This window comes from Aulonocara stuartgranti (genome assembly GCF_965226115.1).
Source record: "Aulonocara stuartgranti genome assembly, chromosome: 14".
In the NCBI taxonomy this organism is placed as follows: domain Eukaryota; kingdom Metazoa; phylum Chordata; class Actinopteri; order Cichliformes; family Cichlidae; genus Aulonocara; species Aulonocara stuartgranti.
Window position 1 is genome coordinate 8,104,772 of NC_138950.1, and position 69,830 is coordinate 8,174,601.

Here is a 69,830-nt window from a genome sequence, read left to right on the forward strand (position 1 = left end):
ATAAAACAACCTGCGTTTGACAGTGCCACGCAGAGCAGAACCCAGCTGAGCCACAAGGCCCTGTACTTTGAGTGAAGGTGTGGTTGCAATCATACACTGGCTAGCGAGCTATATCTGTGCTCTAATCCCATGCAAACACCTTTGATTGAATGTAACAAGTTCCCTCCAGAGGCAATTTCAAGTTCTGCAAAAATCACATGAAATTACCACCTGAGTAATAGTTGACAGAGCATGTGGAGGGAATGTGAGCTTACCAAAAATAGTAAACTCCAACGCTTCATCACAAAACAATACTTTGAAAACCACAAACTGATTATCTCTAATAACGTAATGAGTATCTGAGCGTGGACCCACCCACCCATTTAAAGCTGCACCTCAGAGGCGGTTCCCTTGATCATTCTTTGTCATCCTCTCAGTTGATGAAGCATTATTTGTTCGTGCTATTATTAGTTCACGCTTTCAGCTCCATCAGTAACTCCAAAGCTATTTCACAATAATCTCTGGGATGACATTGAGATGATATTACACAGTGTGTCCCTCACATGCACAGCCTCTGTGGCAAAGCAGTACCAATGCATTACAGTGCGTCTAATACAGCCTGCATGGCACGGTTATCACAGAGATTACATTCATAGACATGAGCTTCATTAAAGTGTAATGTCATGTGCATTTGGAGAATTATTCCAAGTGAAACTATTCACCTCTGATATTGTTTTCACCTTCTAGAGCAGACGAACTCTTAGCCTGCCGCTTTGATTTAAATCTGTGTGGCAAAAGCACCTTTCCTGTTATTATCTTTTCTGTGGATATGCAGTGGAATTGTTCTCTGTCAACTATAGCTGTGTAATTTCTATCAATCATAACAGATGGAGCATCAAGCGAGGCAAGAAGATATGAGAGAAAGGGATCAGGCAAAATCCTAGAAGGACAAGGCCATGTGTATTGGTTTTTATTTTGTTTTTCATTGCATGTCAACCAACTGACACAGTACATTTCTGTAATACGGTTCAGCCTTTCATTGTTATTAATTTACCGTTTCATCTTCAAGCATCTCTCCGAATCTATTTAATTCAGGGAGAGGTATGTTCATTTCCCCTGCCCTCCTTGCATTTATCAGACAAGGAGTGATACCAGCGAATCCCATTGTAGTTTTAAAATAGTCCTTAATTAAAACCCAACACAATTCGATTAAGATGAGCTTAAGATTCATGTATGTTAATTACAAAATTAAAAAGTAAGTAAGCATTATGTGCAAAAAAGCCCTTTTGTCCTATTCTGTTATCACTATTTGTGCTTTGTTCTGGAAACATTAAATGTCACGATAACACCTACACATACGAGACAGTCAATGTGCAAATATCACAACTTCAAGTACAGGATGTGCCACAACAAAGAGCTCCCTGGTGTTATCATTTGGAAAATATCCTCTTTATAAAACTGACATTTACCAACATAACAGCATTTTACTTCCAAATCAGCTAAAACAGTAGTGGAATTCAAATATTTATTCTAGTTTAAAAAGTAAACTGTTTCCTCAGGTAAAAATGTGTTTATAACAGTAAAGTATGTTCAGCCTCACCTTTGACCTTGCCTGCCTGCCAGCCAGAATACACCCATCACAGTGTAGTTATTCTCCTTTATCCATGAATGGCAGCTGCGCAGTGTGTCCACAGTTCACTATATGTTAAATGTCACATTTTGCACTGAAGTGTTGTGTCATTATTCCTGAATAGCATGAATTTAACATGCAGCAAAGGGTGATGTAAAAAGTGACTCGCTGTGAACAGTGAAGTGGTTAAATGAACGCGCCACACTGCCGAGGTCACACGAAAGTGGTACAAAAGCATCTACTGGCCAACAGATGGTGTCCCGCTGCCGATGGTATAAAAGCGGTGGCGGTGATAGACTGCATTTTAATGTAATGTTAGTTCTAGATTGTTATGTTCTTTGCTGCATAAAAATGGCTTTCAGTAGAGCTTTAAATTTGATGTCACACCTGGCTGTAGTGTAAAACTCGTTTTAGTTTCATTCATAATTATGAAATATTTTGCCTCATTTATTAAATGTTTGCAATACACATAGTTGGGCAAAAAGCTTTGTAATGAGATGAGAGATACATTTAAAGAGAAAGAGTTCTCTGCAGTAGTTTAACCGTTGCTCAGATGGAAATTATCCGATTAATAAAAGGTAAGTCGTCAGCATCATTATAATGCTGGCTGCCACTATAATTTTGTTGTACATGTACAATTATCAATATTCTATTCTGTTCTATTTCAAGTAAAGACGCAAAGATTGAAGGAGACAAATCTCACAGGGTTTGTGGACAGTAGATGGCTGTTAGTTGGCTGGCTTTACTGGAATAAAACTATGCTGGAATAATAATATACTGAAGTATAACTAACAGTGTCACCCAGTATTCACTGTAAATTAAATATGCATAGCTAGGCTAATTCAAGCTGCACTAATTAACATATTTAAGACAAACATATTTCCAGATTCCTAAATTCAACAACCTTTAAGAAACTAGAGTTCAAACTACTTTAAATAGATAGAAAAAGAACAAAGGGATTGCACAAATCCACTCTGTTAACCAACTGTCAAACAAAGAAACTCATTATTCTTCTCCTGAAGATCAGGAAAAGTACTCGAACCTGAAATCCATCTTTCTTTATTAGGCTGCTCATCACCCAGTTTCAGGCTCTTTCTCCCTCCTTCAGGATTTTATTAATAGAAACAGTAAAGGATTCCCTTTCAAGCTTCCTTCTTCTCGACATCTAGCTCCAGCTGAAAACAAAGACATGAAATAAATCTGCTCCACCATTAGTGCTTTTAATTATGTGGATCCAAAACACGTTGGAGTTTTTCTTTCTGCGGTGTGATAAGATTTCCAAAAAAACGGAGACGTTATGAGAAAATGTTGCATTACTTGAAGGTTATGTTGCAAATATGCCCCAATTTTAAGAGCAATGCAAGTGGCCTGGGCCATTAGGTTAATTTAGGATGTTTCTTTAATGCTCCAGTTTTTTTCCCTTAATACTGAAAGACATTTCAATCATTCCTGAACTGGTTCCTATGCATTATTTTGTTAAACTGTTTAAAAGACTCGTCCCCTGGCAAGTAGTTTTCCTCCACTTCTTTTAATTCACATTGGGACATACTGCCTAGTTTATAACAACAAACATTGTAAACATAAACCATCATGCAGTCCTTTTTACCTTGAGCTGTTACGCCACTTTGTTTCTGCGTCTATCAGCGATAGACAGACAAATTGAAATTCGTTTCGGCAGCCCACGGCTCTTCTCTTCATATTTGTATTATATTTACCCTTAACATACACCAGCAGCTCTATTCAGCCACTGTTTTGCAATCAATAAAAAGTCCCCAGGAAATTAATTAATAAAGTCAAAGCTGGGGTTGTTTTAAGTTCAGCCTTACCTGACTAGAATTAAGTAGCTTAGGTGAGTCAGAGCTCTCAGTTTGTTCCGTAGATAGAGATGCTGTGGGCAAATATATATTTATGAAGGCAGAAAGAACTCATAATTTGGTGTTAGAGTTCAGTTGGGGAGTCAGAAAAACTTCTGTTGGAGTAAGTGTTTAGCCTATTAATGAGGTGGTTTGTTTTAAAGAAGAAAGCACAAATTCTCAGTAAATTATTTACCATGTTGTTTACCCGGAAATGTTATAAATATACATATTTTCCATTTGTTTGCTTTAAGCCAAGAAATGATAAAGTCTTACATTAAACTTATGAGTTCAATTAGTTGAACTAAATCGGTCACAATACCTGAGACATGATAATCGCTTTATCTTTTGTGACTTATGCCAGCTCAGAACAAGCAGATTTCCACAATAAGAAATATTAATAGATTGTGTTTTATTTATTTATTTATTTGCAGTCTGCCCACAGATCAGACAATGCAGTACAATAATTCTTTCACATTTACAGTATAACTCACACCTGTGCGCCTCAACTAACTCGCGATAGGTGAAAATGCTCGATAAATATGCCACTTTGGACTCTCTGCTGTGTGCTCGTTTATGTCAGCTTTTCTGCATTGACACATTCCTCAGCTTTCGCTCTAATATCTTAAATTAGAGCAGCTCACACTGTGCTATGCTTCCTCCTCTGAACAAAGAGGACACACGCTGACCTTCTCACTGTGTTCACTATCATAACGCAGTCTGAAAAGGTCACAGAAGACTACACTCATACTGATGATATTTGTCCTGATTGATAGAATTAGAGCTTACATGAAGCTAAAATGCTGTAGAGTGCTTAATGAGAAGAGATTACTATAAAAAAGACTGCTATCATGTAGATAAAAATAAAAAAATCAACTGTTCTCCATTAAGAGAATGACTTTTGCAGTTGTATGTTTTGTAAAATGCATTGCTCTGCATGTGAATATTTCACTTGGAAACCAGCAGGTAGACCTCGACCGAAGCGTGAATGTGGCATTGTTTGTATGCAGATTTGCATTTCGGTGTTAATGTCAATAGAACACATTAATGAGTCCTCGTGTTGAGGATCAGAATCTATTGATTGGAGCTCCAATTTGATTAAATATTTGACTCATTAACAGGTTGGGGTTGGAGGTTTATTGATGAATCCATCATTATGCTGCTGCGCATGCAAATCAATCCTTACATTTACTTTTACAGCCAATCATCACACCTTGAACCTAGTGCACAGGTTCATGTGAAGTAGTTGGCTTTGCATAAGCTACAAAGCTGTGCATAATTGTACCATTTTTATAGAGTGCAGGCATTAGAGCAAGAGGTAAAACAGTGGGATGACCCACTAAGTTATACTCGCTTTATCCTGCAGTGGGTTATGAGGGGCTACCATCTATCCCAGCTGATATTGGTCAGTTGGTAGTGTACACCCTGAATCAATCACCAGGCTATTGCAGGGCTGAAGAGCAGAGCGTTACTTGTAACGTGTTACTGTAATCTGATTACTTTTTTCAAGTAACGAGTAAAGAAAGGGATTACTATTGCAAAACGGTAATTAGATTACCGTTACTTTCCCGTAGGAACGCTGTGTTACTGCATTACTAAAACCGTGATTTTTTTTTTTTGCGAGAATGTCTCATGACAGTGACGTAAGCGAGTGTGACTTTCGTGACAACAGCTGTGTGCAGATCAACAATGGATAATATAATGAGTGCGGGAGAGAGTATGAGCGTGCAGCGTTTAAAGCGTGGAAGTACTGTCCTTACTTTGAGTTTGATTCCATAAAAAGTGACAAAAACATTAGTGTCCGTTGTGCGTGGGAAGAAAACTTCTTTTTACAGAGAAAAAAACCCCTAAACAAGCACCGAGTGCGCAATGACGTAATTGGAAATTCACAGAGAAACTCGCGGATTCTTCCACTGACCGCGGCACACCTGCACCAGGGTAAACCTCCGCCTACCCCACTCCTGCTTTACAGGTGAAAATAGAGCAAAAGGAACTCTAGTCTTTGACTTTATTTATTTTCTTCTGTGTTTTACTTGCATCTATTTGAAAGAGTGAGTGTAAACACAAAAAATATTTTATTTTATGTGCTGGAATGTGCAGAAAATAGGTTTAAATGTTAAACAAATTTCTTCAAGTCAGAGAATGTTGCATATAATTTAATTTTTGCTTGATGCATAAAGTTAAAAGATTAAAACTGATAAAACAAGTTAAAAAAAGAGACTTTTCCATTTGATTACATTTTGTATGATGGATTATGCAGAAAAAGTAGAATTGGGCTGAAAGATCTATCACTTTATCACCTATTCAGGTTGTAAATCTTGTTTTTAAAAAGTAACTAAGTAACTAAGTAACTAATTACTTTTGAAAATAAGTGATCAGTAAAGTAACGGGATTACTTTTGGGGGGAAGTAATCAGTATTTAGTTACTGATTATTTTTTTCAAGTAACTTGACCAACACTGCTGAAGAGACAGACAATCAACATTCCCGCCCCTACATTTATGCCAATCAGGGCAGTCAGGGCACACAGACGAAAACTGAGAAAAGGGAAAACGTGAAAGCTCCACACAGACAAAGAGTAATAACAGGTATAATAACATACAGCTAATCTTGTTGGTTTGTGTACTCTGAGTGAGCATATTGTGGGGGTTAAATAGTAGAGTGTACAACAAAGAAGAGGAATACAGTAAAACATGAAAATTCACCTGTAGAGAATGTGAGTGCAGCTAGTCAAACAGCTGTTAGTCATTTGTCTTTGTATGGTCAATGAACCAGTATTGAATGCAGCTGCTCGAGAGGATTTCACCTATTACAAACATCTGCTTTGGAGATGCAAGCCAGCACGGTTTCAGTGAAAGTTTGAGATATTTGCAAACTTCTGAGAGGATGTGATCATGCACATGCATTCCTGCATGGGAAGAAATTCTACTTGTTAGATTTTTCTGCTGAAAACAGAAATAAGATAAATGCTGTTAATTTTATTTTTTCACACACATAGACACACAGAGAGACACAAGCGTCACAGACAAAATAGATTCTCTTGCGATCTGTATTCCACAGCACAGAGCACTTAGAAGCACGTCTTTCCAACATGTAATTGTGTTGTCGGAAACTAGTAATAATTATTGATATCGCTGGAGAATAGGCTGGCATTTGGAAAGCCTAGAATTATTTTTCGGCGGAAGGCTAATGGAACAATTTACCAGACGAGGGAAAATAAGAGAAAAAAATTTCAGCTTGTCTATATGAATTCTCTGGCCCCAGAAATACAATCAGTAGATGCAGACATATCTCATGGGACAGAGATGCTAATGGACCCTTGATATACATACATTACCATATCACAAACGTGAACAAGGACATAAAGAGGCATGGTGTCTTTATAATTTCATTGCTTTATCACTGACTGCATGGAAATAGTGATTGGGTAAATGTTACTGAGTACTGGAAGACACATTGTTACTTTCATATGATGCAAACAGAGCAAAATATCTACAGAACCTTATTGGATATCTAAATGTTGTCAGAATTGATGGAAAACTAACTTATAGGAATGACTTTGGCCAACTTGCTAATAAGGAATAATCTATTCCTTGTGTTTTTGGATGAAAAATTTATTGCATCAGGCGCACTTCACAACAACAGCTGTTTAAGCTTCATTTAAAGATTTGATTTTAAAGCAGGGCCTATGCAGATGGACATTATAGTCCCCAATATCATAAAAGCTTGTTGTGTAACTTCAGTCTCTACTAAACCATTCACTTTCAGTTGGAGTAAAATATCTACTCACAATGGTCAAGAAAAGTGAAATCTTTCCTGCAGCTGTAACACATGCCCAAATTACAAAAACACACTCAAACTCATTATTCAGAGCTTTTTTTTTTCTTTCTTTTTTTTTTTTTTTAAATGTTTGCTTCTAAATTGTTGGGCTAAATTGCCTAATTTCTGAAATGTGTTTAACAGTGTAAATTATGTACTTCACCACTAGACTGGAAATATCCTATTACTACCATATTTGTGGCTGTTGCAGTGACCTGATTTTTCCTGAAGGATCGGTAAATTTGATCGTACTTTCCTGAAGGAACTGTTATGCGTCATACCAAAAGATGAAAGATCTTACGAGGGAGATCACAAAGGAAATTGAAACAACATTTGATACCCTGCAACTTCTTATAAATCCTATAAATTATTTGAGCTAATTCCGCTTTCATCTTTCATTGCACTTTTAAAGTTTACAGAAATGTGCGGATTTCAAATGAGACACAACAACGTGTCACAAGAAGGAGTTCTCGCTCTCGCTCTCTCTCTCGCCGTCACTGTCTCTCCATGGGCAAACATCAAACATTTCCAGCAACCAAACAGCAGATAAACAGTTCATTAAAAACAGGGGCGTGCCATCACTCACAGAATTGCAGCGCTCTACCTGCACCCAGATGCACAACACATACCAGACAAGCAAACAGTCCGCTCAGCCAAGCACACGCCTGGACAGAACAATTTCTTGGACATTAGTCAGATCATCTAAACAAATGAGGGGCTCAAAGAAAAAGAGAGAGAGAGCAGGAGAGAGATAGAGAATCTGTCATAACATGAAAGAACAATAACGAGCTGGAATATGATTTATGCTGGCTGGTTCTGAATGATTTATGCTACTACAATACTGTCAATTGATTCGTTAATTTAACACATTTGCATTGTTGTGAAAAAGACAGAACCCGCTATAAAGCGTACAAGTACTGGAGGCTTTTGATGATTATGTTCAGTTTTCACCAGCTTGCAGTACCTTTTTGCTTCAGTTGATTCGTGCCTTGTTTATTTATTTTCTTTCTTTCTTTCTTTTTTTTGTCAAGGGAAGAAAGAAAAACTCGGAGCCATTTAGTGGACAAGAAGACCCAAGGTATTTTGATGCTCTGTAATTGGGTTGGCTTGGAGATAAAGCTGAACAAACGGAGCAGCAGGAGCAGAACAAACAACTGTACGGACCGTGTGATCTTTGGTGACAGAGAGTCTCTCAGGTCAGCTCACAGAGGTGCTTTTTTTCTTTTCTATTGCTGATCTTGAAAAGTGTGAACAAAAGTGATTTGCTTTGACTGCCTTTGTTAACCACATCTGCTTAGTCAAGACAAAATTTGCTCAGCCTGCTCCCAGTGAATGGTTGACTAAATGGATAATTTGGTAGCTGGATAGCCATTAAATGGCAACTGGTAGATAGATAGTCATTACCAACATTACATGTCATTTTAGCACTCATTTAACACTTTATATTGTATTTTTTCCATTAAAAAAAAAAAAAGAATCTTTTTTGATGTAAATTTAACAGATTAATCAGGTCTAATGCCTTGCTCTGTACAAAAACTAATTTTTTCTTGGCCTGTTGTCCAACTTGTTATCAAATTTCATGGATGTTGCATTTAATAACAAACGGACATACAAAGATTGTAAACTTTGTATTGTCCAGGGAATTAAGCCTTTACATTTTTTAAGTTTTAGGCTTACCCCTTCATGCATGAATTATGACAACCTCAATCAGGATTTTTTCTTAAGTATTTTTATTCATCTTTAGGCATGAACAGATGAAAAAAATACTGAAGAAAAAAAATCCTGATTGAGGTTGCCATAATTCATGCATGACAGGGTTAAATAACAATAATTACAATGACACACATCATACATCTATAGTAACATTAAACCACCAGTGGGTGGCAGGGTGTGGAATGACACATCCTCCTGGTTTATGTGCAAGTATACCATCAACAATGACACAAATACAAGGAAACAGCCTTTGAATAGCTGTCCACTGTAGTGTCCACTATGCATGAAAGGGTTAATGTACTGACTCTTACTATATGCAGGATAATATTAAATTAAAGATCAACAACCGATATTACCAGCTGTAGTGTGGTGACTGTTGAAAGTATAAAGTCTTGAGGTTTGCTGGTCTTCAGCATCAGGTTTCGATGCATGGGTGTTATTGCAGCACTGTTTTATACCAAAAATCCTTTTTCAAGGTTTTGAGAACAGCCAAACGATGCTATGGGAATGACAAGACTAAAATAGATGTCCCCTAGATTTTTCCCGAAGATAAGTCTGGTATCAGTGAGTCTGCTGTCCTTCACCCCCTATTCCTCCCAAAGGGAAGGCTCTGGCAATTATGAGGGAATAAATCTGTGACAGGTAATGGGATTGTCTCTGCTTTTAAAGATTATTATGCTTCTCAGGGGATGTGCAGGTGGTATAATACAACTTGCTCTCCTTAGGATGATAGGCATATCATTTATATCTGCAGATCAGATCATGTCCTCAGTGTGATACAGGGAGCCCAAACAATGTACTCTCAACCTAACATCTTTGACCATTTTCACATGACAGTAGCCAGAGAGAAATTTTCTTTTAGAGGATGTTAAGAGTCATAAGTTGGAGAGATTATTTCTCTGAGGCAGTTAGACACGCTACAACTCAATAACTGAACAGCTCTGTGGGCCTTGTTGGCAGTCAGTTTTGATGATTTCACAAAGTAACATCTATTTTGAGGTGAGAATGTTACTCACGTTCGCACTTTGCATGAAGACAAGCAGAATTTGCACGAAGAAGTGTTATCGTGCCTTGTGCAATGACAGACTTGGCTACATTGCATTACCACAGAGGGTTATACATGTCCAGCCTTCAACAGAGGTGTTATGCAACAACCTTGTTTTTCAAATCTGCTACTTAAAGCCAGTAAAGGGATAATAATGGAAGAAAACACAGTTGTTGTTTTTTCTTTGTTCTGTGCTCTAAGGTGTTGGACACAAGCACAAATGGACTGCATTTCAGAGTAAAAACTGAACATGGCTGCAGGGTAAGTGACAACTTGCAGAGTCTCACAGCTAATTCTGTTAATTTTGCAATTGTGCCAATTATAACGAGTGGTCTTTTTATTGCTGAGAAGCTCTGAGTATTAATAACAAGGCCACAGAGGAATTACCTACTATTACTAAATAACTTTATAGCTGTAATCACATTTTGACCACCAGATATTGGTCATTGTGCCAAATCGGTTTGTCACTCCTGCTTTGTGCTGATGTCTGGATTTCAAATTGCCCCGAAAGACGATAATTAAGCATGAAAATGTTTCATTAACATTAGTTTAAACAGTGTTGTTTCTGTTTTGCTTGTCTTTTCCCCTTTGTTAGGAAGTAACAGAACATGTAGAGCCAGCCCATCAGGTAAACAATGTTAGTAAAGACACTTCACAGCTCATGCCGTTGCTGTATCTACATGGAATTTTATTTACACAGAGCTACTGAACATCGACTGCCACCTCAATTCATTTTCATACAGTTAACACCAACCTCTGCCGCACAGTGCTGGAGAACATCAGAGAAATAAAACAAACAGACAAATAAATAAATAACCAATTGTGATTTGTTTTATCTGGGAACACTCGGGTGAGGCAACACACAGAGTCTAGTTGCTTTGGACAGCTGTTTTAAAAGCAACATAGCTAATTGTTTGTACGTTTGAAGCTATCTTTATTCTAGCTGCTGCCCTGCTGTCTGTCTTTGAAGTCATTCGGAGCAATCGTACATCAATTTTAAGTGAATGTCTTATTTAGTTTATAAAGGAGTCTGTATTTCTCCTCATTAAGAGCAATTACAGCAGTTATCAAACTTTGCGTTTATTCCTGTTAACGGTGCATGGGCATGCTTTTTACCCGGAGGAAAATGATGAGATGGCTACGGGAATATGCCAAACCTGTCAAAATGTGTTTGGCGTATTTGGAAATGGCTAATGACCGTGTCTCCTGAGGTGGTGTTGGAGTAGCCCAGCAGTTACACCCTGCTGCTTCTCCCGTTTGCAATTATCAAAGACAGGAAATTAAGAAAGTTTGGGAAGCTAGTACACAGCAGGGAGCATTTGCCCAGTTTGGGTTATAAAATAACAATGTGGTGCTGTTGTTCACATTGTCAAAGATTTGGCGCAGAAGTAAAACTGATGAGTCTTGACCCATCAAGCAGAGTATGTGGTAGGACAACGTCAAGAAGGTTTTTTTGATATCCAGTTAGTAAAAAATCTAAAGTACATCCACATCTGTTTTTTCTTTTTTCTTTCAACCTGTCATCCTTTGCTTTTAATAGTGACTGAAATACAGGAGCAGAAACTGACGCAACAAGGGTGACATCAGTAAGTGTTTACTGACCACAAACACATACCTTGAATAATTCAGGGGGCCAAGAGCTGGACAGGCCCTTGGAAAATACCCAGGATATTCATTGTATTAAAGCTTCTGTTTAGCTGTTGTCAAGAGCCACAAAATCTCTAGCTGTGACTCTGATGGAGCGTGACCAACTATGAGTGGGGAAACCTGAGGAAATTGCTTGGCTAAAACATGCTATGGATACTTAGCTCCCCCAAGCGTGACCCGACTTAGATGGATGGATGGGTTGTTCAATGTGAAAGGGACTCAACAAGTAACACACACGCACATAGACGTGTATGTGTGTGTGTGTATATATGGAGTTAATTAGTAGTGCAATATTTTGTGTTTATTCTGTGTTAATTATTAAGACATGAGAAAAAACACCAAGCCATAATTGCATTTACTAAAGTGACGCTATCATGTAGCTTTTCTGCAGCCTCTTGACAGCCCAGGTTTTAAGTGAAAGGTCAAAACAGCAGCAGCAGATATCAAAATCTGTCATCTGAGCAGGGAGTTGATTTTTGATTGATATTTATCAGTGTGAGAGTTTTGTCTTTCAATATGAGTAGCATCTGCTGGCGATGAAGAATTTTGAGGCAGTATTGTCTTTAATCTAGCCAGGACTTTTGTCAGCTGCACAGCTTGCAATTGTTATCACACTGACAAAAACACAGAGATGTAAGCAAGCATACCCACAACACCCTCGAGGTAGAAAACAGTGCGTCAGAGCTACTGAAAATGAATGCAGACTTAAATGGAAAGCGGTGAGACATGACATGCATATGGAAATAAATATACTGTGCTGAAAGCAAACCACTGTTTTGTTTAATCTTACAACATGGACAAAAAGGGGGTCAGGCAGGGATTTCCCATGAGTTAAAATGAATGTTAACTGATCACTTGTCTTTTCGGTAGATATATATTCATTTGTTTTTATTTGCATAAACACTAGTTACCCTCTATTTCTTGATTGACACTCCTCGTATGTGTACGTAAACCTGTTTCTGATTGTAATTCTAACTGCTCCCGCCGGTTGAGCACTTGCAAAATAAGATGTGAGAACTGCAGGGCGTACTGTGAAGAGATCTCTCAGCACTGACCTTGTTTACAATCCTTAAAGAACTTGCAGCATGATGCCCTTGAAAAGATGGGAAGCAGCCTACAACATGCTTTGTGATAAAATAGCATTTCCAAATTTAAGGATTCAAAGTTCAGTTTGTTGCAGGCAAAAGATCTATTTGAAGACTTAGAAAGGAAATCTTTGGAAGAATGAATACATCAGTGGCTCTCTGTACTGGTAATAGAAAGGCACTTGTTGACATTGAAATATAGAGGGGCTTTTAAAGATATAGTACTTTGCATTTGAGAGAAATGTCAAATAAATATGTAATATTTACAAGCAAATAGGGTATAACCTGATACGAGGAGCGATTCTCAGTTAATTTCATCTAGCATTTTTTTTAACATAATTTGTAAAACTTAAAATTATTTTAAGATAACGGTGATGCTTCAGCAACCTACATGGAAAGTCTTACTATTACAGTATTTATTTGCCCTCAGTTGTAAACATGCAATGGTTATTCTGTGAGTGACAAAAGTTGTCATGGAGAGGGGTAAAAAAGGCTCGTGAATACCATCTTCCACAGTGCTTTCAGCCTTGTGGTGTTAACAAGACACGAGGACAAGCTGTGAAAGGTCAGTGAGAGGGCAAACATGGAAGTAGATTCTCAATTTCCAGTGTTGCACAGACGTTATTGTGCACACTGGAAATTGAACTTCTGCAGTAGGGTTTTCTTCAATACAGATTCTGTTGAGTTCATATGTGTGCATGCACTTGACATTATGAGCTCCTGTATTTTTGTTTTTCCTTTTTGCATCAAAGGACCTCACACGCCATGCTAGATAATCTGCTGATTGTTATTTCGTTTACCAAGATATCTGCCTCTTGGTATTCAGGTCAGAACTAACACAGATCTTGTTAATCCCTTTGACAAACATTGCTACTCCTGTGTGCCACAAATGAAAGCGAGGCTTTCAGCAGTGGCTCCATCATCAGCGGGGTCTAATCTGAATGTATCAGTTGATGTTAACTCAGAGACAGAAAATCCATATGCCTTCTGTGAGCATAGTTTGCTGTATTGCAAGTTGCCAGATATTGTTTTTCCCCACGGCAGGGGGTAATGTTGACCAGTTTCCAATAAACCTAACTGGCAGGAGGTAAAACAAAAGACTGGCAGACAATGTTAGCTTCATAGCAGAGGGTGCATTACAATGGATATATGCACCATAATTGTTTATGCTTACAGCATCTTATTGGTGGTGAGTGAGGATTCTTTTAAACCAAAAATGAAAAAAGACCAAGAAATTAAAAAATTACTTTACAACTATTCATTCCAGTGCAGCTTACTAAATCATGACAGATTCATTTTATGAGCAGGTGTGTGCAGAACAACTCAGCTTAAGAGGCTAGAATTACATTCATAATGCCATATATCATTGGTGTCTGGATGGGAGTGGTGGACACTGGGTTTTCAACAGAACAATACTGCCATCTAGCGCAATTGCTAAATACCTGCTTACAGACCGAAGACATATTTTTGATTTTGAAAATTGAGAAAATGAGTCCACTGTGGTCAGTAAACTGGGGTTAATTGTGTCCAAACCTTGTACTCGATCTAAGCTGCCAAGAGGTGAATATCTTTTACATGTGTGTACATGTAAAGAGTGTGACAGAGACCAGAGCTGAGACAGATTGTGCATGGTTACTGAAGTAAAAATAAATCAGTAATTGTGCTTAAAAAATATGGGGGCAAAATGAGTAAAGAAAAAAGTTTAAGAACTTTCCTTGACTTCAAATTCATCTCTCGCCTTGCACTGAAATGCCTCAATGTCACGGCAAAACTTTTATTGGGTCCTCGAAAACAATCTTGAGTAATTGCAGTTCTGTCTCTAGTATTTGTGACCCCAGAACAACAAGGATGTTCAAGTTCTATTAAAGAACGCTCAGGTTTGCAGACCCTAGAGTTCCGCTATGGTTTACAGGACCCTCGAAGTCACCATTTTTCATGACACAATTTCATATTAAATCTTGTTTGTTTTTTTTTCAACCCCTGTCATTTCATGCAGACTCTAGGGTGATACTTCAAGACAAATGTCTGGGCCGGGATGAGGTTCGATGTTAGAATGCAAATGAATGAACCTTTAGCAGCCAGCAGAGGGGGTTAAAGCTGTATACCATTAAGAGGATTCTGGCATTCAAATCTCCAGAGACCTCCTTTGCAAAGGTTATGCTTTAAAGGGTTTCAAGATTAAATCGCCAGTCAACTTGAACTAAACATATGGGCAAAATGACAATATTTAGATATTTTTCCACCTAATGTTCCAGTGCAGTGGTAGTGCAAAGTAATCAGTGTTACATGTTTAGTAATTGTGTTAACTTCAAAATCACAAAGGTAAAGTGAAGCTTTTCATAGGTTTTATTATTTTCTGTCAACAAAATGTAGCACATAGTTTTTCCAAGCATCTGCCCCAGAAGAATTGTAAAAATGCACCATGCAGCAAAGTGTGTGTATTTTTATACAGATTAACTCTGTTATATTTTACAAACATACATCTTCAGTCATGGACGTTTTATGCTTTGTATCCTCATTTCTTCATGATAATTAAACCTCGCCTTCCACAATGAGCACAACCAGACACAGTAATAAAGGCCAGCTTTATTTCCTCTTATTACAATAGCTAGATACATTAAAGGCTTTTCCACAGACAAAAGGGCACAAGTGAAATTCTTCCAGCTGAAAATAACTTCAGAGCTATAAAACTTCATCAAGCAAACACGGCATCAGACATTACTGTTTGAAAATTAAAATTAGTAGTCCCTTTTATGTTGCTGCACAGAAATGTTACTAGCAGGAAAAGTGCTCCATTTGTTTTGTCAAACAGTCCTATGATATATAAAAAACAAACAAAAAGAGATGCTTTGTGGACTAAACCAACAAGTATTTGTGCTGCTTGTGTGATTATTTTTGTAAAATATATAAATGTTATAATCTGTAGTCTGATTTGCACATTCTCAAGTGGACAACTTAACTAAAGCAACAGCATAGCCAGAATCAAATGCATTTTCATCGATTGCAATATAAATTGCCTGAGAGAGACGCAATCATATACATGTGTGAAGCTTTTTATCACAAGTGGAAAAACTATGAGTGAAAGAAGCACTTGGTATCCAGTTACTTTTTTTTCCGGAAGTAATTGCATGACACACTTTGTTGAGTAGGGATGATACTACGTGTTTTCCAGTTGCAACACTGCTTTCACAACAAACCTGATATGATAAACTACTGTTAAACATAATTATCTGCATATTATAAGCCAAAAGAATTGTCAGCCTCTCATAGAGATGAATAATTAGCCCTGTTATAACCACCAGTTAAATCGTAGGTGACCTGAGGTATGGGGCAGTCTGCGAAGAAGTTTGGAAAGGCTAAAGTGCACAGCGCATTGTCTTCTATGGGCCCCGTAGCACCCTCAGACTGACAGTAGACAGGAGGCTGGGCTGGGCCTGTACGCATACTCTCCCCTACTTTTTTAGAGGGTCCTGAGCAGCTAGTCCAGGGTTCCGAGTAGAGGAGGCCACCAACTAAATGATGAGTATCGTAGGAAGCTGGATCTGGCCCTCCCAACTCTGGCTGCACCCGGAGAGGCATGCCTTGATAAATATCCTGATCGCTGACCATGTTGCAGTAATCGGGCCCCAAGAGCTCAAAGAACTCTGTAGCCTCTGGATTGCCTCGCTCCAAGTCCTTCAGCGTCATTCCAGATGTTGAACTGACTTTGGAGCAATTAGCAGGCTCGGTAAAGAAAGAAGGGGGCAGGTTGCGATGCCTCAGCGGTGGTTTCTTGGGTTTTTCACCCCTTATATCCTTCACAGGGCTGAAGAGAGCTGCCAAGCTTTTGCTCTGCAAGTTGGCCTGAACACCATCACGCTTAGGTAGAGTTTTGCTCTGCAAAGTGCTTGGCTGAGTCAGTGGAGAACCCTGTCTTTTTACTGGGGGCTCTGCAGCATTTCCTGGTGTTATAATGCCAGTGCACCTTTTGATCTGCTTTTGCAGATACTTCCGGTGGTTGACTTTCCTTTTAGATTTCACTGGCTTGTCCAGAGCTAGCTTGATATTGCTGGAGGCTGAGTCTATGAAACTCAACAAATCCCTCGTCGTCTCTTTGTAGTCCTCATCATTTTCTGTCTCACCCAGGAGACTTCCATCAAGACTTTTTTCCACATCATACTCCATCACAGAGCCAGGGAAGCAGAAATTCATGAACTGAGGGTTCATGATTGCAGTCTGAACAGCCATTACTCTGTTGAGCCCAGCAGCTACACCTGTGGCATCCACTGTGATCCTTGAACCCAAAATTTCTTCACAGCATGCCCTTTTTCCTCTGATAAAAACTTGGTCCTGATGCTGCTCATGAAGTTCCTGTAAACATTCCAGAGTAGAAGTGACGCGCTCTGAGGAAAGTAAGGAGATCTTTCGGGGGGCTGGACAAATGATGTCAGAACATCAAAGAGGAGGGGCAATGGGACCGCTGGACTTAACTCTTTGCTTGTGCCCGACCACCTGCATCTAAGAGGGATTTGTCTGAAATTCCCTGCTGAGCCGAGGACAATAACCTCTGTCAGAACTCTCCCCCTCTAGTTTAACTGTTTGTGTGTGCTCTGAACCAAAAAAGCTTTCATGAAACTCGAGGATATTACTGTTACAGTGAGAAGGGGAAAAAAACATGGTGGATAGAGTACGGAGGCAGAAATGTAATACAAAATGATCTCTGTTAGACTTAAACAACCATATCCTCCTTTGTTACGTTCATGACTATCAAACAAACTACGCTTAAACCCCCCCCAAACAAAGAAAAAATGTAAATAACTTTCAAATCCTCAACTAGCCGACACCATTGTTCACACGTTCCTCTCGTCTTTCTCCAAACACTAAAATAAAAAAGGAAAAATATACTAATATTTTTGTTTCCTGTGTGGATACCCAAATAAAAATGTATTTATAATCTTAATTTTCATTTAGGCACAGGGACAAACAGCTAGCACATCACAACATTACAGTACAGGGAAAGTTTTGGGGGGGTTTTTTGTCTGTGGGAAAATCTAAGCGTCTAAACAGATGCCACAATATGGGAGAATCTTCCCAACTGCTTGCTTGTGTCTTAATCTGCTCATGGCAAAAGTTGATTTCTAGTGCATTCCCAGGCCAGTGGGAATTTCTGCCCTGGCCTGACAACTATTATGGGCTGCCTTTGACATAAAGCCCTACAGGGTCTAAATAGCCTCTATTCTTCGCGCAGCACTGAAAGGGAGCTTTGTGCCAGAGATTCATTAAATTGCACCTCACAGCCCCTTCGTAAAATGGGTCTCAATAATGAACAGTCGATTTAACTAGAAAAGCTGCCGGAGCTGTTAAATTAAAGGGGAATAAAGTGCAGTTCAGGCTTAGTGTGCCAGAAGAAATGTTGACCTTAAGAAATCCTGGGTATGAAACTTCTGTTGTAAACAATAACGTATTTACAGGAAGTTTCTTGGCCAGCAGTGAATACAATGGAGGATGTGTCCAAGAGCCAGATTGTTAAGTTGCCAGCACTTATCAGAATTTAAGTGGAATTTATTTTTTTTTTGGAGTGATCAAATTGGCAGCCACTTTTTCACCCTGCTTATATTTTTCAGTATTTCGGTTTACAAGGCAATGCAGCAGTTTCTATCTGGCACATCCTTGAATCACTTTAAAGCTTCATTAATTATTTGAAGTGATGCTGAGGCGCATAACTGAAAAGGTAACAAGTGAAGATCCTTCCTCTTTCAGAAGATCCATTTGAGGTGAAGCGGTGACTCATTAGGGTTTTTGAGACATGAAAAAGTCTAAAGTGGTGGCAAATTCTTTCTTATGGTAATTCCAGGGAGAAAAGGGCCAGTGATACTGATAGCACTAATTATCTGTAGCCACACAACACAAATCAAGAAGAAAAAAATATTAGAACAGCAGGTGGATACAAAACAAAGACTATCTTACTTGTTATACAACTGCCAACTATGTGAAAAAAAACAAGAACTTGTGAAGTGCATGAGCAATTTCATCCGTTTCCATAAATCTTTCAAAATAAATGTCCAAAAAAGTTTACATTTATCTTAAAAACAGGGGGGAAACAGCTGCAGCCTTATCAGGGCATCACATGCATTCAGTGCAGGGGCTTTTAATGCCTGCCCAAACCGATTTTGTCTCCTCTCTTTGCTAACGGCACAGTTTTGGCAAAGTGACATCATCACAGTCATGGCAGCTATATCCCCCTTTTTTTCCAAGTCGGGGGGTCTTGGCTTTTGTGCTGGTGGGTCATTCACATGACAGAGCCTGACGCACAGATCCCGGAAACAAGTTTCTATTGTTGAATAAAGGCTGAGAGGGTGAGAGGGGATGGGGCTGGAGCAGAGCAGCTCAAAAAGTTGTGTGTGTGTGTGTGTGTGTGTGTGTGTGTGTGTGTGTGTGTGTGTGTGTGTCCTTTAATATACCAAGATTTAGAGACAAATTATTAAACCACTGAACTTTAATACGGGAGGAAGATAAATTTCCTAAAACACACAAGTTGTTCCGTATTGCTGAGATATTGTTAAACATTACCACCACACCCTCTGGGCTTCTGGGAATTTACTTATTCAGCAGCACCCAACCCCAAGGGAGTGAGGTGCTCACTACAACGTGATGTGACATGCACAGGCTTAATCTCTTCCTACTGGTGTGTGGTCCCTGTCTGAGCAGGGACATAGTCAGAATTTGGGGTTGACTGAATACTTAAAACAGCTCTGATTGATGGCCAGTGTCAGAGACGTAGAAAATGCTGGCAAAATTAATGACCCCTCAAAGTCCTGAGAAAGGTTTAAGGAGAGCATTTAGTGGCTGAGACCCCATCCTCCCCCATGTTTAGCCATGTTTCTTTCTACCGAGGCGTCTGAAATTCAGTCAAGCCTGTGACAAAACACTGAAAAGTCAGGCTTTGTGTCTCCTGGTTGAAAATCAACCCACATACCAGTCCAGGACATGTTTCCCATCTGCATCACAAGGTCATGTCATGTCAGGGGCTTCTGCTTTAAAAGAAGAGGTTTTAAAAAAAAAAAAAGTATTGGAGAGAGTAGTTCAAAGAAAATTACAAAGCAGGATGACATGTTTTCATTAGCGGCGGTGGAGTTTAGTCTTAGTTCTTTCATGACATTTGAGTCTTTTATCTTGACATTTTAAAAAAAAAGAAGAAAGTAAAAAGCCAGTTCACAGAACTACAGAAAGCTTCTTGGGATCCCAACTGATTCCTGCAACTACTCACCGCCTCACTCTTAACCTTCCATCAACCTTTCTCAACTACTCTGGCACCACAGGAATTGTATTAATAATATTACTTGCAGGGGGGACAAACCAGAGTCTACAGGCTGCCTTGGTGCCACAATTTAGTGCTTTAATGGCAGCCAGTGAATTAATGCGTGTCGAGGGGAATCCCACAGGTTGGTCTGCAGGGGTAAGGTCAGCAGGCAAAACTGCAATAATCTCCCACCACTCACTTTATTGGCCTCCTCCGATTGGGTTTTTATTAAATCTCAAGCACATGCAATTGTTCTTGAGAGCTGGAAATGAAAGTTAAAGTCCCCAGTCTATCTAAAATATGACAAAGGGTGTGCTCGGCAACAGCACATCTGTAAGTGCTCAAAACATAATATGAAGGCTTAGACGACAGTAAACCTGGAGCTTTTTAATCGGTTTCATTAGAAGCAGTGTTATTTGGGAATTCAAGCGTATTGAGAAAATGATAAAATGCATGGAAGGCAGTGTCCTCCTGTGAACAGCAAACAGATTAAGCTTCATATTACACCAAGTGCAGTGAAAGCCTTCAAAAATGCATTGCCTTTGTATTTGGTGCCAAAATTTTCCTCTGAGACTTTTTAATCTGCATATTACAATAACTTTAAGAGATGCCTGAATAATAACCACAGCAAACTGACAAGCGTGACAAAAAACAAACAAACAGAAACTCTAAATTTGCAATAAACTTGCAATAAATTCCAAAAGAGGAAATTATTTTTAGAAAACTTTACATGAAAGACAAAATGAGAATGATGCAGCTTTTTGATGATTAGGATGATAATGCGATTGCAGAAATAAAGAACCAAAATGTATTTACCCTGCAGCTTTATTTTCAACAGTTTGTACATGACAAACAGGTCAATTGTTTTTGCAGCAACATCAGTACATTTTGTCATCAAGCCCTTCAGATTTTAATGTTTGACCCAAAGAAGCGGAGTGTTTCTAAATTGGTCAGAGAAAAAACTAACTTTGGCATCGTGATAGATAAAGCACCGAGAAAATACCCCACAAAACAATCAAAAACGTGTCGCACAATTTAAAGCTAAATCTTGGACATCATGAATATCCTCGTTGGGTAGAACTGTGCTGCTTTTGGAGACTAGCCGGTTGGTGCAGCTCTATGTGTCTTTTTAGCCTTCTTGATCCACTCCTGAAAATACTTCACCTCTAACGCCCGGGCAGCACGGACTGAAGGTGGATCAAGGTCATTGCTGTAGCGGAGGTCTAAGTGGTGGGCTCCATCGGGAATCATAATGGAAACCAGAGAATGTGAGATGTTGGAAGTCACTCCACCAGATGACCATGGATCGAGTCCTCCATTACTGAAATGTGAAAGCAGAAACAATGTTGATAGCTAGAAATAGTTAAGCCAGGAATTTTCTGCCATGGACACATTAAAGTGTCTTTGTACTCTAATATCTGATAATTCTGTGAATGCACAAGAATACTTTGAAGTGACTGAACCAGTGGCAGTCTTATCTGTCAGTGCTGGGATTAAAGACTGACATATATATATTTTTTCAGAGCCATTTAGGTTTAACATGTATCTTCCCTGCGTGGCTACCCACATGTGGACTTACCTGCAATACAAGGCAGTCAGAATCTGCACTTAACTTACTTTTGCATCCCTAGACAAATCCCGAAATCTCAAGAAATCCCTAAATCTGGTATTTTAAAAGCAATGTTTACCTGAAGATGATGTTGCTGTGAGAGGAGATCTCTTTCCCCCCGTAGACAGTGCCTGCCCAGTCAGCCCGTGGCCTGATACCAAACATGGCTTTGCACTCATCAGAGAAGGCCTGGAAGTTCCACTCCTCTGGTTCAAACATGTCCTGCACGCCATCTGTGCACATGGGCATCACCATCTCTGTGCAGGCCTGGGGACAAGGGATTGAATACATATTCATTGTGACAGGAAAAGCTGCCCACTCACACCTGTGTGCACAGATTTATTCAGCATAACATGACTGAATCCCGCGCTGTTTTATGCACCTGGTAAAACCAGCCAAGGTAGCCAAGGCTGCTGGTTGCTGTCTGTGATGTGTTTAGACAGGGAGAGCTTCCGGTGTAGTTATAGTAAACCTTTGCTGCTTGGGCAACACCTTGCAGCAGCTGGTAGTCAGACACAGTAGAATCGAAGCTGAGGTACTTGCACACCACCTTAAAACATGTTAAAAAAGCCAAACAAGAACACAATTAATTACATTACACCATAAAAGCTTCTTAAAAAACACCCCAAAAAAACCCATCAGCACATCCAAGTTGTTTACAGGACTAAAGATTGCTTTCTTGTAGCCCATAAAGTGTTTTTCCACATAAAAAGTGGTGGCGCCTGATTTGCATATGAAATTCCCCAGAATGAACTTGAATTTATTGTTCTAATCTTGGCACTAGTGGGGAAAAAATCCATTTACTTAAAGCCAATGATCTCAAGAACTTAAAATGTAAAGGTTTTGCTGTCCTAAACTATTTTTGGTGTGACCATAGGTTGGCTTTCAGAATTAATAGCGTGAATGATCAATATTTTAGCTTTAGCTCTTGTCTGATCGCACTTTGTGTTGTTATGGTTGCAGCAGTAGAGTTGGCTGTTGTTCTGGACTCTTTGTGTAGCAGAGAAAGTGGGCTTTCTTGGTTGGAGGTTGGAGGGGAGCTGCACTAGTGTGGAGTCTGTTACTAAGGCCTTTGTCTGCAGGCTGGGGAGGAGTTGGTGGTCGATGGATGAGGAGGGCCACAGACATGTCCAACCAAAGATTTATATTGTGAAAAAAAAAAACACCGCAATAGCTCTAAAGCATCTTCTCCTTACTTTTCAGATAGGATTAGGCTTATACATTCATCTCTGCCAACAGATTTCCCTCCTCTAAGCCCTCAATACCCCGTTCTCACACTCACTCAGATAATCACATTAGCTTTGTCATTAAAAAAGCTCCTCTTTGCACCCACTGCCTAAACCGCTTAAACCACCCATAGGGGTCGCATACATTAAAGGCAAAGAGCCAAAACAACTCCAAATGGCCATTTAGTGTTTATTTCACCTACAATGATGCTTCACAATCTATTCATTGGCCAAATGGTAAATAACGAAAAATGCCCCACAAGAGAAGTATGCACGGACCACTCCCAAGGGTATGAACCGCCGCAAACACAGAGTCGGGGGTCAGCAGTGGAGCTTGGTTTATACACGTGACGTGCCAAGGTGACTGGTAGAATACACTTCACTCAAGTCAATCAGCCTCGGGAAAACAGCCGCTGTAATGTCACAAGCTCTTTTACATTAAAACAAATGGCATTTTTTTGTCATGTCAACAACACTGCGAGATTAAATAAATAAATAAATACGATGCATTTTTCTTACTGTTAAAGCAATTATTCTTCCCCATCAAGAGTCTTGTTAAGTATTTTTTACAACCCCATTTAAAGGGGACCAGTGAACTTTTGTTCAATGGCCTCACGAGCTGCACTGGGCAAATGACCTCTTTCTGTAGTGCCATGTGAGCGTCCTAACAGGAACACCTCAGAGATCTGACGGAGTGTGCAAATGAAAGCACTATTGGTGCGACAGAAGAAAAGAATAGCGGCTTACTTGTAGCTGCTCATCTAAAGAATACTTTAAATCTAAAAGAAACAAGATCCTTATGAATATTAATGAAGTTACTTGACAGCTGTTGTAAACAAAAGCCTGGAAGACCACAACAAACACTTGTATCACAATCGGCTGAATCGCACATTCATTTCAATTAAGGGCAGGCTGTTGGGCTAAATTAGGCGCTTAACCAAAGACAAACACAATTCAAAGGTGCAATAAAGTAAAAACCATTTGTCATATAAAGGGATAGATAATATAGAGCTTAACCAAAGCCTTTATTTAATTTTGTGACAAATTTAAATAGTGATAACTAGAATACTAATTTGGATCTCAGAGTGTTTTACAGGAGGGTGCTTTTACCTGGATGGGCCAGCGAGGCAGCGGCTGGAGGAAATTAGCTTCATATGGGTAGTCCACCATTGCCAGATTCACCCAGGTCTCTTGAAGCCAACTCTTGAAGGTGAGGACATCATTTTTGTTTTTAAGAGGGGCACACAAACTGAATTCTTCTGACAGCCACTGAAGACCGGACGCTTGAGTAAACAGAGAAAAAAAAATCTCAATAACTCTGACTGAGAACCTTCACAGACAATTACGGCATTAGCTCAATAACTCTTCTAATGTGAATGATACTGTTCATTTCACTACTGCATTAACGACACTGGCGTATACTAAAATGAGACAAAATATCTAAGAAAATATCCATCAGTTTAAAGTCAAAGCTTGGTTTACTTGACAGATTGGAGACTCATGTAGTCAAATATTATTTAAAATAGGCACAAAAAGCCTCATTATCATACCGTACTGTGAAGAAGTATTTGCCCCCTGTGGTGGGGCGTGGTCTGTGGTGCTGCCACGTCCCCTTCCTGATTTCTTAGGTCTTCGTGTATTTGTTACAATAAATGTTTCAGGTCGTCAAACAAATACTAGACAAAGATAACCTTAGTAAATAATACATTTAATTTTTAAGTGATGATTTAAATTCTTAAGGGAATAAAAAGCTATGAACAGCTATGAAGCTATAAACCTACCAGGCCTTATGTAAAATCACAAAATAACTGTCATTAATTACATTTTCTGGCACGCTGTTCAATTTCACTAGCCTCACCAAGTCCTGCCAGATGAACTATGAATTTCGCTTTCTACCAGAAAATCCTAAAGGAGAATGTGCAGCCATTGGTTCACGTCCTGAAGCTCAAGCACACTCAGGTTATGGAGCAGGACAATAGTCCAAATTACACCAGTGAGTCCACCTCTGAAGGGCCAGTCAAAATCCAATTGAGATGCTTTGGCGTGACTTTAAAAATCCTCCAGTGTTGCTGAATTAAAACAATTCTTCACAGAAGAGTGGACCAAAATTCCTCCTGTAAGTTATCACAAAAGTGTGATTGTAGTCCTTGCTGCCAATGGTGACACAACCAGTTATTAGATTTAGGGGGCAAATATTAAACCTAACTTAGAGAGAGCGAAATCAGGAAGGGGGTACATACTTTTTCGCAGCACTGCATTCATAGCTGTGAGGTAAACGTAACCACTTAAAAAATCATTTTCGGTGGAACTCAAAGTGTTTTCAGTCAGTGAGACATTTGCTTGGGGACTGATATAAGAAAAAAAAGAAGAAAAAAAAAACGGCAGCCAAAATTCACACAATAGACCAACCATCATCCATCTGTCTGCTGTTTCTGAATCACTGAACAAAAAAACATTTATTCAGAATATTTCCTCCAAAATCCATTTCAGATGAAAATGACAAATAACAGGCTATCTGAACACTTTCATGCTTCCACTATCATAATTGATTTAGCCTTGAGCTAGAAATACTAACAACAAAATCTAACAACAGTGAACCATACCAAGCATGCAGGAAGTTAGAAGCCCCTTCCACAAAAGAATAGTAGATGAGAACCAGTGCCTGTTTATTAACCTTCATGTAAAATATCATGACTCTGAATCTTCTCTCCTTTGAAAAGTCTCTTCAATAAACTATCTGACCACTAAAATCCATTCATCAAAAAATGTAACATACCAATTTAATATATTAAATCATATATGGCTGGATAAGCGCAGGAACAGGGTTTCAGTGTTGACATTGTGGGGTTGCGGTTAACACTGTCGCGTCACAGCAAGAAGGTTTTGGTTCAAATCCAGGCTAGGTCTTCTTGTGTGGTGCCTGGGTTGTTTCTAGATATTCCAGCTTTCTCCCCCAGTCCAGAAACATGCATGGGGTTAACTGGTGATTCTAAATTGATTGTAGGTGTGAGTAGGTGTGCAAATAGCCATCTCTCTCTGTGACAGCCCTGCGACAGAGTAGTGACATGTCCAGGGTGTAGCCAAACCTCTGACCCTATGACAGCTGGAAAAGGCTCTAGCACACCCACGACCCTTAACTGGGTTGAAGAAAATGGATGTTTGGATATTTCTGACAGCAACTTACCTGAGGAAGAAACATTATTTACAGCCTTCCACGACTTTCTGATGTTTGCATCGCAGTTAATGCCACTTTTGGCAAAGTCTTGTGTTACTGTTTTGTAAAAGTCTCCACATGGCACCATACCAGGGAACTGCCATATTGGTGCAGAGGATGCCAGCGCTCTGAAATAGAAGAGGAAGCAAAATCTTTTTTTTTTCTTCTTCCAAATGACTCAAACTGCATATTCACACTCATCCTTAATGTTCAGTCTTCACTGTATTTGTGAATATGTTTGCTGGGGGAAAATGGCAATTACAAAAAGATAAAGAAGTCAAAAGAATGATAAGTCAGGCTCTGCTGCCTAATGTCTTACACACAGCAGACTGCACAGATTAATCATGCTAGCTCAAATAAACATCTGGTGTTAGACATTTGGGAGATGAAGGCAAAACCCATTGAACATGCACTCTGTCTAAAGAATTCTCCCTTTACCTTCCTCTGATAGGTTGAAACAACGCCACAGTTAACATTCATATGATGTATTGGGTACTGAATCAAATTTTTATTTAATGTTTCCTAATAACAGAAATAACATCTTACCCAACAACTACATGGGGGTATTTCATCCTGAACCAGGCAGAGAGCATTCCTCCATAGGATCCTCCAACAGCGATGACGGGGCTGTGCTGAGCACCAGGTAGAGTACCCTTAAGGTTCTGAATTAGTACTGCAAAATCTGCTAGGGCTTGCTCTGAGGTCAGGTAGTTGAGATGTTTGCTGTCCTGCACATGCAAACAAATAACAACTGAAGTAATGTTCAAAATGAAGTGCCAGCACTGGATATGAGAATTTGTTTCAGCTCATACCCCAGTTTTTAGAAAAAAAATGTGTTTGTGACTGCAGAATTATCTACTTCAATTCTTGTTAATGCTGTATTGAAATTATTGGCTTAGAGCCCTGAAAGGAGAAAAATTATGCAACCTTACATATTTAATCAGATTTTAATTAGACTTAGTGCGCGCGTGACTCTGCAGATTCGCTTACACTGTAAGAGTCTTGTCCAAATGGCAGGGACTCTCCATAGTAACGATGTTCTGCAAAAACCAGCATGGCACCTAACTCCTCCGCAATTTCCCACATGAAGCCCTAAAGAGAAAACAACAGGTGCTGAATTAGACTGAGGATTATGCGCAACGCAAATACACTAGAGAACACCTGGGTATTTACAGTGTTGTTGCAGAACCAGGTTATGTCGCCTTCATTTCCAGTATAGAACAAAATAGGTCCTCCAGGCTGCTGCCAGTATTTGTCAGACAGAAGGTATCTCTGTTTGAAGGTGCCATCCTCAAGGAATCCAAAATGGTCAATCTGTGACAATTTTAAAAAGAAAGCAAATAAAATAATCACAATCACAAATAAGATAATCACAAGCATCTGTACTTGGCAACTGTGCGAGAAGCATCTTGAAAAGAGCACCATGAGGTATAGACGGAAACTAGGAAAATATGAAAATAGTGATTAGCATTCAAAGTGGTTTTAAATTGGTAATTTGATCCACAAACTGGCAAAAGAAAACCTTTGGGGGATTGGTCACACTTGTCATCAGACTAAAATGATGGGGATGCAGTCCAGTGAGCAGAGCCTGCTTTGGGGTAGGTGTAATCACTGGATACCTGGCTGTGTGCCAGCTATGATGTTTGGAAATGACAGCTCTGAGGTTGGATTCTGGGGTAATTAGCCCCAATTTGTATTTAAAAATGCTGGAGCCACTTTAAGCGATGCTGCATTAGTTCCACTTAAGATGAGCTCTGAAATATCCTTTCATAAAACCTCAGGGATTCTGGGATATCTTCTCCTTTCAACCATATTTCCTGTATTCTTTATTAAACAAAGGCAGAAAGAAACCAACAACTTCACAGAGAAGACGGCCCCATGAGGCTACTGAGTCGTCCAACCCTTTAAACAGCCCCCCATTCTTACATACAAAATGTTTCGGTTTTGTTTTTCCCCTCGTTCTCGCTCTGTTCCCTCCTCGTTGGATACAAAGGAGGCAGCAATTTTATGAGCCAATGACAGCAAAAAGATTCTGGGGCCACAATGTGTTCATTCAACCCACGACTCCTTCACACTTGGCAGTGCTTTAAGTGTGAGGGGATCATGAGACAGTTAGTTTAAAGGAAAGGTTCAGCAGCTTGGCAGGAAGGTAGTAGTCAGTAGTATTGTGCAACTGAAGTGTAATGTTAGACTTTTTTGGTAAAAGCATTTGAGTTACCTTGTGAGTTTTCATTTATTCCTGCTTTTCTTTTATAAAAGTTACATGTCAATCTCATGTAATGCAGAAAAACCCCCATAAAGAACTGCTCTCTAAATGGCAAAACTAAAGTGGCTGTATATATTAAGACCAAAAGAACCCCTGGTGAGTACTGTATCAATTGCACCCACTCAGTATGCACATCACAAAGCCTATGAGACTGGTTTCATAAGAGAACCCCACCCTGGTAAGTAGTGCCACCATGTGGTGCGACCAAGCAGCAACTTGTTTTTTTGAATTAAAATTCAAACCATGTGCCGCACATCTATGAGATCGCTATGTTAACAACTTGACAAGACAGGAGGCTGCATCTGTTGTCCGGCAAATGGAGACATGAGGGAAACAACTTAAGAACAAGCTCCGCTAAGGTTCATCAAAAGGATGCTACATGACATTTCCAGTCATTGTCTAACGGCAGACTGCAGTCCAGAGGATTTCCTGATGATGAATGCTGGTGCTCTCTTCACATCAAGTTTCAAAGAAAAGGGAATAAAAATCAGCATGGCTTGTTTCTTGTTTCTTGATGTTTCTTTTGTGCTAAAAGAGACTAGCTGCTAGTACTAAAAAGTGGTTTACAGTAAACGGATTTCATTTCTCCTATTTGTCCAGAAGAAGCATACAATCTCTTGTTGCTTGGCTAAATAACCCACATCAGACGGGACAGTGGGTGTCAGAAAGGAGGAAATGGCCCTTATCTTCTTGTCAGCTCGGCTGATTACACAGGATGCTGTGGGTGGGACCAGGTGTGGAGCATTGTCCTCTAACCCAAACACTCTTTAGCACAGACACATTATTTACAGTGTGTACCTACTACTTATTAATACATCTACAAATTTTCTTCTTAGTCTACATGTAGATCATGTTCTTGGCTAACTGGTTGGTTCATTGTTTTATTAAATATTAAAAATACCCACACTAATGTTCACTGTAACAATTCCCTAAAGAATAAAGTGACATCACTACTTTCCTATGTTTTTAGCAATTCATAAAAAGAGGATTTAATTTACTATATTATAAAGCAAACAGTCACATCTGAGAGCCTAGCCATGGCCATTTTTTCTTACGTATTTAAAAATTGCCACAACACTCAAAACTTTTATCAGTATTGTAACTTTCTTATATGGGTTTTGGAATGGGTTTAACTAACTGTCATGCTATTGTAAATATAACCTCATTAAATAGGGGTAAGCACATATGAAACAATTATAATTTGTATTACGTTTGTGTAGCATCTAATAATCAGTGTATCAAAGTATTTGTTTTATGGTCAATAGCGAACAAGTCATAATGATTCTGACTAATCAGAGCACCAAATTGTCCAATACTATTCAGAGGTTTAGCTTCCATAGCCTGACTACAAGGGCAGGAGAATGAGACAAGCAACCTGATGATTGTGTAGCACTGCATACCTGCTAAATGTAACCTTAATCTCTATAAAGTAAATAGTGGGAACATGTAAAAGCTGAGTGAAGATCTTTCAACCCCCCCTGAGGTAAAATGTTTCACATTCACTGAGCCCTAGAGACCTCTTTAGGCAGGGAGCCAGGAAGGATAGTTACAGATCTGCTGGCAGGAACAGAGCCAATTGTGATTTGGTTTTCCCTTCACTACAGGAAGCCAGATGAAAACACCTATTGTCTGCAAACACAACACATGGACCTTATAGAATTAAGTGCAGTGGGAATTTTAGAAAGAGCAAGTGGTACGATTATTTGCACACTAAACAATCAAGTAACATACTGTAGTGGCATAAAAAGGTGGTCAATGAGAGTAAGCATCATTTGATGAGGTTGTTTGTTTGTTTGTTTTTAGAAAACTTTGCTTTATCTACAAAGCAGTGGGATCATTTCTCTTTTGCACCATTAAATCCACTCCCAATAAGGCACAATTTGTGTATTTCATGGGGAAGTGAAAGATAAAGAAGTGAAAGAGGAACACAACAGTGTAAAATTGGACAAATAGGTATAAAATAAGACAAAAGGTACATTTTGATCAATTTAAACTCACCTTCTGATCAAAGTAAAATGTTTTATAGCTGACTGGAGGCTCAGTGGAGTAAGGCAGCCCACCCAGCCTGGTAAAAAGTTGCGTTTTGAGAGCGGTCACGTGTAAACAGACAAAACACAACGTTAGGATGCAGGTAGCTGCGGCTCTGTCCAAAACCTTCTCTCCAGTCCTCATTGCTGTAACTGTCACACTCAGCGCACAACAAACTGGTCTTCAGCGCATGATTAACGGGGTTCCATGAGCTGTGTGTCTGTGCCTGCAGTGGGATAATTGAGGAAGACTTGTCCCGATAAAGAAAGGAAGTGAGACTACCCTGTCAGCAGATCCAGAGAGGTGTTGCTGTGCAGCTCGTGTCCTAAATTTAGCATCAGACTTGAGGCTGTCCGGAGATGGGCGGGAAACATCAGGTTCAAAGTCTAAAAAATGTTTTTAATAAGTTTGATTTAGCTGCAGTCAGCTCGATGTCTTGTGTTTATGGAGCAGACAGCAGATGGTTCCTACTGTAGACAGTTCGCAATGGCTGGTGGGAGTTTGAGTTCTAGTTGGTCACTCAGCGGCTGATGGTTTTAGTATACGTATAGTATAGTTTAGTATAGTTTTCAGTATACGGAATTTACACTAGAAACATTCTAGTAATAATACTACGTATATTTTCTCTCTTAAGAGAGCGTTTCAGATACCTGCCAAACATAATGCGGCTAATTAAGTCAAACATGATGATGATTCCGCACTAGGCACGCTTAAGTACCGTGTGAAATTGCCGGAAATACGTCACAAAATTATGCGCTTGACTACCTATAGTTATTCCAATTTCTGAAGAAATATTAATTACTGTAATAGTGGCAAAGTACTCGTTACGTCCTCAAAGTTACGCTACATTGATGGCTACTTCCGGCCGTGCTTCGTCATAATGTCCCGACCTTAAGTTGAACTTCCGGTCGAAAGTTAAAACTAAGAATTTCAGCACTAGTAATGAAAGATACATTTAAATTCTTTAACGTCTTGATGCACGCTCAATCATCCAGGTAAGAAAATCCCTAAAAGTTGATTCTGTGCATCTGGACGTAGAAACATTTCATTATTCAATTAAGTGACTTCTTTAGTCTCAGCTAAATGCAGGCTTCTCCAACCTTATAAACAGTACATTTGCATAATCACTAAAGATAAGATAAGATAAGACTTTATTGATCCCACAATGGGAAATTTTTGCGTCACCTCAGCTCAGGTACAGATATATGAAGAAAATACAAAAATACAAATAAGTACAATCAATGAAAAAAAAAAAGTAAGATAATACACTATATATAATGGTAGCATACACAGTATGTGATTATGGACAGGGGCGGAGCGTGGGGGTGGCTTACTGGGCTTAAGCCCGGGTTGTTTTGTCAGAAGCCCGGGGTATTTTGGAGTGCAATTTTTTCATAGTTAGATGCCTGGCTGACAACTGTATAAAACAAAAAGTACACACAATATTCGAAGCACATAGTGCACACTGTGGGAATTTACGACTGTGCGTGAATCCCCCCCTGATATTGGTATGATCCAAGCTCAGGCACTAAGCGACTGAGCGAGGGGGCGGGGCAGCTGCTGCCCGTCAGTGCGCTGTTGGAGAGACGGAGCCAGCCATACTAAGGAGAGCTTAAGTTTGACCATGTAAATATGACGGTGCATCACGAAAGATTGATATCAAACTGATCACTTGACCAATATTACGTTACTTGCTCTTCAAGTGAATCAACAAATGGCGAAATGAAAAGCCGAACAAATGCTTTTTTTTTTTTTAGAGATTCTTAGCTTACGTGTGTTTATTTCATATTTTCAGTTCTTACCCTCCCCGACTAAATCGGTTTCAGTTATGTACTGAAATATAAGAATGGACATTAGAGGGTTCTTTCAAAGAAAAACTCAGGTAAATGTTATTTTATATATTATGCTTTGTATGTTGTTCAGTATATTTGTATGCAAAACAAGAGGGATTTCAGTACACAGCAGGATATTCACATTTGTAACCAGATATTTACACTTTAGGGAGAAAACATAAAACATTTTTACTGCACAACATCAATTTAGAGTAAACTTTTGTTTTAGATAAATATTGAAATATCTTTTGAATTAGTTAAATGTCACAATAAAGAGAGACAGAGCTTTCTGTTTTTTATCACTTTCATCAAATTTAGGAGTACATGTACACTAAGTTTATTGTTAATTAATAAGAAAACTCCAGACGATTCCATTCTGAGCTGAAGAAGCTTCTGATAGGTTAGTAGAGTCCATGTGAGTAAACAGGTGGCACAGCTGTGGATGCATATAAGGCAAAACACAGAGCCTGTTTCTGTGACATGGGAAAATCAAGAGATGTCAACCAAAACACCAGGAAAAGAACTGTGGAGCTCCATAAGTGTGGCTCAATTTGAATACAATTTGGTGCCATTTGCAATTAAGAAATACAGACGATTTCTCTCTTTACTCTTAAAGTTAACAAATATGTTTTTTATATTTATCAATCTAAAAAAATAAACATTTAGTCTGATTTGATGTTACAATTAAAAAGTGTTTGTGTTTTTATCTGAAGAGTTTGTAAATATCTGTATATTTGATGATTGTCAGCACAAAGAGGGAGAGAGGAACAGAGAGGGAGAGAGAGGAACAGAGAGGGAGATGGAGAATGAGGACAGAACAGAGATGAACAAGAGCAGGTGAGACACACATGTTAGTCAAATGGTTGTTTACCAAAAGTATCACCGTATCATAGGTACTCATGTATCTCGTACCTAGTGTTTCTTTTTAGGTTTGTTATTTTTCAAATTCTATATTTATTAAGTTATGCAGGCTTGTTTGCACAACAAGGCTAAATAATTATATAAACCTTTCTCAATCTAAATATTGTACTTTGGTAAAAATTAAAAAATAAATGTAGTGCAGGTCTATGATGATTTTTAGTGCTACTATCATCTAGTTCTGATTCTGGTTCTGTCTTGGTTAAGTCCCAAGTAGTCCTGATTTTGAACTGTTGTAGTCCTGTTTTAATTCTGGATCAGTTCTTGGTCTGGTTGAATTGGGGTTTAGTCCTCGTGTCTTGATACAGCCCTGATTTTGTTCTGCCTCGCTGCTTAATTAAAAAACTAGTTTAAGGTGTTCTGCACATGTGATATATATTTTTCCCTATATGAAGTCATTCTTTTTTGAACAAAACTCAAAACAGAGCCAATTAATCTTTCAGTCATTTCTACCCCCCCCCAAGGGAAAAAAAAAATCCCACATGCATACTATCCTTTTGGGCTAAGCCCCGGGTGTTTCAAATGTCTGGCTCCGCCTCTGATTATGGATATAGTTGGAAATATGGAAGACATAAACTATATAGCTTGGAAGGTCATGGAAGGTCCATTATGCATGAAGTGGTGACCGTGGATGTTCACAGTGTCCAGTGACTTATGACATCGTGATTGAGGAGTTATAGAGTCTAACTGCTGTTGGGATGAATGATCTGCGAAAGCGCTCCTTCCTGCAGCGAGGGTGTTTAAAACTAGCACCACTGAAAACCAATGGGCTCAGGTCAGTTTAATATGCGAATTGTTATGACCATTGATCAAAGACAATAAGGTTGGAGAAAACTATATTAACCTGAGATAGAGAAGTTACTTGAATGAGTAACAAAACATTCTCCTACTGAAAACGATATGTCCAGATGAACAGAATCAACTTTGTCAATTCTTTTCGTTGGGGTGTATTACTCTTAAGTAGTGAAATGATCGGAAACACGTCACAAAGCATGGGCTTGACTAATCAAAATGTCTCACGCTCTAACGAAAATTTAAATACATATATTCACAGTGAAGACTGTACCACACGTACTGGAAAGTAATTGCCTACTAGACAGAAACGTTGCAGTAACTACTACAACCTGTTGTTTTAGCTAGCTGTCGGTTTCTCCCTGCACTGGTCCACCAACCTTCCGGTGAAATTTTCAAAATAAAATGTTCATGAAAAACAACATAAAAACACATCTTAAGAGTATTTAGAGGTTTAATGTTATACAGAATATTCCAGGGATCATTTTGTACACATAAAGGAAAAGAAGCACAACATCCCAATGGTGTTTCCTTTGTATTTCCCATAGAGACTTCACAGGAAGATGCAAGGGATTAGTTATAAGCAACTGCTGTTAAAGGCAAAACAAAATGCTCGCTAGTTTTACAAAGGGATTATGGAAAAATACAAAATTATAAAAGCAAAGTGCTAAATTGTACTACTGTACAATAAAAGACAACATGTTATAATAAAAATAAGTGTGCAGTATATGGCATTGTGCAATACAGTACTTTACAGTTATGGCAAATATAGGAAAGATAAATTTAAACACTACAAAAAAAATGGTTAACCATGCTGAACAATTGAGAAAATTTTACAATAAAAGCATATGAAATACAACACGTAATACAAAACTACATTAACATAACCCTTCAAATAATTTCATGGCTAGGCAGCAACAACAGAGGCAGAAATATTTACGCCTATGGGTAAGAAAAACATGACCAAAAAAAAAAAAAAAAATCTAATTTAAATAAACGGCTGACAAAGTCTGCTGATGATGGCCTTTCCAATTGCGTCATACTAAATAAACGGACTAATCACAAGCACTGCAAGTATACTAAAATAATAATAATAATAATAATAATGGCGTCACAGAATACTGTAGCATTTATACGTGTTTTTCAGTTTATTTTATTTGACAAACACATTTTAGCAGCAGGTAAAATCATATATTGGGAACTAATATTTCACAGTATGTAACAACAGGTGCAAACAATGATTCAGAAGTAAAATTATAAAAGTTACACAAATTGTACACAAATCTCAGAGCAGAAGAAACTGCAGTGGACAATAAACGATTGTGCAACAGATTTTAGGGTCATTTTTGCAACGTTTTTGTTTACAATTTAATCAAACCTGTTAATCGATGAGATGTACTGTATGTAAACACATTGTTACCATTAACCTATCACCTCCAATGATTCATTATTCTTTTGTAAACTATGTGGGATCTGTAACAAAATACCTGGCAAAGCTTTTCACTCATTTTAATACTGCTGGTGAAAACTGATTTGATGAAAATGGATTCTAAAATCCCAAAAGGAAAAAAAAACCAAAACAACAATCCTGCCATTTCACCGTGAGGATCATAAAACTGAACTTTACTCAGATTCTCGGCTGTATCAGGGAAACACTTTACATCCTGTTGCACTGAGGAAAAACGTTCTCCATAATGGCAGCATCTTAAAATGCTCGGTCCTGGAAGGCCAAACTAAGGTAATAAATTCCATTGTACAGCTTAAAAAAGGCATGGGACTAGAAATGACCAGACTAAGATGTGGCTTTATGCCATCTTAGTGGGACGGAGGCATTGGGGATCAGTCATCTAACCTCTACAGTCAATGGCTACTCTGTTAAAACGGCCCCATGGCTGAGCTTTCTCTAATTGATGTTGCAGCAGCTCAAGTAACTGATGGTTTTACCCTCTCCAGGCATCGGGGCAGTGTCACTGTTATCCAGCTTGTTCTGCTTCGCCTCTCGAATGAGCTCGCAGGCCAGGTCGAGAAAAAGTTTCTCAACGTTGTCAGACTCTTTGGCTGACGTCTCCAGGTACAGCATGCTCTGAGCCTCGGCAAAGTCTTCAGCCCTCTGCCTGAGGACCTCTCTCTTCTCTGCCAGATCTATTTTATTACCTAAAATAAACATACAATGTCCATTTGTCAACAACAGGGGAAACAAAACTAAACAAAAACAAACCACAAGTCTGGCTTGTTGCAGTCTGACTAAACAGTAGTGGGTGTTTAATGAGACAGATGAGAATGGGGAGGGATATGTGCATGCGAGCATGTGTGGGATGCATTTGAGAAGACTGCGTTCTCAAAATGACAAGAATAAAAATAAATAAATCTTACCAAACAATGCTGATGACAAAGATAAGCATGAGTTATTCAAGTACAAAACAAAGTTCTTACCGACTAATATAGTCACCACTTGGTTGTTGGCATACTGCTCGATCTCCCTCAGCCACTCTGGAAGGCACCTGAAGGAGTCCTCACAGGTAATGTCATACGTAAGAATGAGGGCGTTGGCACTACGGTAATAACTCTGAGTAATGGAGCGAAATCTCTCCTGTCCAGCTGTGTCCCATATTTGTAGCTGGAAAACATAATATTGTCAAGAATATAGGCAACTGTCCAAACTGCTACAAAACATAAATGCAAACAAAAATGTAACATTGGCGCACCTTGACCTTCTCCCCTTTGATTTCCACAGTCTTAATCATGAAATCTACTCCAATAGTAGCCCCTTGTCCAGGTGGGAAAAGGCCCTACAATTACAAGCAAAACTTATAATTTAACACTTCTGTACTGTGTAATTCAATAGCTACAGACTCAGACACACAGACAGCATACGAACCTGAGTAAAGCGCCGGACGAGACATGTCTTCCCAACTCCAGCATTTCCTATCAGAACTATTTTGAACAGGTAGTCATAATCTTCCATGCTCATACTAAACTAGAAAATAAAGACAAGGAGAAAAGACAGAGGTGAAGCGCTAACGCTATAACTGTAAAATTGCTAACATTTTTCCCCATGTGCTCCAAGCCACAGACATAAAGTCATGAGACACACACACCAAAGATGCTGATGACACTAAAAACTGTTGTGTAACCATCAGGGCTCAGACAACAAGTAAAATTTGAGCTGAATTAAGCTTGGGTGAGTAAGCTGTGCCCTTCAGTGTGTGATCTGAATTCATATTGTGCTCATTAGCGGAATTATACCCGACACTAATTGCACTGAAAAAAATGTATCACAGAGAGACATTTCCTTTTCACTAACTATAATCCTATTTCCACAGAAAACAACTGGGCCTACCTATCAAATGACACAACTAAGAAGCTTTATAGCTTTTCTGTAAATACACAAATTTTAAACAGGGCAGTGGCAGGATCATCTCTCTCTTTAACAAGATTCTGCAAGCAGCTGAGAACTTAGGAGCATACCTGCTGCAGCTTTTTAAAGCAAAATATTTTCCTATTGAGCTATATTTTCGATTTCAGCTGCTCAAGAGTTAGATGCTTTTCATTTCATTAATGTTGTACATATTTTTAGATGTCGTGCACAGGCCACATGCAGGCCAGTTAAGCACCCAGACTCTTTTATAAAGCTATGGTGTTATACGTGTAGAATGTGGCTTGTTATTTTCTTGCTGAAGTAAGAAACATATTCCCTGACCAAAGAAAAAAAAAAGTGTTATGGCAGATACTGGACCAAAGCCTCTAAGTATTATTGAGAATCCCGAGATTCTGGCTGATCCACGTCCAGTTTAGGCCAAAAGTCACGGGACTTATGACTTCAAAAGATAATTTAAAATTTGATTTGCCTGACCAAAGAACAGCTTTCCACTTTGCCTCAGTAAATGAAAGTTTTCCTGAGCCCATGCATGGAACCATATCACCATCATTCAATGCTAACCTTGCCCCTCCAGATTATCTGAATCTTACTTTTCCACTATGCTGCAGATGATAGCATTTTAAAGTTATCTGCAACTTTAATTGTTTTTAAGAATTTGCCACTTGAAAGCTTCTGTTAGATGTTTCCTTATACCAGCTGGCCATGGTACTTATTCACTAAAATAGCTGTGAAATGTTACACTGGAAAGCGTAAAATGTGTCTTTCTCAATTAAATATAAGCTTAGTTTGTCCAGTCTCATTTCAATGGAATAGTTTAGATCACTGTAGGAAAACTGGCATTTTTGGTAAGCATATGACACATGTGTTTCAGACAGTGCACTTAAGAAAATAGCAAACATTTATGTTTCACTTCTCCACAAGATCTCATTTTAGATATTTGATATCTTTTATTTTCTTTTTAGCTCCCGTTTTTTGGGGCCGTGCATCACTTGCATGGAGACATGGAGATTCAAACAATACAACCTGCACAAAGCACAAAACGCAAAGATGCAAGAGTTACTTTGGTCGATGCCCACAAAACAGGGCGTGATCTGAAATGTATGTAAACAATGATAATATAGCACAAGTTTAAATTCTGCAATGCGTTTCTATGTGTGCCCCTACGCTAGAATGGAGAACCGGGCCTTTACGTGCGGAGGAACCGAACATATCGCTGTAAAAACAACATTTTAAGGAAACAAACTGTTGCTTGCAGGAAGATGTGAATCTCTGGTTGACAATGCTGGTACAGAGAAGAAGATTTTGAAGGAATAATTTAACCCTTTCTTGTAGTGATTTGAAACACTTCTTTCCGTGTCGCAATCACATCTTCACCAACATCTTGTGCCCTGAAAGGTAAGGAAAAAAAACTGCAGCATCTCGCACATTTCGTAATCTGAAGTAGCTTTATACTTCTGGCTAATTATCCTTCATTTTTAATCTGAGTTGAAAGCCATTCGGTCGAAGCTAGCAACGGTAGCAACTAGCGGCTACAGCGTGTGATTCTGGCCATTTTATCTGCAGATGCAGCAAGGAAAAAAAATCAAAGTCTGCCCTCCGCACCGAGTCAAGAGATAATTCATACTTACCAAAAACACGGGGATATCCCCGGACTTAGAACTACTTGGCATGCATAGGTCACCTCTTCAAATGGGCAAAGCCGCTGCTGGGCAGGGCTGTGTATCCTCAGGAGCTCAGCAGCAGCAGCCCGTCTGATAGAGAGACGATGAGGGAGGGGGGGGGCTGCCCTCAATGATGTCATCAGTTCACATGCAAAGTAACGCGTTACATGTACTCACTGCATTCAGAAAAGTACTTGATGGAGTGTGTCTTTTCCCAGTGAAGCTTCAAACATTCAAACGGATGCAGACATCCGTGGGCTGGAAAGGAAAGCATTTTTCTATTTTTCCACTGGTTGTTCTGGGTGGATGCAGCAGAATTCATGGGAAAGAAACTCGGAGGGAATTTTAGATATTAATATTTTTGATCTCTCTCTCTCATGCTGCAATTTTGTTCCATTCTACAGAGCTTCTAGTATTTATACTACGTGGACACTGCAGTTTTATAGATTATAATTCTAACAGGGAAACTCACACAGAGCAATGATAAACAAAAGAGTGAAAGTACAAAGCTACAGAGTTTTGCAGTTTCTACAACATTAGTATATTAAAAGCACGTGTCCTCCTCGGTTATTACCTTAAGCTGAATACGGACTATGTTGTTTTTTTATTATTGTTTAATTTTTTCTCTTTTGTTTTTCTGATTCCATTAATCTATTTTCCCATTAAGATGTATTTTATGATATTTATATATATGATGCTAACGTACACATTAATGTAGTAAATATTTTGAAGCGGACTGAACTGTAATATTAACTATGTGGCACATTTTATTTACAAAGACTTTGGCCTACTGTGACTCATGGGCTTTTGTTGCTAGGAAACAAATAATGCGGAACTCAAGCGCTAGTCGTTGGTTGCGCCCGGACCAGTAGTTCGGTTGCACGCCGTGCCCTTGACTTCCTACGAGAGGTGATAGCCGATGAATAGTAGTAGTAGGTATCTCGGAAATTATTAAATAAGGTCTGAACTAAGGGGCACATTTCTCGCCATGGGCTTTATTCCAGAAGAGGGGAAGTCTCTGCCTCCTCCGGGGCTCGTGAACAGGAATTCACTGTGGCTGGCGGGTGTAGGCTGGGTCTCCGCCGTGCTGCACAACGCAATCAACCACAGGCCGCCAGTAAAATCAGGTTAGCATTTTACCTGTCTTTCAGACTGGTGCACGAACGGACGCTTTCCTTTCAAGCATATGAAACACTTAATTTTAAAAAAGAAATCCGAGTATTTAGTAAATAAATGTTCTCTCAGATTAGTAACTGGTTGTGAGCTGTCCACAGTGGTCGCAGCGTATTTACGTTTCCTTTAGCATTAAAATAGCGATAAATATCAAAAACAGTTAAGAAATTTGGACACCATAAAAACAAGATCTTTCATTATCCAGCACATGACACAGAGGATGATTAAAATAAAGTTTTAAATTGAACAAAAATACATGCATAATTTCCTTGGGGATTAATAAAGTATTCTGATTCTGAAATCTAACTAAACAAAATAAACAAAACTGAAAACTAAATGTTCGTTTGTTAATTTTTTTTTTTTAAAGAAGTCTAGCGTTAAATTTTGTCGTTATTGTTTCTCCCTATCTGAAAAAGAAAGTAGTATTAACATTGGTTGTGCCACATTGGGTTTTGTTTTGTGTTTCCTGTCGTCTTTGTTTTGGTAATATCTAGCTATGAAGTGTTGATATAAAATGCGCTGTCAAAAAGCTAGGTGCAGTAAGCTAAAGTGTAAGCCTCCACCTATTAATTCAATTTGCTTTTGTTTGCATTTTTTGCAATCCTATTTTTTTAAGAGAAAACCTTATAATGTGCAAGCTTTTGGTTTCTCATAACCACAGTAAGATTTTATTATTGTGCTTTGAAGTATCTTGCAAATATATCTACTTTAGTTTGCTGTATGCTAGTTATATCTGATCAATAAATGTTGCATCGTTTTCCATGTTTTCTCTTTAAGGTGTTCATCGACAGTTTCTGCTGGCAACCATTGGCTGGTTCATTGGCTACCATGTTACCAAATATGAAAATTATACTTATGCTAGACTCGATCGAGACATGAATGAGTATATCAAACTCCACCCGGAAAAATTTGTACCAAAGGGTAAGTTCATTTTTATGTCTTTGCTCTAACCGAAGACACAAGAGCCCAACACTACCTATTCTTTATTTTATGAAACCCTTTTTTTTCATTGAAAAAAGAGCTTTTAAACTAACATTCACACACACTTAAGTGGATGCATCAGAAGGCAAGTTTCTCGCCCAAGGATACTTTGACATTCAGAGCCGAAGAATCAGGGATCAAACCACCAACCTCCCGATTAGTAGTACAGCCACAGCCAATGCAGAATTTGTGCTTTGTGAGTGGGCCACCATTCACCGTTCTTCAGCTGATGTAGCTTTCATGATTTTCTTTCAAATTAAATTATACATAATAATCTATTTTCATACATGTCCTTGTTTTCAAAAAACACCAACACAGAACAGGCTCAGCACCACACAGGTGGGAATTATGTTTATGCACACACCACATCGGATTATTTTTTGTTTGTTTGTTGTCTTTGGATGATGTTAAATCCTGTGCAGTGTAGTTGTGAAATAGTTTCTTTAGCGTTTAAGTATGTAATATGTACCCTGTTACAAATTCAAATCCCAGATTGCCTGAAAGCAAGAAAAATAATGCTGTACCTTTAGAATGTGTATCTACATAATTGAAATGTGTTCAAAATGTTCAAAGCTTGAGAAATCCATAATCTTATTTCTAATATTTCAGTCACCTGTCAGTGGAAAATCAACTTTATATTTGATGGCCACCAAGCTTATCCATACAGTAATGTTACGGGGTGATGCAAATTTATTGCAAATTAAATAAATGTAACAAAAAGTAAAGATTACCTCGCCTGTGAAAATGGCTTCTTTCTGAGTCACATCAGATTTTCAGTAGCATTGATGCTGATAGTTACAGCTCCCATGATCCCACACTACTTTCCGGTGCCATCAAACTAGGCTTGATGTTATTGTTTTGATTGAGAAATGCCACGGGGGAAGAAATTAGACTGTGCAGTGCTGTAGGACATTTACTCCGATTAAATCTTATGAAACGTTGGGTCATGTATGTTTGTAATCAAATTGTTGCTTTTGGTTTCTTTTATCTTACCAGAGCAAAAGACCTTTGCTGAGATTGTTGAGCCTTTCCATCCTGTGCGCTAAGCATCAGTGGCTGCGGAGAGAGGAAACATTCACAGTTGCCGCCTGTGTTGAGCAGCCTTTTTGTGAGAGCATTCTGTCATATATTGTTTGAAATATAGATATGTAAATAAAAAGAATAAACTCAACCCACAAACTCAATTTTGTGACTGACTTTATAAGTGAAAACAAAAAGTTGAATTCTTTACAAACGTAGGAAACTCTGATATTCTTTAACAGGTCATCTTTCTTGTGGTGTTTGTTTATATAAAAGGGATTAGAGCAGGGCAATATGACCAAAAATATTTATCACGAAATTTAAAAAGAGATCATTACAAAAGCAAATTAAGAGACACAATTGATTAATTTTGACAATGTATATTTATTCCTTATTCATTAGGTTTGTCTGGGGTCACTGAATGTAAACATTTCAGACATTTGCAATGGTTGGGTGTCTTAGATGACTCTCTTAAAAACAGATGTCCACATATCTTAGGTTTTGTGACTAATTTGCTATCCCAATAATGTCCATGTATTTCTCAGTGAGAGTCTGCGTCTTCTTGGTGAGGTCACTCATCACAGAAAACAGTCCTCTCACGTGGAAGTGGAAGAGGGCTTCAGGATCTGTGTCCAAGAGAGGCTCCAGGGTCTTGTTTAGTGCTATGTTGTTTTTGGCCTTGTGATCGTCCAGGCGAATTAGGCCACTCTCCACTGTGGTCCGTATGGCTTTGAGCATCAAGTAGTTGCTGAACAGGTCTTTGCAGGTCTCTTCTGCAGCTTCACAGTCCCACACCTCGTCTGAGGGCATGTCTCTCAGCAGGCTTGGCAGAAGAATGGTCTGCTCCATTTCACTGACGGCTGAGCTGTATCGTCTCAGAGCCAGGAACAGGCTGTTTCTCTTGAATTTGGCGTCGGCAGACTGCATGGTTCCCGCTGGATGTGGTCAGTTGTTTGCTTGCTGTCGTGGCAAACAAGTGGAAGCAGTGTGCACTGCAGCGCTGTGAGATGCGAGTTTATATGATGAACCAAGGTGGGTTGAACAGTGCAGTTGTGTAACTGCATCATCCGATACATTTAGAAAGAGGCCGAGAGTTATGTGGAGTCAAACCCTTATCTTTATTTGATTTACACCACCCAGTTCAAAATAGTGGGGGCAGTGTGTACTGAAATGAACCTGCTAATGCTCTGTGTGGTTAATGATTAATGTTGAAAGTATAAAGGAATGTCATGCTTTGATTTCCAAGTACAAAATGAGTTTATGAAGGTACAATAGGCCCAAAATAAAGAACCCTGGATTATTCTGGTATGGTTCTGAAGGCTGTTTTAGAGGCTTTAAACCATTACTTTTCTGTTTCTTTCCCAATAGTTTCTGTGAAACACAAAGACTAATACATCTTAAAAACAAAATCTAGCTTTCTGTTGATTTAAAATGAAGGAATGCAAGAATAAATGGTTCTGTTAGGGCCTGGTTCCCCTTAGAAACTGCATGATTGCTAAATATATTCCACAGATTCTGGGTTTTTCCTGCTCAAGTGGAACTGAAAGCTTTGCAGCCAGTTGGCAGAATTGAGTGTGGTGCCTGAACATGTGTTTTGGTTCTCTCACAAAGATAAATCAATGTTGAAAGCATACTATAACTTTAGGTTATCAGGTGGGATTAAAAAAAAAAAAGAATACTCTTTTTAATAAATAATAATCAGGATATTCAAATAATCAGCATTTGGCTTTCTTTTCATTTTATTTTGAAATGTGAGTGATACAACAGCTGGCATTGCTGAATTACACCATCAGTCTCACCACACTAACATGCACTAGTTCTTCATCTTTTTCTCACAAGGTGGCATCCTTGAGCTGGTTCAGTTGTCAAGCAGTAAAAATGAAACAATACCTCTAAATGCTGCATCTTATTAAATAACTGTGCTTGTTTGTTTCCTCAGTTTTTAGCTTTTCTAATCTATATATCTTATTTTTATCTATTTTCCTAATTCTCTATTTGAAGCTGGTTGACGCAACAACAATGTGGTAAACTTTGCATGTTACTCTTAAAGTTACTTCATTGATTAAAGGAAATTATTGCAGGTTTTGCAAAATGGAATCTGTCATGTCTATGCCTGGATCTTTGGTAAAAACCAAAGAATCCTTTGCTAGTGTAGGGGGTTATTAAAAAAATAAACAAATGTACTGATTTTAAGGCAACCTTAATTGGAAGATATTTTAAAACTTCGTATTTTTTGTACATAATCACAAATATTTTAGTGTCCATTAGTGTTTTTAACCAATAATGGACTTTTCTTTCAGATTTTACAAACTCGTCAACACAAAACTACCAACAGTCCCTGCGAGTGTTGTAGACTAGACTGTAAATACTCCAATACTCTGTTTATGCTGTAACTATTCAGAAACTGACCATTTGTTTTAGGAGTCTTTAGAATCATTAGTCAGAAATTAGCTCCTTATAAATTAAATAAAAGTGATTCTTTTAACCTTACTTTGCACACTCTGCTGGGCCCATGATGAGACCCTAAAAGCAGTTTTACTTCTTTTTTTCACCAAGCCTCGCCACAATTGGTAAAGTGTTTTTAAAAAAATTAAAAAGTAAACTGTACAATGACTCTGAGGGCACATACAGGTTAACAGAGTTGAGGAAGTTATCTGCTTCATTCTGTTGCTTCATTCTGCATGTTATCTGGTGATATGCAGAGAGATATTTGTGTGCTCCTGCTCTGTCAGTTTGGGTTTTTGCAGTCTGAGGTGGGACTCTGTGCATCGTCAAGTCCATACAGTCTTTAAAGTCTGGGTGATGTCAGTTCTTCGGCTTGTTGTTTACTGACTCAGTTCAGAGCTTTCCTCCGTTGACCCTTGACAATAATTTCCAAGACATGAGTTAGATCCATCATCTTAGTGAGCATATCCATGATGTCAGGGTGCTCCCTTGCTCCACTGATGAACTCTTCCAGCGTCAGCTCACCTGAGAGAGAGAGAAGTGGCACTCTGTGCATTTAAAGCTGTGATTTTATGGAAATAAATCACAAAGCAGAACATTTCACAACTATCAGAATGTTTACTCATGCTTTGTATTCATTTCACTCTGGTCACGGTGACAAAAGCCTTTTATCACTGGTTTCATTCTTGATACCCTTTATACACAATCATGCGTTTGTTACCTTCTCCGTTGACATCAATCTTCTCATATATAAGATGCACAATCTCTTCTGGAGGGATGTTGTAGCTTCTGGTGATGTCTTGAATGGCCTAAAAGAGAGTCATGTAAACAAGGTGATCATTGTATGGCTTTAGTCAGGAGTTAAGAATCAGCCAAATTGAAAACAGAGGTGAATTAGGAAGCCGTTGGATTTAGGTGCTGTGGCTACTTATGTGCGCTTCCAGAGTTAATCTTCAAGGCACCATTCAGAGAATTCTGAGAAGCTCACTACTTTGGATGCAGAAATCTGATTAGGAAGATTTCAGAGAAGGCATACTCTACCTTAAATATAGTTTCCAGTTCATCCTTGTCAATTTTTCCATTTCCATCCTGATCAAAGAGCTTGAAGTACCACTTTAGCTTCTGATTTATTTCTCCTTTCAATAATAAACTAATGCCTGCAATATATTCAACAAAGTCTATGTAGCCATCCTGTAAAATAAAAAAGGGAAAGGAGTGTAAATCTCAGATCATTTACTGAAAAAGCAAAACTTGTTTACTTCAAAGAATAATTACCAAATTCTGAATTAAATAATTAAGTTTTTTATCTTTGCAAACAAGGGCTACAAGTGCAGCTAATTTCAAACTAAGCTATATCAGATATTTAGAGACACTAAATTTAATACTTATAACTTTTTATCCTTTAAGTTGGAACAAACTAAATGATTCAGAGCATAAAATGTATTTTCTTTTGAACTCTTGTAGAAAAGAAAATCTGAGATCTTCATAATAATTGATGCATTCTACAGTATTACATACTGATAAAGACACCATTGAACTATTTGCAAAACTGGTCCCCCCTGATCTGCATTACTCTATACTTCAAGTTTCCTGGTATTCTTCATGTGTTTCTTCCACCCAGTTCATATCCTCCAATATTAAATGTTTTCATACCCCATCCATGTCAAAGGTGACGAAGACCTGGTCCACATAACTGCTGGCCTCCTCTGTCATACCGTTCATTTCGAGCATTGTCTTCAGCTCAAAGAGCGTGATGAGCCCCGAAGGAGATTCCCTCATGAACTTTGTGTACCAATGGTGCATGTCCTCCTCCAGGATATCATCCAGGTTGGAGCCGTGGGCACCCATTTTCACTCCAGATGATTGGGACTTTTGTCCAAAAACCCGTAGAGAGCTGCTGATAAAAGTGAATCCACAGAGGAAAGTGTAGCACCTACTCTGAGCTCTGAGTAACAACAACCTCCTTAAGCTTTATGTGTCTTGAGGCAACTAAAAGGAGACATAACCCTTTAATAGGATAAGCAGAGAATCTCGCTAAAACGTCAGGGCAAAGTGTGTGCTCTTTGATTGAACTAGTTTCCATTGGCACAAAGGAACTTCCTGCAGGGGTCACTTTCAGAGAAAGCATAGAGCATAACTTTCAGAGAATGGGTTTGTTTTTGGTTCGTTAAGCCATTTGACGGCCATCTATGAATAATTCAAGTATTAAATAAAGCACCAAATACTAGGGATGAACCCATGTTGTGTCTACATATATCAGAAAATTTAGCAAAAAATGATTTGAAATTGTATCTTTAGGTACTGTGTTACTAAAAGCCTATAATAAAAATATATGTTATCTATCTTGTCATCTAAAGATCTGGAAACCTTATCCACGCCTTTATTTCCTCACGTCTTGATTACTGTAACTCTCTCTATTTAGGTGTCTGTCAGTCAAGCCTGTCCCGTCCCAAAGTTTGGTATTATTTATGCCAAATATGTATGCATATGAATGTACGTTTTCCTGACTCCTAATAACTTTGATTTTGGGATTTTCTCCTACAAGTCGTGAATAATCAAATCTTGTCATTTCTATGGCTTTCTGCCACCCCAGTGTTTGACGCTTATAGGCTAATTGTGCTTGCATTTCTAACAATGGCGAGCAAAAAGGAGCTGCCTTTGCCAAGACTGATATTTTTAATCATCAGTCAGCTAGACTTCTTCAAGCATAAGTTTAATAATGATGCATTTTCCATGTGAATTTAATCTCAGCATGATCTGAGTTTTTAAGAATACAGAAAAATGTTGCACACACATTATACGCGTTCTTCGAGCACTGTTGACCTGTCACTGAACTCTGTGACTGGTCTCTGATCTACCATGAAGTAAAAAACAAAACAAGGCTATCAAAGCTCAGCGTGCCTGTTAGAGTAAATCTGGCTTTGGATGATTACTGATTCTTAAAATAGCATTCAGAAGAAAAAGCTCCTTTACTACAAGCAAGACATGCAGTTGCTACCTGTTAGACATAGACAGCCAGAATGGTGCCCATGAGCTATCACTGCTGCCAGCATATTTAGTAAAATGTTTACTTAGAGAAAAAAAATCCCCTCCGCGACTCTAAGTACAGCACAGAGCAAAGTTGTCCAGTCTGGATCAATAAATTCCGTCTCAACAAAAATGTGCCAATATCTGCAATATTTGGGAATTTCAAAGAGCAAACAGGGCGGTGTGGTTTTATGTCCAGCTGTTGAAAGGTTTTGGATCCCACAGATGCGCTGCTGTTTAAACTTAACCTTTTGACCACCATGTGACTGTCATGCAGGATGGCTGTTTGTGAACATGTAAAACTGTATTTCCCCGCTAGGAAAAAGAAGAACAAGAAATAAAACTCAGCATTTCTTTCCATATAGTGTTATTAGTAATTCGTGTAATACATAATACTTCCTTTTCTCGGGAAGTCTCTTTTGTCGTTTGAGAAAATTGCTGACGTAAAATTTGTTTTAGTGAAATGTGCAGCTGTGTAAATGATGCAATGTAAGTTCCATGGAAGCAACACCACAGTTGTTAAATCACATATAAGTATTTGCATTATTGCATCAGTTGTAAAAAGGGGTTAGCCTTTTAAAGGAATGACTGTAATATCTTTATTTGGGAAACACATTCTTGGAAATTCAACAAGTTAAAGTGAAGAGAACTGAATGTCTGGTGTGGAGCAACTATCCTTGGAAATACAAACATTTATTACAGCTGTCATCTTAGACATACAGACATAATCACTGACACAGTAGCCAAAAAATAAATTAAAAACATACAACATAAACTGTTGCCAAAACCGTTGCAATAACCTGCTCCCTGCTCTGTAGTATTTACAATGTGAATTCCCGTTCTCTGCAAACTGAGCCAGAGAAAGGAATCAAGAGAGAGACAAAATCCCTCAACTGTCCGGTGGAAAATGCTCCCCCTAGTGTTCAACTACCAAAACAAACAGTGAAGGGGAAAACAGGGTCCCAACTATTTGCTTGCCCAATAAAACTGTTCTCATGCTATAGTACACAAAACAATTTGTGTATAGAGTGCACAGTTTATAAGGGATGCGCAGCCTTTATGTAATCATAAGCAAATGACTCATTTTCCTGTTCATTTCCTATTAAACTGTTGATTGAATTGTGTTTTAGGGCTTTGCAAATGAAGTCGCAAAGCCCAAAAATAACAGCACAGATAAATTCAATACTTCCATTACAAATATACACCAGTTTTCTTATGTACAAATATCACAGTGAGAGTCGAGGAACTTAAAGAACTGACATGTAAATGCAGTAAACTATGAACAGTAAAACACAGTGAAATCTTAAGTACAATATCTCAATGTATTTCTTTTAATAAAAATATGTTTTTTGTGTTTGTTTTCCATTTTTTGTGAGTTTGACTATAGGTTATATTTTAACCTTAAAAAAATATCCCACACACAAACACACACATGACTACCATTACTTGCGGGGTGGCGCAACAATGGTCATGTAGCCTCCTGTGGTAAAGACGTCTCATATGCAGACTCATGAGAAAACAATGACATCGACGTGACATCACGGATGTTTAGTGGCTCATAAAAACTAAAAAGAAACCAAGAACTGGTTTTCTGGTCTCGCTGTAAACTTCTTGTCCTCAGTTTCCTAAAACCATTTTTAGGGAAGCTGGATCAATGAACATTGGGTCCGATTCAGATTCCTGGTCATAAAGAAACTGTCTGAACACGTTGTACACCATCGCCCTGCTCAGAGTAAAATTCCTCAGCTGATCCTTCTCCTCTTCAGGCATGTGAAATGTCAGCTTGTAGTCAGCAATGACTGAACCGTTCCTGCGGGGGAGGGTTAAACATTTCTGAAGTTTAACGCACAAAATTCAGTGGTTTCACCGAAATACACAGTTCATAAATTCTGAGTGTGACGCGTATTTACCTGAAAGCGCGTATCTCTGCGTTGATGAAGTATCGCCCCAGTGCATATGAGGTTTTGAAGAGGTCAGAGAGCTGGGTGGGGCAGAACAAAGCATGCAAGAGAAAGCATTAGCAGGAAATTGTTTTGCCTGGCACTCCCCTACCTACCTTTCTCTCAGCTCAATTTTAATGCTAATTGCTTTTACATTAAAATTTCAGAAGAAGATGAAAGCATAAAGCGCACACACAGGTTTTTGGGGTTTTGTGTAAACCAGGGGTGGGCAACTCCAACTCGAGGGCCGGTGTCCCTGCAGGTTTTAGATGTGTCCTTGAACCAACACAGCTGATTTAAATGGCTAAATTACCTCCTGAACATGTCCTGAAGTTCTCCAGAGGCCTGGTAACGAACTAATCATGTGATTCAGGTGTGTTGACCCAAGGTGAGATCTAAAACCTGCAGGACAATACTGCTCTTTCTTTTTTTGTGTGTGTGTGTGTGTGCGCCCGTGGGGGGGGGGGGGGGGGGGGAATCGTTACTCCACTATTCATAGTGAATGAAACAATAACAATCACTGTGTTTATCTTAAAAACATGCTGTAACCTGAACTGGAATGTTGTCATTCATCTGTTTCGTTTCTTTGGTGCATTGCAGGTGGATTGCACAGAAAACTACTGAGCTGAATACCATGAAACTTTGGCTCATTTTGCTACTATCAGTGTGCAGACATCGGCACATCTTCTATGACATTACCCTCTTTTACAACGTAGCTATTAACTATCCTTGAATTGCCTTATATAACAAGGGCACGTGGACTGCGCCATGTATACACCAGCTAAGCACCATGGTTGCAAAAGCCAATGCTACACTGTTTGCCAGTAAATCTAATATAGCCACTGTAAAAGATATTTTGTACATTCACTATAAGGACAAACGAATTGGGCCAGATCTCCTAATCTTTGAATTTAGGTGTTTTCAGTCTCATTGCCACAAGTGCAGAAAAATCCAGCACTTGAGAGTCTGCCTTTACAGATATTTGTAAAACAATGAGTTGTTCTAAAAAGCGTAGTGCTGTAATAGGATGCAGTTGCAACAAGCCAGTTTGTGAAATTTATTCCCCTCCCTTAACTCTTAAAGTTTAATTTCCACATTTAACTCTAAGTGGTATTAACGTAGTTAATACCACTTAGAGTGACCATCCATAATTTACTTCTTAAAACAGTTTTTAGGAACCGCAACTCAGCCACAGAGGGGTAGACCACAGATACCGGTGGTAACGTTGCAGAGTAGGGTCACCGACTGCTGAGGCGCCGATGTTCTTCTGACTAAATGCAAAGTTCCAAAACCTTCCTTGACCTTAACATTAAATCAAAAACTGCACTCCAGGATCATCACAGTATGGGTTTCCATAGCCGAGCAGGTGTCATCTGTAGATGGCCCAGTGATTTTGTCCATACAGAGTATGTAGCAAGTTCTAAATACAACCAGCTAACACGAACAGATCAAGTACATCGTTTATAAAATATAAGTTATAAGTGGTCCAACCTTTGTTCCTAGTTCTGTAGCCAGTGTTTGGCTTTTATTGGAGGAATTGGTGGCGAGTTCGTCTGTGAAGACCTGGTTTGGCATCTGGAAGCTCCCACGGAAATTCTGAATGACTGTAAACGATGAAGGGTCAAATATGTCATCCTCATCCTGATGGATCGCTGCCCAAAGAGAAATCAGTGAGTGAAAAATTCGAATAGTTAAAAATGCTGCATTGTAGCTCCCTGCAATATTCATGCTTTCACATAACATAAATTATATTTTTTTAAATTTCATTCATTTCCATCTTAATGAATGCGCCACAACGTAGCACTAACAAGTAAAAAAAACATAACCTTACCTGCACATATAGCCAGTGAAGTAAAAATCACTGCAATGATGACAATGAGGATGAATATTATGACCATCCATAATCTAATTTCCCAGAAGACTTTCTCATTCAGCTCTTTCTTTATCCCACGCTTAGTGCAGTCCTAGAAGATAATATAAATAATGAAATGGAATACACTTTACAAGGCAGCAGGTTTGTCATTAACTTAGATTTCTAGTCAGTTAATATACAGGCACTCAAACCTTTTCCCAACACGCACCAATTCAGAATACACATATTCATTTTTTCAGTCATTCACATAAAAAAACAAAAGATCAAAATTCATTTTAATTAAATTAAGATGAAAACATAAAAAACTGGGACAAATACCAAAAAATAATGCCTCTTTATTCCAAACCACAAGAGGTAATACCCAAGAAAAAAAAAGCCCCTTTCATACCTTTCCAGATTTTTGAGACTCTACATCACATGAAGATGTCTGCACTCCATTAGTACCATTTCTCTAGCAGGACACAAAAAAAGATGGCATCATCACTTTGCTCACTTCCTTCACTAAATATAGAAGTCAAGAAGGGAAAGTGAGAGGTTTCTTTTCCTTCTACGGTTGCTTTTGTCTTCTGCTCAAAAAATAGAAAGGTCATACTCAAAAATATGTAGTTCTCATTGTGTAATAGAGAATAAAATAATAGTTTAAAATAAATAGAGCACAACTTTAGTGAAAACTGCTTACGGGTTGCAGGAGACTCTCTGCTTCGGTTGGACTGGAATTCGTGTTAGCATCACCATATGTAACACATGTCCCCTAGAGGGTGAAAAATTTGGGGATATTTATAAAAGATACCACAATTCTTGAGCCAGCTCCCTCTTTTTTTAATTTTACAAGAAAAATGGGACAAAGGTGCAGTGATTTATTGAAACATGAGTAAGAATAGAAAGAACATGGAGTACATAAGGGAAGAACAGAGTTTTTACAAATTTGTAAAAGCTTGAAAATCAATATTTGGTATGGCCACCTTAAATCTTTGTCACAACTCTCTTAGGATGCTTTCTTCCCATTTCTTTAAAGGAATAGATCTCCAGGCTTCTTGAAGGATGTTCAGGACTATTCTTTGGATGTTGGCTGCCTTTGTTTAATCCTACCCTGCTTTAATAATGGTGAGGTCCATACTCCAGGGAGGCCAGTCCATGACTGACAGTATTCCATTGTGTGTGTGTTTTCTATCCAGGTACCAGAGTGTTTGGGATAACGGTCACGCTGAAAAATGAAGCCACTGCAAGACAGTTTCCAGATAGTATTGCATGGTGGATCAAAATTGGACTTTTCTGTATTCATTTCTTAAGGACGTGACTTTAAGATAATAATAATCTGCTGTAGGTAGTTTTTATGCCTGCTGTTTCTTGATTGTCCTCCACTTTCCCAGTTTCCTCAATTTAATAAGGACACCCTGCACATCATGCTGAGATATTCCATGTTTTCAGTTAACAGCTCTTTCAGAATCACCTTGTACTATTTCATGCCTGTTAAACTGTGTTATTGTTGGCATTTTTCATAGAGTGTGTTTTAGTGACAGGCTGCTAGAAGCACAAGATGCAGTTTAAAATTGTTGTTGTCTTTAAATATGTTATCTGTAGAGAAAACACTGGTTCATCCCTTGAGTTAGTTGCCTTTTCTATGCTTGAATGATTCATAGGTCAGTGTTAACCCCCCAAAAATCTCTTAAATTAGTTAGGCAGAAGGACTGGATTGAAAATGAGTGGAAAAGCAGCCAATGTCCAAAGAATACTTTGAAAGACCTTCAGAAAATGTGGAGAAGTACTGCTCGAGACAGTTAAGAAATACAAGAAAATCCAATTCCTTGGAAGCACAATATAAAGAAGTGAAGTGATGACTCAATACTGTGTTGAGCTGTGAGTTTGGGTCATATTTTCCTCACATTTAAAAGCACTTGAATAGAATTACTTTTGTTTTGAAGCTACTTTTCATTGGATTTCAAAAACTGGTTTTTGATCCTTTAAACTAAACTTTCACATCAATGAGTGAAAACAAAGTTGCTCAAGAATTGAGTCTGTATTATGACTGGAATCCTAAGCCATGTTACACCCTCAAGCACACAGGAAGAGCATGTGGGCTCCTTCATTTCATGCTGTTAATGCATTCCTGCTCTTCATACACACAGTATGAAAATACATAATTAACTCGTCCGTCTACATAAGACGTTAGTATAATTTTAGTAGTATTACAGAGTAGAGTATACAGGAAAGAAGGAGCATTTTGTTTTACTTTCTATTCGCACAGAGAGGGCTGGAGGACTTATTACAAGGTGATTAAACATACAGACAGTATTTCATAAAATATCATGACCAATAACGCTATTATTCAAAATAAGAATGCCATTAAACAGAATTTCACATATTTATACCATTTACTCACCCCATGAGCACGTGAAACCGGTGCTCCATCGAATTCATCTTGGGATTTCAACATTTCCATCTGAATATCAACCATGGTGATCCTGGGCAAGATTCTTTCCAACCCGGAAGTGCCTATGCGCCTCAACTTTTAATGGTAATAAATACAAGCTGACCGCGGTGACATTAACGTCCCAGCTGAGATTCTCAAAGTATATTAACAGTTCCTGAATAACACCAGTCAGTGACTTCACATCGTTACTCAAGACAGCTTCTGGGAAAGCTTTTCTTCAGACGAGCCACGAAATCTTCCTTCCCTGCGTGTCCTTCTCAAGTCTGACAGGTGAGTCTTGAAGTTTCGGTGGAGCGGAGAGGCGGTGCGACTTCGAAACTTGGGAGGAAACATTGGAAGGACTCATGACGTTATAACAGCTGGCCAGCGGCACACCAATGCGTGATTGATAAGCAGCTTCTCTGTTGAATTACGTTACAGAGTTAGATATAATGCAGATGTACCCGTAAGCACTGCTGTTTATGCTTTTCTTTGCAGCCCACGTGATTTTTTTTCAGTATTCTTCAATCTGTTGGCAGCTATGCGCTCGAGTGCTTTTTATGATACGTAAGTATTTGCTTAACCAAAGCATGGCTCCACATAACGTTTATTGTTTGGTTTATCTCTTGATGACCCATATATTTACTCTGTCCTTGCAGGAGTGGTTCAGTTTATCAGTGGTTCGGATCATGTGAACTTATGACCTTTCAGAAAGCTGTTTTTTTGTTGTTGTTGTTTCTATTATTGTGATTTGAATTGAACAACGACTTCAAAAACGGTCGATACAAATAAACGAGATATTTACACATTGAAGATAAGTTTTATTCCACTGCTGAAACAGGTTTAGGAATTACTGTAACCTCTTCCGGATTACCACCAGAGGCCGACATACGCAGTCTTATGTACACTTGTTAGCAACTCAGTGTTGTTAGACATGGACAAGGCACATGCTGAAGATTAAGCTGAGCATGAGAATAGGGAAGAAATATGATTTAAAGTGACTTTGAACGCGGCATGGTTGTTTGTGCCAGATAAGCTGTCTTTTGGTCCAAAGATAAAAATATCCAGTGAGGTGCAGGCCATATCAAGGCCACTCCACCCCTCACAACCAAAGTATTCAGAGTTACACCATGACACAAAGCTAAAATAATAAGATAAGAAGATAATAAGATGCACCTAATCTAAGTGAAAGTGTCCGGTGAGTATAAGTCACACCTTTTGTGTCAATAAAGGAGCTTTTTTTTTTTAAAGACATGTCAGATGACATTCTTGGTATTTGTTAATGCTTAAAGGAGTATCCTCTGGCTTTTGTTTTCCATTTATTCTGAGCTTTGTTCAAGCTGAAAATAGAGAAAGCCAATGCAGAAAATTACATTAACTTCACGGACTAATGCTAATCGCCAAGAAGCAGTTTGTCTCATGTTAATTGGTGCAATGACACTATTAGTCAACAGTTTACACACATTAACATTACTGACATGAATTCTAAATAGAAATTGTAAGAGCGCTATATAGGGGCAATTCTGCATTTGGTCAATAGTACAGTTTCCCTTTATTAATGACAGTGTCTTAATATAAACTCTGACTTTTTGGCTAAAAACAACTCAAGACCCTCCTGTATTCCTTGGAAAACAGTTTTCTTTGGATGTGGTATATTCACTGATACATGACGATCCAACAAAAGGAAAAGAAAAAACAAAACATAAAGGTATTCGTTATGTAAGAAAGAAGCAGTTTATTTTCTTAACATTTCTGTGCATGATTTCACAGTAGCACTGTGATTTCTATATTTTGAAGTATACAAAATAAAAAGACAAGCATAGATCAACATACATTAATAACAAAACAACTAAGTTAAAATTACATACTTTGCTTAAAGTACTTTGGTATGACGTCAAAGCATTTATATATCTGCTTACATATATATGAACTATCTAATACATTTTTGCCTCTTACCAACCCACAACGTGGTAGCTTTAAACACTTCTGTGGATGTGTCAGGTACTCCTGATATGGAAGTGCACTCTTGACATTTCGACAAAGAAACATTTGCATTAAAAAAGAAAATTATAAAACAGGAGTCTTACAGACTTGGTACGACATGATGGATGTTTCCTGTGCTCAGGGAATACAGCATTAACTGCCATACTCATTTCCATGTGCACAAGCAGCTGCTTCTCATGACTCTCCAGTGTTTTGTTTTGTTTTTTAACTTATCAGCCAGTAGTAGGCGACAGAGGGACTTAAGAGCTGATATAAAGAGATAAAACCTGAATAAAATAACTCTTAAGGAGGAGTATTTCTCTAACAGTTTCTCAGAAAAGCACTGAATAACTTATTCATATATTTGGTATTTTTCATGTAAACATTCACACCCTCTCACTTCCCTCCTTCATCTGCCTCCTGAGGTGTCTCTCCCTGCCTTTCTTCTGCCCTAATGTCACCTTCTTTCTGCTCGGCAGGCTCTGAAGCCTGCTGTTCCTCCTTCGAAGCATCAGAGCTTCGGTCTTGTTCTGCTTCATGCTCCATGTCTTCCCTGTTGTCGTGGTCGCTTTTTGTCATTTCAGCGTTTGCAGTTTCACAGTCCCCTTCCTTGTTTTCAGCTTCTTTAAGACTACATTCAGCTTCCTCTGATGGGCTGTCCAAAACCTGGTTCTTGACCCCATTTTCTTTTGGGCTGCACAGTTCACATGGGGACAGTCCACTCCCGAAGCCTTCCGCCTCCTCTCCAGCTGATCTCCTGTGCTGTCTTGTGGGCAGTCGCCTTTTAAATGACAGTCGTGCGCGGGTCTGTGTGGAAAAAATAAGCAAAAGGATTAATTTTACATCTGTAAGAGTGTGCAGGTTTTCAGCTTTAAATGATGCAAGTAACTGTTTAGGTTTAATCAGCATATGCGTGACAGCACCAAACAAATGACACCCAGGGACTCTAACTAGGCTAAGGGGATTACATCCTCAATCCACCCAGCAGGAGCACACATGAACTACAGGAGCATCTTGCTTGAGCTTATCCAAGGCCGGCCTGTTTAAACAGACGTTGCAGAACCCCCACTGAGAAGCACGTCAGTAGGGATGGGGGGGAAAATGTACCTGGCTGTGGTATCACAGCTTATTCGGCAATTAGCGTGAGAAACACGGGGCTTCAATGTGACAGCAACTCATGTTGGTCATTTTGTGACAAAAGTCACACAAAATTCACCACGAAACATAAAAGAAAGTTAAAGGTGTCATGTAAGGTGCATTTTGGCCTTCTGAAAGTTCAAAGTAATAAGATAAAAGTAGCCTAACTATACTATAAGGAGGAAGCACACAGCACCTTGTTGATGCTTGGCAATGGGGTCCCTTCAGGAGGGCTGTCGAAGCTGATGGGTTCCTCCTCTTCACTGGATTGATGCGAGGGTTGCAGGGTGGGAGTCAGAGGGCTCAGGCGGCTGCAGGGCATGGTGGGGGACAGCGGTGCCTGTGGCAGTTTCACCTCTGGAGTCTTTGGTGAAGGCAGCAGAGCAGTGGGTGACAGAGCGAGGTTGGCCTGAAGGGCAGGAGGGAAGATCCTGAAGCCAAGATACTAAAATTCTTCCATGAATTTTAAACTTCAATAACTTATAAACATACCAGAATAACAGTTTACTGAAACACAGAACTTGCTTTATAAGGAGATTAGGTGAAGCAGAAACTAAACTCTAGCATTTCTTTGAACATGTGTAAATAATATTTCCAGTCACAACGTGAGCATCGTTCTTTGAAAACTGAATTTAACTCATTACTTTACAGGCCTACCTACTTGATATTGCTCTGCGTACAACTACAACATTCCGGTTTTAAAATGTCACTGCTATAAGTCTGTCCTTGAAAAATCAAAGTGCTACAAATAGCCGACAAATTAACCCCGCCAACTGATGTCCTACCTGCACCGGAGAGAAAAGAAAGAGGGAGAATCGGCAGCCCTTTTGTCCCATGGCTGCCCACCGTGTGAAATTGCAAACCAAAGGAACTCAAGTAGCAAGTTAAAGCCTCGCCAGAACCTCTGTAGTCTGTGATCCAATTAGCTCATTAATCTGTGCAGATTGCTGCATAAGGCACAAGCCTCTCCCCTTTTACCTCCCTGCATGTGAGCGGCTCAGGCACCAGTGAAAACAGAACAGCGGGTGGCAGTAATGCTTTAAAAAACAGACTCCTGAATACTCACTGCAATAACCCATCATTAGTGAGCTTTGCAGCTTTTTCCCCCCTCCTTCACCAATGAACCATGTGTTGCACCAACCTGCAGTTTCTCAATGACGGCAGAGTTCTTCAGCTTGACTTTAATGGGATTTGGTGGAACAGCAGATTTCTGCCAGAGAACACAGTTAATGAAAGACAAACATACAGTGGATTCACAACTAATATTTGCTAAAAGCTAATATTTATCAAAAGTTAATATTTACTAAGAGCATTGGTTGATTGTGCTTTAAGGCGCTTTTTCTTATAAAGTAGCCCATTAAGGCATATGTCCTACCAAATGCTAAGAATTGTTATATACATTTAAACATATTTCAGTTTTGTTACTAACAAAATATACATTTTTATTGTTTTTTATGCTTATGTAACATTTCTGTTGTGCTTTTTATTGGCCCATAACTCAATGATAGATTTGCGTAGTTTGTTTGGCATGTTGTCATTTTACTGGGAGGAAAAACAACAGGCCTTTCCCAATGATTGAGGCAGAAGAAGAAAACCAAAAACACAAATAATAAAATACCACATTTATCAACATTACACTACCCACTATGTTGAAACTGTGAGGCTGCAATGAACATGCACAGTAAACAAATCCAAGTCTGTCTTCTGGGGACTTTCAAGAAGCCAAACGTAACACGCGGGTCAATGAACGAACGCGGTGACTCACATCTGACTCGTCGTTATCATCCGTTTGATTTCGCAACTTCAGGGAACACGGAGGTCGTCTTCGAGGCTACAAATTTAAGGGAGGAGAACGAGCAATGATTCACTAACTGCTTCCTTTAAGAAAGCACATATATTTGAATAATGTTCTGCACGGACATACATGTTTATAGACTTTTGTTTTGTTATACAGGACAAATAAAATGCATTACCTCGCCATTTGAGTTGGGTATTGGAAGAATATGACCTTTGAACTTTCCGGCCAGCTCAGCCACCGACGGCTTGGATGGAGAATTCTTCTGAAAGAAAGAAAAAAGGAGAAAAAGTGAAAAATACTGTATGAAAACTTAAATATACTGAAAAAAAAAAAAAATTAGTTTTAGTATTTCACACACAGACTTCAAAGGTTAATGACAATTCCACAATCGTGACACAAGAACAGTGAATAATATGATAATATTAAGCAATATTTCTATATAGTGTGTATATACTATAACATGAAAAAATCAAAACCTTAAACATAATAGTGCATCAAGACTTTGTCATGGAAACCAAACTGTGGAACTGAAAGGCACTTTTAATTACACCCCCCCCTACTTGTCTAAGCTGAATGTTGTAACAAAGGGGTGTAACTTGCTGAACAAACAGAGCTAAAACATCATCCATTTTAATAAACATGGCATGTGCAGAAGGCAGCAGAACACAAATCATGTTCTAAGATTAAATAAAAAAAATAAAAAATAAAAAAAAAAAGAAGTTTTTCGCTTCCTTCTTCTTAACAAGACTCCATCAGCGTGCCGGTTTAGTCAGGTCCTTAGAGGATCTCATCTAGAAAGCACAGGAAGTGAGCCCCCCCCTCTTTCGCTCGGTCTCTGCAGCTGTTCCACATCACGCTGCAGCCTGTGACAGGAGGGACCTGTCCTCTGCTTCAAACTGTTATCACTTCTTGGCTGCTTTACTTTCAGTCTCTCCCACTATTCCCAAGCTGATTGCTAAACATCCCTCCTCCGCACTTTGCTTTGATGGCCAGTAACTCCACTCTACCGTGGCTTAAGTAATAAGTTTGCTGACTGTGTCAGACCTAAATCTAAATTGAGAAAAACAACATCAGTACTAGTTTTTTTCCCAGGGTCTAGGTGCATGTTATACCAAGTATTGGAACCGTGCATTAGCTGAGCTATTTGTTTGCATAAGTTGGCAGTCGAAGTTATGCCAGGACTGTGCAAATTCCAGTGCATGATGCAGCCTTTTAATGGTTTGCATTATATTCACTGCTTGTGGGACCCCTCCTTGTCTCTTTGTGGCTTTCATATTACATCTCATTACCATCATACTTTTATTGACCACTAAAAAGCTCGTGCCTCTCCTCACATCTGCGATTCCAGTCACATTTCCTGGGTGTGCACTCGCAGTTCACCCGCCTTGCACATTTTGAACTGTGGCCCATGAAAACATGGATCTCCCAGGCTTCATAGATAGACACATTCCACATTTTAATCACACGCCTTATTTTCCTTCCCCCCCCTTGTTCTCAGCATGACCTCACCACCTTGCTCCCTCCACCCAAATACGTAATGGCACCAGCGAGCCTCGCAGTGCCTCTCATAACATTTCTCTGCATTCTAATCCAGAGCCAGCCCTTTTCCTGAAATCTCTTTTGTCATTCACGATAAATAATAATTACAAGTGACCACCCACTCGTCATGCCATTATTTTGTAACCTCTAATTGTTTAACTATTTCCTGTCCTTCAAAAACAAATGCCTCCTTGAGAACAAAGTCAAAACACGTGCAGGGGACAGGAAGTGGAACTCTTTGTTTTGTATATCTATGCGCTGATGTTTTAGGTGAAGAAAGTCATGATTGCAGTTGGAAAATTGAAACTGCTTATGTGCAGGAAAAATACTACAAATTATTAAAATATGGAGAAGCAAGTAAAAGTAAAATTGATATATGTAAATGTCAAGAGGGTCTAGGAGTGTTAGTTATTTAACATCTGCACAGCTTCATAAGAACTAATTGGAGGTGCATTATTATTCTTTCATCCTTCTTTTATGTAAGCCCTTATCTTTAATGAGCTTCTTCATGTGGAACGAAAATAAATGTCACGCGCCATAAAAACTCCCGAATTTAATGACACTTAATACGCATTTATATAAGATGATAAATGTAATTCTGTTCATGCATAATGTAAAAATATCCAAGACGTGTATTATCAACACATCAGCAGTTACTTTAAAACTAGAGTCTTGCATATATTGAGGTAACACCCAAGACCATGCGACATACTGTCTGTGGACGTAAAAACAGTGGTTTTATTAGGTTTCTCATCAGCTTTGAGTTTCACAACATTTTACAGATACAAAGTCAGCACTCTTATGAAAAATGAAGTGCATCTTAACAACGCCAGTGACAAAAATCTTTTTCCTCTCAGCTCATGAACACATATAGCTTCATCAACTGTGTCACCAAGATGACAAAAAGGCTTCTGGTGGGTTATCACTACTACACATGCTTAACTTTGGTGGGACCCCAAGCTCAGTGGAAGAGTGGGAAACTATGTTTCACTATGAGCAGGGCAAACTATTTCTGGGGCTCTAGGCCTGGGAAAAAGCACCAGAGCTGTGTAGGCTTCCTGGATCACAGCTCTACTCTGTAACCCCCCGGCTCCTAAGAGAGTGTGTCCCTGGACATGCTAGACCACATCTGAAACATACCATAATCTAGCATACAGGGCAATTGAACATATCTAAAAAAGGAAATGCCTTCTAAAATGGTAAATGGCCTGTATTTGTATAGCGCTTTACTAGTCCCTAAGGACCCCAAAGCGCTTTACACATCCAGTCATCCACTCATTCACACACTGGTGATGGCAAGCTACATTGTAGCCACAGCCACCCTGGGGCGCACTGACAGAGGCGAGCCTGCCAGACACTGACGCCACTGGGCCCTCTGACCACCACCAGGCCCTCTGACCACCACCAGTAGGCAACAGGTGAAGTTTCTTGCCCAAGGACACAATGACCGAGACTGTCGGAGCCGGGGCTCGAACCGGCAACCTCCAATTACAAGACAAACTGCCAACTCTTGAGCCACGATTGCCCCATGTGTGACACACACAAAACCAGGCCCAGCTTAAATCCAAGAAAGCTTCCTGGAAATAGCTCATTTAGGTTCGCTTTTGCACAAATTAAAAGTGTTCTTACCATTCAATAGCTGCATTTTGATGCTTTCAGTAAGACTGGCGTTTAATGGATCAGAGGTAAAGTGTATCGTCTTTAAGTAAATGACTGACCGCAATAATATAAGCAGACATATGCACTATAGCCCCCACCCCAGCAAATATCTCCACACTGAACAACCACCAGCTTTGCAGTCTTTTTGACATCTAGTCGAGTTTGTAAAACAATATGAAATTGAAAGGTGTGAAGGAAAGCCACTGATGAAATATACTTCTCAAACATTGTCTAGATGTCTTTGTTTGGCTTTCTATCGAAAGAAGGTTTCGTTTCCCCCCCCCCCCCCCGTATCAAGTGGGGGGGGGGGGGGGGAGTCATCGATCGAGTGGACAGTGAGAACATCAGGAACTATAGCCACTGAGTAGACAATGTACTGCTCACACCACAGCTTTGTAAGGAGAGGATATCTATGACAGTGTAACATATTTACCATGTAACAATTTAAATAGATTTTAGATAAACATCATGGCTGCTGTAATACTTCCGGAGAACACCATGTACAGAGGATTCACTAAGATTTAGTTTGTTTAAAAAAAAAAAAAGGTTCAATTTGTCTGGTTTTGTCAGAGTGAACCTGTATACTTGGAAACAAAATCCATTCATTGAATTCTATTATTGTAGGATATTTACCTTATAATATAATGTGCGCTATATCAATAAAACTGAGTCTTTGTGGTCATATGGTGACCAGTTTTGACCTGAGATGTAACGTCACCATTTTAGTCATGCTGGGACATTACTTAATGGATGAGCCGTGTTAATTTCGTTGATTAATTCTTTTAGTCATAGTTTTTATCAACAAGCTTTTTTCCCCCTGACGATAACTAAATAAAAACTAATGCACAAGGACAAAAACTATGATAAAATGTATTCACACTTGCGTAGACATATAAAAACAAGATGAAAATGTTCTGGTCAGACAAAATCCAATCAGAGTTCATCAATTTGTGTAGAAAGGCGGGACGAGTTTGGAAGTGACCCAGAAGTACTCTCCTTGTGCTGTAAGGTTAGACATGAATTTGATCTGCCGCCGACAAATGGAGCGGGAGGAGGCAAGCTCCCATGCTCCCTGTTTCTCATGAATACGTGATAAAATGTCAACACATGGGATGATAATAAGAGTAGACGCATTACACTTTTGATTTAAGGAAAATAAGACGCTTTGTAACTTTTGTAACACTTCGTTTTAGCCAGTCTACAATAATGTTACGATATTTAGTCAACTAAAACTAGAGTAAATGGGGGAAAAAAAAAAAAAAAAAAAAAAAAAAAAGGAATTTAGATACTAAATTATGATTATAACTAAATCAAAATTTGCTGCCAAGTTAACACTGCCCGTGAGAACGGAAATATTTGATGCAGTCACATCAAATACTTTAAATCCTCATTTATCTGAGTGTGTGATGTTGGGGCACCCTGATATACAAAGAGCACGGCAAACAGTCAAATATCACTTCTGCTGGGTGGTCACAGGGTTGGGGTCAAACACGAATGCATCTGAAGAGATTTAGGAAAAATGTGGATATTATCTACTAGAGTAATCAATAGATAAAGTGAGAAAATTAGAAAAAGTAAAATTGTACTAACAGTGGGACCAAAACTGGAGACTCCCGTTTGCCATCAGGAAGACGTTTCTATGGTTACCTATGAGGTTTAACAGTGTCTTTAAATAACTAACTGAGAAATTAAGGTGCTACAATTTCTTTAAAATCAATATACTGCGCTAAAAAGATATTTTGAAATTGCTAAGAAAATTATCTACGAATTCCACATTTTCTCTGTGGGCTGTGCTTAGAGACACAAAGGTTATTGCTAACCAGTGCCTTAATTTTTAGGCTGTGGATGGAGACACGAGGTTTACTGTATGACTAGCAGAAGGAGAACAGAGAGACCACAGATCACACAAAACCAGTTATTGTCCGTTCCTGTGATTCCCATTTCCAGAGGCAGGAGAGAAGAAGCACATGATGTTAGTCTGCGTAAATCTTAAACATATCTGCTTGTGCAATTGTCTGAGAGCAAGAAGCCATGTACATAAAGGAGCTGATAAAGGTGCTGTCTGGCGCAGGATCTTTTAACTCTCAATCCTAATAATGTCTAACTGGCGAGCCTCAGGGTGTGGATCGGTGAAAGTGAAGATAAATACAGCACACAGCTGTTCAGCAAGACTTTGTTCCATAGGTTCACCAAGCCTAATGGCTTCAGTTTGAGTCTGCAGACTTTTCACAAGTCAGCGTGTTCTGCCAGGGGGAAAACCACCACAGTTAGCAGCTCCCTTCTGCCTACACATGTTAAGTGGCGAGAGAACAGACAGGCACTTTCTTGCTAGCTGCATTTCCAGGAAAACATGATGTGTTTTTGGACCAGACCTCATCTGAATATGTCAGTTTTCCACTGCCCATTACTGGCACCACCGTTGTGTGTTTTCACTTACGTGTGCTAGTGTTATAAAAGGTCCTGAATCAGAGGGATGAGGTAAATGGACAAACTCATTCACTTGTTGCTGCAGCCTCCGGGGAAATGGGAGGTACTGCAGACACAGCCTAACACTGTCGACTGAGGAGACAAATATTAAATAAGCATCCAGAGAAAAGGAAAACAAATCCAAATGACCCGAGAACAGAAAGCTGCAGATAAAGTTATTTTTCCCAAGAATACCCAGAAGGCCAGAACACATTTTTCTCAAATGTGATAAATGCACCAACAATATCAATATCCCAAGTGACTTTAACTGCGATTTGATTAAGAAATTGTTAATGTGGGAATGCACTGTTTAACAAGAATCTGAGAAACAAAAGCTACCAGAATATGTGAACAGCTCATGGTAGAGATTACAGCTCCCAAACATTTGAACTTATTCAGGAAAACTTTAGTGAGTCTCACAGGGCTCTGGTATTCTCATTCACTCTGATCCAAACAGCACAATGACAAGCCATCAGCATAGTGAATCAGATGGTTGACATTGTGGACTAAAGAACACAGACAGTCACGGGATGACATCATTCAGTGAAGTCACTTTAATTACATGGTACCTGCAGTGTGCCAGAGGATCTGGGATCTGTTCAGGCATAGCGATCATATTTTGGCAATAGCCTGAATAGTGTAGTGATGGAGTAAAGGGATTTGAAGTGGCACATAAGTATGAAACTGGATGTAGACAGTGACATTATATATGCTGCTTGTGAATAAAACATTATTTTTTCCCCATGATTTCTTTCTGTTGGGAATTCAATCTATCCTCCCACTTTTCCACTACTCTACCACTTCCTCTTCCCAACATTTTCTTAACTCCATTCCTGGCACCACAATATTCTGCTAATGAGAGTTGAACTGCATGCGTTTCTAGATCATTTCAAGCAAACTTAAGGCTTTCAGACCGGAGATTGTGCAACAAACAACCACCCTGTACAGCAGGATGTCATTTGTGTTTCAACTGAAAACCTTACAGTTTGACTTTACCCTACTACCACAACCACAGAGACCCGAGTAGTATCTACATGTCACCTGTGTTCTACACTAACTAAGGATAGTTTCAAATCTTATTTAGTGAATTTATAAAAATTTGATTAGGTTTCCAAACAGTATATGTGGACAGGTTAGCCCAACATCAGCCTGCTACAACGTTTAAACTGAATCATAATTTTACTGGCAGTAGAAAGTCTCTAAAAAGAACATGGTGGCACAGTTTAGGTTTGCTAAGTTTAACTGAACAAACCACAAGACTTTTGATGATTTGGTCTTGTTTTGCAGCCAGATAACATCTTGCTGTCATTGACTCGTACAGCAGCTCCTATGTACACCGCAGTATTCTTGAGTCACATGTGAGGCTATATGTCACACAGCTAAAGGTTGACCGAATCTGGGTCATTCAACAGGACGATCATTTCAAACTTCCCAGAAAATCTGTAATGAAATGGCCAAACATCAGCCTGACAGAAACACGCTGGTGTGATGTTAAGAGCTGTGCATAAACGAATGCCCACAAAACTCAAAGAACATTGTAAAGAAAAGTGGGCCGAAATTCCTGCACAGCGATGCGAGAGACTGATAAAGTCATACAGAAAACAATTTCTTTGAATTTTTGCCACAGCAGAAAAAAGATATTGAATTGTTGGGCCTACATAGATTTTTACAAGACTGCATGAAGTGCTATGAAAACTCTTTTTCACATGACTGTACATGCCCAAACCCACAGGATGCACGTGTCTTCCAAGCTACAACAACCTAAAAATCTCAATACCTTTCACACAGTACATTCAATAATAAAGCAACAATGATGAAATCATAAATATTCAACATCTTAAAGAGGTTGCAAGATTTTCCTTTTTAAGAAAAATGCAAAAGTTGATGTGGGAAAAAGGGCAATTGCAAACTATGTGCATCTTGCAGCATTTATTGCATTTGCACTACTTTCTGCCAAAAAAGGAAATCAAGAGCATGGCTAAATGCCACATTTAGAAGAGGGTGGTTGAAGAGGTGCAGGTAGCAGGGGTTAACTGTTCTGCAGGGAGATTTGTAAGAAATGTATAAACTCATGATGATAGTGTTTTTGTAGTTTCCACTTCCTCTGTTTGGCTCACTGTTCTCAAAATCCTTCTGCACGTACCTCACATTTTTTAGACTTTGCGCTGAAAAGTCAGCATGTTTGAGAAGCTGCAGATGTCTAAGACAGCACAAACAGCCCCCCCGGCCTTTACAAACTTAAATGGCTTTGACTGCAATAACTTGTACCCTGTCAGCTCTGTCAAGATGAAGATCTCAAGAACTTGCCTGCAATAACAAAGCTGGGCCAGAAGTTGTGTTGCCAGCATTCAAATTACAATGATTTCTTCATGGTGTACATGCATGCGTTCATGGTGTAATTTTTAAGGGCAAACAACATGCGTGTTTTGCTTCTACATATCAGTGTCCTCTGCGTTATCTCTTCTGTAGTTCCCACCCCACACACAGTATCTCTCTGCTTCACGCATTGCTTTGAACTGTTAGCTCTGACGAAGTCTCGTCCTGATAGCAGAACCTTTTGGTCTGTGTGGGCTGCAAATAACAACATTGTTTAGGAAAAGAACAAAAGTGTTGCAGTAAAACGCAGCAAAAGCATTTAGAGGATTATGGGGCTTAATGAATCATTTGATCGGTCGTAAAGGTGCAAATAGCCTCCTATGACTCGAGGTGCTATAATGAGGGTCGACGTGGAGAAGTAACTTCAAGCAGCAAAGCAGAGAGTAGACATATGCAACACAAGGAGACATAAAATGCCTTACTTTGAATTAAACTTGGGCAATTTCACATCTGATGGGAACAATTAAACTGCTTCAGCCAGCTGCAGAATCAAGCCCATTTGTCAACCAAACACATTGTGTGCATCCCTCAGGCGTGAAAAATATTATAAATTTACCCAGTTCTGATTTTTTCCCCTCCAACTCCATTTTTTAGATCATCTCATCTTTTATTGTTGCAGCTCACTTCTTGCTGAATGAACCGCCACCGACTCCTAGTATGATTATTGTCATACTAAGGAGGATGATTATTGTCTGCAGACAATAATCCTCGTCTCCCTCTCCAGACAATAATCATTGCACTCATTCATACAGTGCATCTGCATCTTCATCTGGGAACATGCACTGCAAACATTATCAGAGAATCTAAGCATTTTTAAGGAGTGCAAGTTACTTTTTTGTAATGAGCATAGTCCAACTCTCATGTCAACAACAGTTAAGTTAGGCCCCCCAAAAAAGTGTTTATTTTCACCCTGTTACTGTTATCCCCAGGGAAACTGCATGCATTGTGAAATAATCAAGAAAAACTGCAAAGAGCAATAAGATTCTGCATGAAATTATTTTGCGATTACATCCTTTTGGAAGTCAAAGCTTTTGTATAACAAAAATAAAGTTAAAATAAGTAATAAGTAATTAGCCTATAGAAAGCATAAGTTAACTACAAGATGCTGGCTGTTTGTCCAAATGTCACCCAACTCATCCCAACAATGCTCAAAACTGTTTTGGAAACATAAGTGAATTTTATTAACTGTAAAAGTCACAAAACATTGAACAGACACCCCACTGTGTGTGCTTTAAACGGAGATATAGCCATAACGACTCCGTGACTCAGAGGATAGGCCACAGTGTCTTCCACTTTCCTTGATCTTAGGGTTTTGCATTCCACTGAGTTTCACGGTCAGTTAGGTGTCTGTTTTATGTTTGCTACAGAGTGGACCATTCATTTGGTGTACTGAAACATGGCACATTAGCACTGGTTAGGAAAACAAGGCAAGGCCCATCAACAGGAATTAAAAAATAAAAAAAACACTGTCCAAATCACACATATATGGGTTTATTTTACCACACATTGTCTAACATTTATGCAAATGAGTGTAGCGTATGTTTAGTGAGATAGTACCTCATTTGCATTTTTAAATGAGAAAGTAATTAACTCGGAAAGTTTCACGGTGATATCTTTGAGATAAACCGTTTTCAGATAAAAACCGAGGGTATATTACCACAGGCATGAGTACATTTATTTTTTGCCAACCATTTTTGAGCTGAAATGTCAGCAGTACATGTCCCAGTTTTATTCCTACCTATCCACTGAAGTATTTTTCCAACACATTCTTGGAGTAACAACCTTTGTTACCTTTGTTTGCAAATTAGCATGAGCTTAGATAAATAATGCCAGAAGTTTCTTCCTGTTAAAAAGGAGTTTTTCCTTCTCCCAGTCACCAAGTGCTTGCTCTTAGGCAGTCGTCTAATTGTTGGGGTTTGTTCTGCATCGTTGTACCATTTTTACCTTGCAGCATTAACCACCTTGAGGCGACTGTTGTTGTGATTTCGAGTTAAATAAAACTGAATTTAAATAAAGCCACAGGTGCATGTGAAAGTAAAAAAGTCACCAAGTTTAATGGTGATCGGGAATATACATGTTTATTTTCTTTCTTTTTTTACTCTTTTCGTCTGTAGTTGTAGTATACAACCTTTGACAATGGACTACATGTACCAGTGACTGCAGCGCTGCGAGCACCATTTAAAAAGACATGTTGTTGTAATGCAAAAGTGGAAAAACTAACTCATTAGCAAATGTCTGGCTGGTACAGACTGAGTTTCTGTGTTATTGGTCTCTTTACTTAGGATTACATAATAAATGTGCATGCCATATGGTTGGCAATGCGATCTCAAATACTCAGTCCTCCAGCTGTGGGGATGTTTTTCCATGAGAGGAAAACCACCACACATGCATATACAGTACTAATTTTCAGGTGTTTGTGCACATACACACAAACACACAGTTAGAGTTCCTAGAAGGGAAACACAAAGTTTAAGAACTTCCATGTGTTAATCTTCTCCTTAGGCTGGCTTGAAGGCGGTGACGTAAATCAACATTTGTGACCGTGACCCATTCTTTGACTATGCTAGAACCACACATTGGCCACCATTAGCATGTGACATCCAAAACTAAGCTAAAGACACTTGGATGACAAATTTCACTTCACTAATTGTGGTAATTGCGGAAAGACCAAATGAGCTCAGTCATCAATAGATCCATGAAACTGCTGACAGGTAATAGCAGAATATCCGGGTCTATATGCTGTTCACAGGCTCCCAAATCAAGTCACACTGGGTTTTTTAGAGGGTACAGAAAATGCATCAAATGCACATCAAAGCTTTGCTTCAGGATGAAAGTTCAGTTTTTGATTATTTTTTATTTTAACAGTTTCATTTCACTGGAAGTATTTCAAATCATAAATACTTGTTTGTTAAACGCTCTTATCTTTCAAGATTTGAAGGTGGTCCCTATTTGCTACACAAAAAGTCGAATAAACTCGCAAGGTGAACAAGTCGAAAGCAATTCTAAAGAATGTGAGATCGGTTTTGTTC

General features: G+C 39.0%; 8 protein-coding genes across 10 annotated transcripts in view; 1 reads left to right on the top strand and 7 right to left on the bottom strand.

Annotated features, from left to right (window-relative positions):
- Positions 1-15,632: 15,632 nt before the first annotated feature.
- On the bottom strand, positions 15,633-17,267 carry fam181b (family with sequence similarity 181 member B; the record flags this gene model as incomplete). The annotated part of the gene is given in 3 exon segments (XM_082503868.1): positions 15,633-17,164; positions 17,167-17,234; positions 17,236-17,267. Coding segments are annotated over 3 exon segments (1,230 nt in total). The 3' UTR covers positions 15,633-16,034.
- Positions 17,268-20,856: 3,589 nt separating this feature from the next.
- prcp (prolylcarboxypeptidase (angiotensinase C)) lies at positions 20,857-31,056 on the bottom strand. Its single transcript, XM_082503112.1, has 9 exons — positions 30,363-31,056; positions 27,272-27,412; positions 27,089-27,190; positions 26,645-26,826; positions 26,069-26,226; positions 23,995-24,167; positions 22,041-22,208; positions 21,738-21,925; positions 20,857-21,370 (listed from the first exon to the last, which is right to left on the bottom strand). The coding sequence occupies exons 1-9, from the start codon at positions 30,534-30,536 to the stop codon at positions 21,148-21,150; spliced, it is 1,509 nt and encodes a 502-aa protein (XP_082359238.1). The 5' UTR covers positions 30,537-31,056; the 3' UTR covers positions 20,857-21,147.
- A 3,314-nt stretch (positions 31,057-34,370) lies between these two features.
- rab30 (RAB30, member RAS oncogene family) lies at positions 34,371-39,129 on the bottom strand. Of its 2 annotated transcripts, none has more exons than XM_082503266.1 (5): positions 38,942-39,129; positions 36,813-36,906; positions 36,640-36,723; positions 36,368-36,551; positions 34,371-36,088 (listed from the first exon to the last, which is right to left on the bottom strand). In XM_082503266.1, exons 1-5 carry the CDS (start codon positions 39,112-39,114, stop codon positions 35,838-35,840), a joined length of 786 nt encoding a protein of 261 aa, XP_082359392.1. In that variant the 5' UTR covers positions 39,115-39,129; the 3' UTR covers positions 34,371-35,837. The 2 variants fall into 2 exon arrangements, with proteins under 2 accessions (XP_082359392.1, XP_082359393.1); XM_082503267.1 differs by having other exon boundaries at positions 36,813-36,911; positions 38,942-39,082.
- Positions 39,130-39,817: 688 nt separating this feature from the next.
- On the top strand, positions 39,818-42,312 carry ndufc2 (NADH:ubiquinone oxidoreductase subunit C2). Its single transcript, XM_082503271.1, has 3 exons — positions 39,818-40,101; positions 40,925-41,068; positions 42,125-42,312. Exons 1-3 carry the CDS (start codon positions 39,963-39,965, stop codon positions 42,172-42,174), a joined length of 333 nt encoding a protein of 110 aa, XP_082359397.1. The 5' UTR covers positions 39,818-39,962; the 3' UTR covers positions 42,175-42,312.
- Positions 42,313-42,319: 7 nt separating this feature from the next.
- On the bottom strand, positions 42,320-43,772 carry thrsp (thyroid hormone responsive). The gene has a single exon (XM_082503270.1). The coding sequence runs from the start codon at positions 43,073-43,075 to the stop codon at positions 42,656-42,658; it is 420 nt and encodes a 139-aa protein (XP_082359396.1). The 5' UTR covers positions 43,076-43,772; the 3' UTR covers positions 42,320-42,655.
- Positions 43,773-44,105: 333 nt separating this feature from the next.
- Positions 44,106-46,568, bottom strand: guca1c (guanylate cyclase activator 1C). Its single transcript, XM_082503269.1, has 4 exons — positions 46,247-46,568; positions 45,635-45,784; positions 45,315-45,402; positions 44,106-45,118 (listed from the first exon to the last, which is right to left on the bottom strand). Exons 1-4 carry the CDS (start codon positions 46,439-46,441, stop codon positions 44,982-44,984), a joined length of 570 nt encoding a protein of 189 aa, XP_082359395.1. The 5' UTR covers positions 46,442-46,568; the 3' UTR covers positions 44,106-44,981.
- Positions 46,569-48,194: 1,626 nt separating this feature from the next.
- c15h3orf52 (chromosome 15 C3orf52 homolog) lies at positions 48,195-54,356 on the bottom strand. The gene is made up of 7 exons (XM_082503400.1): positions 53,814-54,356; positions 52,113-52,184; positions 51,822-51,884; positions 51,392-51,524; positions 51,052-51,212; positions 49,531-49,601; positions 48,195-49,430 (listed from the first exon to the last, which is right to left on the bottom strand). The coding sequence occupies exons 1-7, from the start codon at positions 53,886-53,888 to the stop codon at positions 49,238-49,240; spliced, it is 768 nt and encodes a 255-aa protein (XP_082359526.1). The 5' UTR covers positions 53,889-54,356; the 3' UTR covers positions 48,195-49,237.
- A 1,198-nt stretch (positions 54,357-55,554) lies between these two features.
- Positions 55,555-69,830, bottom strand: part of LOC309688002 (capZ-interacting protein) — a 15,296-nt gene continuing 1,020 nt past the window's right edge. The window contains exons 2-6 of one of the 2 annotated variants that reach the window (XM_082503398.1): positions 58,937-59,023; positions 58,729-58,794; positions 58,105-58,173; positions 57,160-57,372; positions 55,555-56,633 (exon numbers count right to left, since the gene is read on the bottom strand). In XM_082503398.1, coding sequence (XP_082359524.1) covers positions 56,223-56,633; positions 57,160-57,372; positions 58,105-58,173; positions 58,729-58,794; positions 58,937-59,023 — 846 coding nt within the window. In that variant the 3' untranslated portion in view covers positions 55,555-56,222. The remainder of the gene's footprint in view (positions 56,634-57,159; positions 57,373-58,104; positions 58,174-58,728; positions 58,795-58,936; positions 59,024-69,830) is intronic. The other variant, XM_082503399.1, reaches the window with a different exon arrangement.

Coding starts and splice junctions, on each gene's coding strand:
- thrsp (XM_082503270.1), bottom strand. CDS start 43,075: ATGCAGTCTGCCGACGCCAAATTCAAGAGAAACAGCCTGTTCCTGGCT.
- guca1c (XM_082503269.1), bottom strand. CDS start 46,441: ATGGGTGCCCACGGCTCCAACCTGGATGATATCCTGGAGGAGGACATG. Junction 45,403..45,634: donor AACTGGAAACTATATTTAAG/GTAGAGTATGCC, acceptor ACTCTCTTTTAG/GCCATTCAAGACATCACCAG. Junction 45,119..45,314: donor GATTGATGTCAACGGAGAAG/GTAACAAACGCA, acceptor TCTCTCTCTCAG/GTGAGCTGACGCTGGAAGAG.
- prcp (XM_082503112.1), bottom strand. CDS start 30,536: ATGAGGACTGGAGAGAAGGTTTTGGACAGAGCCGCAGCTACCTGCATC. Junction 27,191..27,271: donor CCTGGTTCTGCAACAACACT/GTAAATACCCAG, acceptor TTTTCTCTTTAG/GGCTTCATGTGGGAAATTGC. Junction 26,827..27,088: donor TTGGACAAGACTCTTACAGT/GTAAGCGAATCT, acceptor TTGCATGTGCAG/GACAGCAAACATCTCAACTA.
- rab30 (XM_082503266.1), bottom strand. CDS start 39,114: ATGACATCATTGAGGGCAGCCCCCCCCCTCCCTCATCGTCTCTCTATC. Junction 36,724..36,812: donor TCGTCCGGCGCTTTACTCAG/GTTCGTATGCTG, acceptor TTGTAATTGTAG/GGCCTTTTCCCACCTGGACA. Junction 36,089..36,367: donor AGTGGTGACTATATTAGTCG/GTAAGAACTTTG, acceptor TGTTTATTTTAG/GTAATAAAATAGATCTGGCA.
- c15h3orf52 (XM_082503400.1), bottom strand. CDS start 53,888: ATGGTTGATATTCAGATGGAAATGTTGAAATCCCAAGATGAATTCGAT. Junction 52,185..53,813: donor CGGTTTCACGTGCTCATGGG/GTGAGTAAATGG, acceptor TTCACCCTCTAG/GGGACATGTGTTACATATGG. Junction 51,213..51,391: donor TTCACTGGCTATATGTGCAG/GTAAGGTTATGT, acceptor CTCTTTGGGCAG/CGATCCATCAGGATGAGGAT.
- ndufc2 (XM_082503271.1), top strand. CDS start 39,963: ATGGGCTTTATTCCAGAAGAGGGGAAGTCTCTGCCTCCTCCGGGGCTC. Junction 40,102..40,924: donor CAGGCCGCCAGTAAAATCAG/GTTAGCATTTTA, acceptor TTTCTCTTTAAG/GTGTTCATCGACAGTTTCTG. Junction 41,069..42,124: donor GGAAAAATTTGTACCAAAGG/GTAAGTTCATTT, acceptor TTATCTTACCAG/AGCAAAAGACCTTTGCTGAG.